The following is a 72,089-nucleotide window of genomic DNA, read 5'->3' as shown; positions in this document are numbered from 1 at the left end:
TGTAATCGATGGCTTCTTGACTCTACCTGTTGCAATCATATGACATCTAATTATTCTCTTCTGAACACTCCTAATCCTGCTAAATCTTTACCTCTAATTTATGCTACTGATGGCAATTGTATGAACATCTCTCACATTGGCACCACTAATACCCTCAGTTTGAGTCTTTCTCATACTTACTGTGTCCCAAACTTAACTTTTAATCTAGTGTTTGTTGGTCAACTGTGTAACCTTAGCTTAATTATTTCTTTTTCTCTCGATGGTTGTATGGTTCAGAATTCGTAGACGGGACATACGATTGGGATGGGTCGCAAAGTATGAAGATTGTTTGAGTTGTTATCACTTCAGGTTCCTCCTCCTTCATCCATTTCTCCTCCTATCATTGACTCCGATACATATCAGTGGCATCTTTGTCTTGGTCATGCTTCTCCTGAAAAACTTTATCATTTAATTTTCGTTAACAATTTAAATAACGTTATCAAGTTTGTCCCTTTTAATTGTTTAAATTGCAAACTTGCTAAGCAACCTGCTTTGTCTTTTTCTCAATCCACTTCTATATGTGATAAACCTTTTGATTTAATCCATTCTGACATTTGGTGTCCTGCCCCTACTACCACTGTCCATTGTTATCGCTATTATGTTTTATTCATTGATGATTTCTCTCGATTTACATAAATTTATTTTCTCAAACATCGCTCCGAATTATCTTGCATTTATATTAAGTTTGCTAACATGATTCACACTCAATTCTCTTGTCCTATCAAAACCCTCCGCACCGATAATGCCTTGAAGTATAAAGACTCCACTCTTCTATCTTTTCTCTCCCAATAGGGTACTCTTGTTCAACACTCCTGCCCTCACACCTCTCAACAAAATAGGCATGCTGAGTGTCACAATCGTAACCCTTCAAACACGATTGTGCGGCACTTGTTCTGCTCGGTCAACAAGTCAGCAGTTCAAAATTTGAAATCCACGAACAAACTCGTTGTATGATGTAGCCTCCCTTCACATTCTTGAGAAATTTTTTTTATAAAACGTGAGAGAGAAAATAAATTGTTGAAAACATCATAAAAGTGAGCATTAAAAACTATCAGTTGCAAAGAAAATGCTTAGTTTGCAAAGAGTGCGACAAGGCTCGACGGGAGTTGGACTACTCAGGCACCCCCTATAGTACATATTGAGATTTTGGCCTTGGCAGGCTTGCATATGAAAAAGCTGAAATGTCACACTATGGCTCGGTGACACGAAAACAAAAGAATTAGACTAAACTACTTTCAAGACATAAAGATAAAGCGATTTAAGGGTATTCGGACATACGGTCGTAGGTAAACAACACCTTGGACAAGTATGTCCTTGACATTCTCCCTCACTTAAACGGTTGACGTCCCTGTCAACTGGCGAAGCTTTAATTCTTCTATCTTCTGCATTCAGGCTTCTAGATCTTCGACACGTTTCCAACTAGTTTCCTCCACAGGAAGGTTCTTCCACTTTATCAGATACTCGTGGATCCTTCGTGTGGGTCTTCTGCCTCTTCTTACTCGCTCGGCCAGAATTTCTTCAACATCTTTGTCTTCTTTCTGACTAAGGTCGATAATTAGGCAAATTACGACATTCTGCTGCAGGTCTTCGGTGTCTTGATGGTAGGGTTTCAAGTTACTCACATGAATTACTGGGTAGATTTTCATCCATGTAGGTAACGCTACTCTGTAAGAAGCATTCCCTACCTTTTTTAGCACTTCTACTGGTTCTTCGTACTTCCTGATGAGACGCTGGTCTTTCCATCCTCGAAACCTGATTTGTTATGGTCGTAGTTTGATGAGTATCTGGTCTCCTGCTCGAAATTCAAGAGGTTGTCGCTTCTTATTCGCCCACTTCTTCATCCGCTTCGATGCCTTTTCTAAGTACGCTCGGGCGATGTCGTTTGTCTGTTTCCACTCCTTCGTGAAATTGAGGACTTAAGGGTTCTTCCAAACATAGGGATGATCAACAAGGTGTAGCAATATCGGTTGCCTCCCAGAAATAATCTCAAACGAGCTTCTCCCAATTCTGAACTTGTCTGAGCATTGAAACAGAATTGGGCTACGTCTAATAGCTGGACCCAATTCTTTTGCCTTGAGTTTACAAAATGGCGCAAGTATTCCTTGAGCATGCAGTTGAATCGCTCAGTCTGGCCGTCAGTCTGGGGGTGGTAGCTTGAGGATATGTTCAGACTCGTCCCCAAGAAGGAAAATAACTCCGTCCAGAAGGAGCCAATGAATCTATCATCCTTGTCACTCACTATACTTGTCGGGACTCCCCACAACTTAAAACATGCTTAAATAATAATTGAGTTGTCATTTCGACCGAACACTGCTTGGTGGTGGGGATGAAAGTGGCGTACTTTGAAAAATGATCAATGATAACCAAGATGGCCTCAAAGTCGCCACCTTGGGAAGATGGGTGATAAAGTCAATAAAAACACTCTCCCAAAGTCTTGTTGGAACTGGTAGAGGGTCGAGAAGTCCAGCAACCTTCACTTTTTATACTTTATCCTGTTGGTAGATGAGACACGTCTTTGTGTACTACATGACATCATTTCTCATATTCGGCCAAAAGTAGCCCTTCTTCAGCAAGGCGTACGTCTGTTGCCATCCGGGATGGCCAGCCCATAGAGTGTTGTGATGCTCATATAACAATTTCTCCCTTAAGTCCCCTGATTTAGGAACGTATAGCCGATTGCCCTTTGTCACTAACAAGTCTTCCTCGACCCAAAACTGTCGTGTTTTGCCCACCTTCACTAAATTCATGACATTCTAAGCAAGATGATCTTTCTGTAGGAACTCTCTCAAGGTGTCTCTAACTGACCCACCAATCTCACTCCCTCGGAGGTGAGCTATCAGGCATATAGCTGCATGTTCTTGTTTCTGACTTAGGGCATCAGCAGCCTGGTTGCTTGACCCCTTCTTATGTTCAAATTCGAAGTTGAACTCGACCAGAAATTCATGCCATCTTGCTTGCTTCGAAGTCAACTTTGGCTGGGTAAAGAAGTGGCAAGTTGCACTGTTGTCCGTCTTCACTACAAATGACGAACCTAGTAGGTATTGTCTCCAGACCCTCAAACAATGTACTACTGCAAGCATTTCTTTTTCGGACACGGTATATCTCTTTTCGATTGCATTCAGCTTTCGATTTTCGTATGCGATCAAGTGCTCATTCTACAAGAGCACAGCCCCCAACACGTAATCAGACGCATCTATCTCAACCTCGAAAGGTTTGGTCACATCCGCAATCCTCAAAAGTGGGCCCTCCATCATGGCTTGTTTCAGGCCGTCGAAGGCGACTTGACACTTGGGGTCCCAACTCCAATGAACCTCTTTTTGCAGTAGTTCGGTCAGTGGGCTTGCTCGCTTGGAGAATCCCTCGACAAATCGACAGTAGTAATTTGCTAACCCGAGGAAGGAGCATAACTTCGAGACTGATTTCGGTACTCTTCAGTCGCGTATTACAGCAATCTTCCCTTCTTTCATCCCAATTCGACCACACTCTATCACATGGCCCAAGAAGTTTATCCGCTCTTGTGCAAAGGAACATTTTTCTCTTTTGACATACAGTTGGTTCTCCTTCAATTTCTGAAAAACCTTATGCAGGTGTTCTCTATGTTCCTCCATGGTCGTACTATAAACCACTATATCATCCAGGTAGACCACTACAAATTTTTCGAGATATTCATGGAAGACCTGGTTCATCAACATACAAAAGGTTGCAGAGGCATTGGTAAGACAAATGGCATTTATGAGGAACTCAAACGCACCATATCGGGTGACACAGGTTGTCTTCGACTCATCTCCCTCTACAATTCTCACTTGGTAGTATCCCGATCGCAAGTCCAACTTCGAAAAACACTTCGCCCCATGTAAGCGATCAAACAAGTCAGTAATTATGGGAAGTGGATACTTGTTGCAAACCGTGAGCTTATTCAAGGCACGATAATCGATACACAATCGTAAACTCCCATCCTTCTTCTTCTGGAAAAGAATTGGGGCTCCATACGGAGCTTTTACTGGCCTAATGAATCCTACATTCAATAACTCATCTAACTGTTTCTGAAGTTCAGCTAACTCTGGAGGCGTCATACAATAAGCGTTCTTCGCAGGCGGTTTTGCCCCTGGTACTAACTCGATCTCATGATCAATCATTCTTCGAGGTGGCAAAAACTTGGGCAAACTGTCGGACATCACATCACGATACTTCTCTAACGCGCACAAAATCTCCTTAGGGACTGTCTCCCCTAAGTTCTTCGACAAATTGAGTGGGATGGTCATAAACGTTGGTTCATCTCGAGGGAGACCCTTCTTTAATTGCATGGCCGAAATCATTTCAATCCATCTGGCTGGCGAAGGTCGGTCTGTACAACAGAGGGAGTAGATCCAGTGATCACCAAGCATTTGGCCAAAGGCATTGGGATCACCTGATGTTCGAGTAGAAACTCTATTCCCAGTACCACATCAAAGTCATCCATTTTTACCACCACAAAATCTATGAGGCCACTCCATCCTCCCAACCTTATCATCGTTCGTTTCACTAGTCCGATGATAGGTAGGGCAGCAGAATTCACAGCTTCCATTCTTTCTGCATCCTTCTCCCAATGGAGATTCAAACGCTTAGCTTCTGCTTCCGTTATGAAATTGTGGGTGGCACCGGAATCAACCATAGTGCTTTTGGTTGGCTTCTGGTTGATCCAGGTGTCAACGTACATTAGACCCCTTTCCAGTGGTGTGTTCGTCTGCCCCCACCTTCTTCTAGAGAGAGGACAAAAATTTCAAGGCCCCCATTCGAGGGTTATCAACTTCTTTCGTCTGATCTACTTCCCTCTCGATTTGACCTAGTCGGTCATCTCAGTCTGAGGCTAAAGACGCCTGGAATGCATTGAAAGCAGTTTTGTTCGGGCATTCTCTAGCCAAGTATGGTCCCTGACATATGAAACAACTGAAAGGACGATTGGACACATTCTGGTTACCCGATCCTCGCCAGCTGTTTCTAGTATTCGATTGGTAGGACGTACGGTCTCCATTAAAGTGTTTGTCCCCTCCCGCAGTTTTGGGAGAACTTAGGCGGTTATTCTTATTTCTCTCAAACGAGGAACTTGGATGACGTCTCACATCTTGGGAATCGTTAGCTTGGTCAAACAGCCGCTCGACCGCAACGTACGCTGATGTGAGGTCTTGAACTCTTTGTTCATATAACTTTGTCTTTGCCCACGGCTTCAACCCTTCGACGAAACAGAAAACTTTGTCTTTCTCGGACATGTCACGTATGTCTAACATCAGCCCCGCAAATTGTTTCACATACTCCCGAATATTACCGGTGTATTTCAACTCGTGTAACTTTCGTCGAGCCAAGATCTCAACATTTTCGGGAAATAACTGTGAGCGGAGTTCTCCCTTCAAAGCGTCCCAAGTATCTATCGTACAACGTCCCTCTTGCATGTCAGCATATTGGGACCTCCACCATAACTTGACATCCTCAGACAAATGCATCATCGCCAACGTAACTTTGGCTTCCTCTGTAACCGTGTTCGTGGCCTTGAAGTACTTCTCAAGGTCAAAAATATAATTTTTCAGGGCCTTTGCATCTCTTGCCCCACAGAAGGGCTTTGGTTCCGAAATCTTCACTCTACTAATCGGAATTGCTTCTTCAGCTGGAGCTTGGTTTGCCATTGCTCGCATTGTGAGGTTCAGTCTCGCATTCACATCTTCGATTTCATTTCTGACGACGTTGAGAGTAGCTCAAAAATCCTCTGACATGCCATTTATCATCTCCAAAAGTGTCTTTTGAGAGCTATCTAGCTCATGGACACGCTCCTCAATGTGGGCAATAGAGCCCATCGAACTATCCCCACGTTCGTGGCTACCAGTTCTTCCAACGTTTCCTTCTAGAGTGTCGACTCTTGCCAACAACTCTTGTATCGGTAATCCTTCAATACGGCCAGCTACCACATCGATCATGTCAGTTTTCTCGACAAACTCTTCAAGATGGGACTCCAAGAAGCGGATGAAGTCGAGAACTTCAACTAGGTAGAGCATCATATCTGCTCTTCTAGCTCCACTAGTTGGTCCCTCTGGGCCTTGCCTGATGCATTCGTCGATGACATACTTCGGTCTTACTGTGAATTAGCTGATTTGGCTCTGATACCATTTGTCATAATTGTAACCCTTCAAACACGATTGTGCGGCACTTGTTCTGCTCGGTCAACAAGTCAGTCGTTCAAAATTCGAAATCTGCGGACAAACTCGCGGTATGATGTAGCCTCCCTTCACGTTCTTGAGAAAATTATTTTATAAAACGTGAGAGAGAAAATAAATTGTTGAAAACATCATAAAAGTGAGCATTAAAGACTGTCAGTTGCAAAGAAAATGCTTAGTTTGCAAAGAGTGCGACAAGGCTCGGCGGGGGTTGGACTACTCAAGTACCCCCTATAGTACATATTGAGATTTTTGGCCTTGGCAGGCTTGTATATGAAAAAACCAAAATGTCACATTGTGGCTCGACGATACAAAAACGAAAGAATTAGACTAAACTACTCTAAGACATAAAGATAAAGCGATTTAGGGGTATTCGGGCATACGGCCATAGGTAAACAACACCTTGGACAAGTATGCCCTTGACACTGAGCGCAAACATCGCCATATTCTTGACTCAGTACGTGCCCTCCTTCTTTCTGCCACATGTCCTAAGAAATTTTTGGGTGAAGTAGCTCTTACATTCGTCTATACCATCAATTGTCTTCCTTTCTCTGTTCTTCAGAACATCTCTTCATTCAAAAAACTATATGGTACTCCTCCCAACTACTCTAACCTTTAAGTCTTTAGTTGTGCTTGCTTTGTTTTCCTGCATCCTCATGAACACACTAAACTTGAACCACGTGCTCGCCTCTGTTGTTTTTTTTGCTATGACACATAACATAAAGGTTTTAATTGTTGGGATCCTCTTTCCAACAGACTTCGTATATCTCGTCATGTCACATTTTGGGAGCACACTATGTTCTCTCACTTGTCCTTCCACTCCTACTTCTCTTGTCTTCAACCTTTCTTCACTAATACATTTGTTGAACTTTTTTCTCTCTCTGAGTCCACTCCTGATATCGCGCTTGCTTAATCTACACCTATTCCTGCAAACTCGAACTAGTCATCCGTCTCTGATGATGGTTCTGAACCTACTCCAAACATCCCTCTTCGTCATTCTACTCGGGTAAGGGAACCTCGTATTCATCTTCAAGATTATCATTGTCATTTTTCACTATTATTTCCCTTGTTGAACCTACCTTTTATCAAGAGGCTAGTACTGACCCTTTATGGTAGAAAGCAACGATTGATGAATTACAAGCTCTTGAAAAGATGCACACTTGAGATTATATTGACTTACCTCCTGGTAAAAGACCCATTGGCTGCAAGTGGATCTACAAAATCAAGACTCACTCTGATGGTACTATTGAGTGTTATAAAGCTCATATTGTTGCAAAAGGATATTTGAAAGAATATGGTATTGACTATGAAGAAACATTGACTTCTATGGCTCGGATGATGTCTGTTCGAAGTTTGTTAGCTATTGCTACTGCCAAGCAATGGCCTCTTCTTCAGATGAATGTCAAAAATAATTTCCTTAATGGGACTCTTTCTGAAGAAGTCTATATGAAGCCACCTTCTGGTACTTCTCCTCCTCCTCACAAGGTATGCCTCCTGCGTCGAGCATTATATGATCTGAAACAGGCTCGATGGGCTCGATTTGCCACATTTAGCTCCACCATCACTCAACTTAGTTTTTCTTCTAGCCCTCATGACACTACGCTCTTTACTCGCCACACACCCTAAGGTATTGTTCTTCTTCTTTTCTATGTTGATGACATGATTATTACTGGTAATGATCCATAGGCCATATCCGATCTCCAACATTATCTTGGTCAACATTTTGAGATGAAAGACCTTGGGTCTCTCAACTACTTTCTTGGCCTTGAAGTCTCTCGACACTCAAACGGGTATTTATTATCTCAAGAAAAATATGTCTCAGATCTTTTAGTCTGCTCAAGAATCACTAACTCCAACACAGCTTCAACGCCATTAGATCCCAATGTTCATTTGACCCCTTATGATGGTGTTCCTTTTGAAGATGTGAGTTGGTATCGACAACATGTTGGCGGCCTCATCTATCTAACAGTGAGTCTTCCAGACATTGCATATGTTGTTCATATTGTCAGTCATTTTACAATTGCTCCTAGAACCATTCATTTTACTGTTGTGTTGTTGTTCCAGACACATGACCGAAAATATATCCTTCTTTTCTGAATTAAAAGAATGTGCATCTAGACTCGTTACCTTTAGGGATGGTACAAAAGAAAGAATCCTTGCAAAAGGAAATATGGAGAAATATAATTTACCATGTCTAAATGATGTGCGATATGTCGAAGGGCTCAAAGACAATATAATTAGTGTCAGCTAACTTTGTGATTAAGGTTACATTGTAAATTTCAATAAAGATAATTGCATAGTGACTGGTGCAGATAAAAGAGTTATTATGAGTGGTTGTAGCCAGGCTGATAATATTACCATTGGGTATTAAACAATACTGATGTATGTCACTCAATCAAAGAAGATCAAACTCGACTATGGCATAGGAAACTTGGACATGCTAGCCTAAGTAATATTGATAAAGTTATAAAGAATGAGACTGTTATAGGAATTCCAAATATTGACTCAAACAACAAGTTCTTTTGTGGTGACTGTTAACTAGGAAAGCAAATCAAGGCATCTCACAAAAGTATGAAGGAGTGTTATACAAACAGAGTTCTAAAACTGTTACACATGGATCTAATGAACCTCATGCAAACTGAGAGCTTTGGAGGGAGAAAAATATGTGTTTATTGTTGTGGATGATTTCTCTCGCTTCACTTGGATAAGAATTCTCAGAGAAAAATCAGATACTGCCAAAGTTTGCATAAGTTTATGCTTGAGCCTGCAGGATGAACAAGGAAAGAATATTGTTCGAATCAAGAGTGATCATGGGAAGGAATTAGAGAATGAAGAACTGGATAATTTCTGTGAAGCAAAAGGGATTCATAATGAATACTAAGCACCTTTGACACCGCAGTAGAACTCGAGTTATGCTTCATACCAAATGTCTTTCAATCGAATTACTACTTATTCTTGTTCTACTATAACTTTGTATGAGTTATGGAATGGCAAAAAACCTAACGTTAAGTATTTTCATGTATTTGGAAGTACTTGTTATATTTTTACTGATAGGGAGTACTATAGAAAATGGGATGCTAAATCAAATCAAGGGATTTTTCTAGGATATTCTCATAATAGTCGTGCTTACAGAGTATTCAATAATAGAACAAGAGTAGTTATGGAGACAATAAATGTGGTAGAGAATGATAATGAGCAGACATTATATAGACAAACAGATGATGATAATGATTTACCAACTAAACCATCTGTTGCACCTAGGTTAGTTGTTGTTGATGTTCCTACAGTTGATACAAGTGTTAATAGCTATTATGATAGCTCTAAATTAACTCATAAGGAAGTAATGGTTGATGCGAGCGAAATTGCTCTATCTTCACATGTCCAAAAGAATCATCCATCGATTTCCATAATTAGAGATCCCTCAGCTGGGATTATTACCAAAAAAAAAGGACAAAATTGATTATGCAAAGATGATTGCTAATATTTTCTACATTTCATCTATCCAGCCTACATCAATAAATGAAGCTCTCAAAGATGAATTCTGGATAAATGCAATGCATGAAGAAATATTGCAATTCAAATGAAACAATCTATGGATTTTGGTTCCTAAACTTGAGGAAGCAAACATTATATGAAATAAATGGATATTTAAAAATAAAACAGATGAGAAAGGATATGTAACAAGAAACAAAGCCAGATTGGTTGCACAAGGTTATTCTCAGGTGGAAAGAGTGAATTTTGATGAAACCTTCGCACATGTAGCTAGACTTGAAGTTATTCACCATCTACTCACCATATCATGTGTCGTAAGTTTAAACTGTATCAGATGGTTGTTAAAAGTGCCTTTCTAAATGGGTACTTGAACGAAGAAGTATATGTAGCTCAACCTAAGGGTTTTATGGATCTGGTGTATCCTCAGCATGTGTATAAACTAAATAAAGCCCTATATGGACTAAAGCAAGGACCCAGAGCATGGTATGAACGACTCACGATTTATCTTGGTCATAAAGGATACTCTAAAGGAGTCGCTGATAAGACGTTATTTATGAATAAATCTGACAAAGACTTGATAGTTGTGCAAATATATGTAGATTATATCATATTCAGAGGAATTCCAGAGGAACTTGTTAAAAATTTTATTGATATTATGCAATCAGAATTCGAAATGAGTATGGTTGAAGAAATGTCAAATGGAGAAATTGGATTCAATCTTAGGGTGCGTTTGGATTGGTTTTTAAAGTGTTTAATTTTTAAAAGAATTCATTTTAAAATAAATTGATGTGTTTGGCATTCATTTGAAATAATTTTTGGAAAAATGAGATTATGAAATAAATCATTTTAGAGAAAACACATGCAACCAAATTTTAGAACAAAATTTTATTTTATGTTTAATGAGAAATCCCTTCCAAATATCTATTTTTCTTCCTTTATTTTTTTCTATTCCTTTTTACTATCTATTTTTTACTCTGTTGTTCTTTTTGTTTTTTTTTTTCTATTTTTAAATACTTTGAATATCTTTTTTCAATGTATATGAACACACATTTAAATATAGAGATTAGCAAATGCTTCTCTCGGTCAAATCTATTTCAACTTAACATCTGTAAAAGAAATCATGAGGACGTTAATGAAGAACATGATCATTCGGTTCATGAAATAAAGATGAATGAAAAATGTGATCGAATTGCACATCTTTTTGTCTAATTGATATTATATTGTCTCAAAAAAAATTATTTACCTTATTTATATTTTGTTGACGGAAATCAAAAAATTTTTATGATTATATATTTACATTTCAAGATATTTGTGCTTTTAAATTTGAGTTTTTCAAAAAACATTAATACAAAAAATTAAATTAATGTTTAGTTTCAAGTAACTAAAAAGTTAATAATTTTAAGATAACGTACAATTAATTTTAAAATATATTTATGAAAAAAGATTCCTAAATATAAGCCAAAGAAAACACAATTTTGTATATAAAAATTTATAAAGAGGTCAAACCAAACATGTGAGTATTTAAATTTTAAACTCATTTTACAAGAAATATTTTTTCAAAAATGTATTCTTAAAAAAACATTTTTTTTCATAGGCAATCCAAACGGACCCTTACATATCCTTTGTTCAATACTCGATCCTTATTAATGGTAAGCCAAAAGGCAAAACAAACCAAATAGAGGCATAAGGCAAGGAGACCCCATCTCTCCATTCATTTTTGGCATTGCCATGGACTACCTTAGCAGAATTCTCCAGCACTTGGAACAAATAAACAAAAATCAAAGGTATTGCTATAGATGACTTTAATCTCACTCACCTCCTCTTTGCAAATGATATCCTTCTCTTTGTTGAGGACAATGACGAATACATAAGAAATCTGCAATTTGCTATAGATCTTTTTGAAAGTGTTGCTGGTCTCAATATCAATTGATTAAAAGCCACTATTTCTCCGGTCAATATCTCCAAAGAGATAGCTGATTTGGTAGTCAATAACTAGGGTTTAATACTCAATTTCTCTCTATATCTTACCTTTGTATGTCTCTTAGGGGAAAGCCTCGATGTCTATCCTTTTGAGACAACATAACTGAAAAGATTCAGAAAAAAAACTTAGCAATTGGAAATATGCACAAATCTCTAAAGTTGGCAAAATCACCTTCATCGGTCACCCTTACTGTTCATAACTCTATTTATGATGATGTTGTTTCCTTTTCTCATTTAACTTTGTGGAAATCAAATATCCCTAAAAAATGCAAGTTCTTCATTTGGGATGCGTTGCACAAGGATATTCTTACCATGGAGATGATCCAACATAGACTCAAGAATCTTTCTCTCAACCCAAATTGGTGTGTTATGTGCAAGAATGACAATGAGACCTCTGACCACCTATTCTTCTCTTGCTCTATGGCACAAACTTTATGAAACAAGGTGGATACCCTCACTGGATGGTCTAATCATTATCATTGCCTCAAAAGACCTATGTGAACACATGTTCTATTAATATCAAAAACCAAAGAGGGATTATTTGCTACAATTTGCTAGTGGCAACAATTTTGGCTATTTGGCTGGAAAGAAACAAGAGACTCTTCAACAACAACCAATCTAGCATTGCCAATATTTGGGATGACATTTTTAACCTCACTGGATCGTGGTCTTCTAACAGAAATCTTTTCAATAATTTCTCTTTTTCTAATATTGCTCTAAATATTATTGCTTTCTGTTGATCTTTTCCTTAAGCTTATCTCCAGCTCTTTTTGTATTGGACTATGTATCTCCCTTGCACTTTATTGAATATCTATCGAGGATGGTGAGGGTGCATGCTATAGAGGTGCCCACTTAATGGGATACTTGGGTACACCTACTAACATAACTATACCATTTTCTAAAAAAATATATTAGACACAAAATAAAAGAATTTTCAAATCCTTATTAGCATTTCTAAAAACTTCAAAACAAATAAACATCAACAATAAGTTGAGCTATTTAGGCACATTTTGATTTACTACATACAAAAAGTGTTTTTAAAAAAATAATTTTATTTAAATTTTTAGGGATGTTTGGGACAAAAAGTGGGTTATTATAGTCTAAGCTATTATAGTTTGATTAGATTAGTTGGTGTTTGGGTGTAGATTAATTTAGTTATAATAGTAAGGTTTAGTTTAAATAGTAAACATTGTAGCAAAGAATAAAAAAGTGATGAATGCCAAATAATAAAAACTGTAGCAAATAGTAAATATTGTTACAAATTGAGAGTTTTGAAATAGTATGGACTATAGTTGATAATTGAGACTCTTAAATAGTATATATTTACTATAGCATGAGAGAGGGCTATTATAGTCTTGAAAATTTTTTGTCCCAAACAATCCCTTAAGTATATAAGGAGATATTTTGAGTGTTGGTCAAATATTTCTATTTTTTTCAAAATGTCTTATTTTTTAAATTAAAAAAATTAGTCAAAACACATCCTAAAGTTGAAAATAACTATGACTATTTTTATGTTTTTCATTGCACAACCACACATTTTGAACCATGGCTTAATTAATTTGAGATTTAATTTCTAAATTATTTCCAAGCAATTGACTGCGAAAGTATGCAATGCAACTTATTTTCATTGAATCACTTTGTCTTCAAACTAAATAAAAAAAAAAATCATATATTTATATACAAAAATCAAATAAAAGTTTTATCATCAAATAAAAGATTTGGTAAAGCAAAATAATAATAATAATAATAATAATAATAATAATAATAATAATAATAATAATAAAACCTTTATGATAAAAATAAAAGGATAACAAATTTTTCGGGGAAAAAAAAAACAAACTTCTATTCACTAAAATATTTAAAAATTTTAAATGATTAAAGATTTTCCTGAAGGAATTAAGAGAATAAAAGGGCCCCTAGTAAATAAAATCCATAAACTTCCCCCTCGTTATTCTCCGCGAACTTTTTATCTTCTAAAAGAAATATCATGTCATCCCCTGCCTATATTGCCGCTTCTCCAATGCCAATGAACGGTATCGAAGCCCTTTTTGATGACTATGATGTTGTGGCAGCCATATGTTTCGCCATTATAGTCTACTTCATCTCCTTCACTCTCTACTTCAAAACCGGAAATAATGATTATCAATCTGATCAATCCGACGTTGGGACGGTCGAAGAATTGCCAGCGTTTCGAGAGCGGGTGGTTCGAGATCAGCAGGAGATTGTACAGATTGAGGCAATGGTTTTCAGTTACAGGGAAGCTAAGAGAAGTGAGAATGATGATGATGATGATGATGATGATTATGAATGTGTGATTTGCTTGAATAAATTCGAAGATGCCCAAAAGTGCCGATGGATGAAAAAGTGTGGTCATATATTTCATCGTAGCTGTATCGATCGGTGGCTCAAGACGGAGCGAGAATGTCCGCTTTGCCGAACCTGCGTTTGCGTCGTCGTCAAACCATAATATATATATTTTCTTTCATTTGTATGAGATTAATTATCAAACTTTGGATTTCATTTTGTCACTTTTTACTTAAAAAGTTGAAGAACAATATATACTAATTATTTCATTATACATCTAGTTTGTTCATTAGAGAAAACAAGTTATGTTTTTAATAAAATTAAATAAAATTTTGATTTTACTATTAGACTTCAAAAATTGGAAATTTTGTGTTTTCAATGAGATTTTTCTGCGAGCTAAGGTAAGTTTTGTAATATATATTTGGGGGTTTTTAAAATAACAAAGGAGCCATATATTTAAATCTAAAGGTCTTTTAAAAAATATAATAAAATATTTACGTCTATGCCCACAATGGAAAATATCAATTTATTTTTTCAATTGATGTTTAGATTTGTCATCGTCTTCAAATTTAAACTTTTTTCAATTCTATCCATTAGATTAGACTTGGATTTTTAAACTTTTTTCAATTCTATTATTTAGATTAGACTTGGATTTTGTTCGTATACACGATTATTTGGTATTAGACTAAATAATTTTCGTTTAAATTTGATTATTTCAATAGTCATATCGAAAAAAATGAAAGAAAAAACAATGCAAGGAAAAGAAGAACAAAAAGTGCAAGGAGGAGAAGAAACAGGAAGAAAAAAAGAGAAAAAAGAGTTTTGTTAATTTGTTACATTTTTTAAAATTTTCCTAAATCTAAATTTTTATTTAAAAAACAACTTGTGTTTTTTTTAGATTTTATGATACATAATCATTTAGATAGACTACTCAAATATTTCTTTTAAGATTCTTCGTAAACTATTTTTGGTACACGCCACCCAATATTCGAGAAAGGGACGAAGGAAAGAAGCTAAGGAAAAAGTGTGATGAAAATTTGTAGAAGAAAGAAGAATAACAAACCTAGAATATTTTTAAAAAAAAAAATATCCAGTTTCATGTCTTTTGATTTTGTTGTATGGCCTGTTTTGGTTACATTTATGAAAATGAATCTATATATTTTCTATATTTTTTGAAAATTTTGTTTGCTATATTTCGTAAATAGTTTCATGTTTTGTGCTATTTAATTATAACAATTCTCCGATTTATATATTACTAAAACTTACTTAAATTTTATATGATATTAAATATTCATATTATGAAAGAAGAATGTCCGGGAATCTCCCCCTCTTCAAATCAGCTTAAATATAGAGTTTTAAGAAGATTTGATTTCAAAAACATGGATTTTCATCTCTACCTTAGGTTTGAAAAATCAAAATCATATGCATAAGGGTGCAAAAGACTGATTTTACCCATTTAGGTAGCTTTAATTTCGAGGTGAGTTGATTAAAAACAGAAAGAAAATAGCTTATTAAAGTGAGCAATCTTCCATGCAAGAGGTGTTTGTAAGTGACTATATATATGTGTGTGTGTTTGCTTTCATACTAAAGAATATTGACATTTAAATAATACAAAGTACCGAAAAAAATAAATAAAAATCACACATTCTCTAAAGCTTCATTTTGTTGGGAACTACTAATATTGTTGAGATACAGCATGAACCAAACAACGACATAATGGGCAACGGCTCTCAATCCTAAGCCACTGATCCATACAATCCTCATGAAAACAATGGCCACAACTCTCAACAACTCCACAAATCTCTTCATCCTCAAACTCTTCAATGCATATGGCACAACAACAGTACGACCCGCCGGCTTCATTATCCTTCACTTTGTAAGCGACCGTCATGACAGCAGAAGAAGTTTCCTCGCCTTCCGTGGTGTCATTCGATTGCGTCGTAGTCTGCCGTTGCCTTATGATTTCGGCTTGAGTTTGAGCAAGGAGTTGCATTGTACGGTGTTCGTGGAGTCGTTGCTCGATGTCTAGGGTTCTTGTTTGGTTAAGCCTAAGGCGGTAATGGTAGATATGAAAAAGGAAGATGATTAAAATGATACAAACGACGCTCACGAACAAGAATCCCATCTTTTGGTTGTTGGAAATCATAAACGACGGCGGAGATAGCAACGATGTTGAAGGTGTGCCGGTTGGAAGATGATCTTCTTAAGAGACATGAATTTTGGAAGATTATATGGTGGAAGAATTAAACATATATATATATATGATCAATTTGATGGATTTAATTGTTATATATATAATATTAAAATGGGAATAATTTGAAATCCTTTTAGTATTTGGAAATTTTTAAAAGATTTTTAGTCATTTGTGAATGTGATAAACCAAATTGGAATTGGGATTAGGAAACCTTTTCAAAAATATTTGTTATTTTAATTATTTGTATCAAATTTAAATTTTCAATTTGAATATCTTAAAATTAAATAAATTTGGGATTTCTATCTTCCACTTCGATTTTCACTCATTCTCACAAAATTGAAAGTTTCAATTTGAATAAGTTCTAAGGGTTTGATTATATATATAATTTAGAGTCTAAGTTTAAGTATTACTTGTGAGTTTGGTTTAATTTTAATAATTTGTATAAATTTGGCATTTGTGTCATTCCCGGAACAAATTTCTTTCAAATCCGAATAAGGTTAAACGATGTTTAACTAATTTTATTTTAATGAGATATTTTCGGTGATATTTTTAAATATAACAAAATCAACTAAAATGTTTACAAAATATCACAACTAGATCGTTCATTGATCAAGATGTAATTATTATATGCATTTTATATTAGATATAGATAGTAATTTTTTTTTTATCTATAGTAGATTTTTTATATTTTACTATATTTGTAAATATTTCTTAAAATGGTATGATTTAAAAGAATTTTTCATATTCCTGTTACACTAACATTAAATTGATTTTGAAGTTTGATTTATTTTAGGATAAATTGGAAAATGAGGGGCAGTCTTGAAAAAAAATGGTGAAAATGGATGGTTTTCTTTTTTACAAAACCATTTTTTTTGTTTTAAATATATATACAATATTACTTTTTTTTTTCTAATTATGTACCATATTATATCATTATCTTCAAATTTTATTAATTTTATAATGATGACATGTTCTCTAAGGATTATTAGGTTCTACATGTCAAAGTAGAATTAAAATTATTAACTTGAATTAACTAAACACAAATTAATAACTAATTTTTTTCTTTTTCTTCAAATTTCACCTCATTTTGCTTTATTTATTTATTTTTTAAATTAAAATAATCTGAAAACAAACCAAAAGAATGACATCGAGTAGAATAGAAAATAAAATAAAATAGACATATTGGGTGTTTAATTACATCTATGACAATGCCGTAAATAAAATAAGTACAACACTTTTTAAAAATAAATTCTATGAAATTATAAACAATTATTCCCACCATGAATCATAAAACACCAAAAAAAAAATGATTAAGATGATCAAGAAAAAAAAAAAAAGACCTCAATGAATCACAAAATATCCAAACTTGAGAAAGTTTGGCATATCCCAAACTTGAGACACTAAAAAAAATTATAATTGCACCAAACATATTATTTGAGAAAGTGAAGTATAGAATGAACACAATTTGTGCTAAAATGCATAATAACGATTATCATCTAGAAGACTGATTTTTTGAGTTCTCTGATAAAACATTATAAATTATCTAGCTTTTAACTAAAAATTAAAACCTTAGGTTATTAAGTGATTATATTGTTTGGCATCTTATTTATCCTCCTCATCATTAAGTGATTAAATGATGCATAAGAATAACTTATTCCTATATGCCTAAACTACAAAATTTGGTACCAAAAAACCAATGGTTGTGTCATATCCATTCTCACCCTTATTCCCATCTCAATTTCTTCGATTCAACGATCCCTAAGTAATTATTATCTTCAAGTAAAAATGTTATTTTTACACCATATAACTTTTTATAGAAATTTATTAACTAGCTTCGGGTAGAAAAAACATCATTAGTATTCAATACATTTCGAATGATTTCCACAAACTTTCGATTAAAAATTAACTATAAGATAATTAGTATAACATGTAATTTCATTATAGTTAGTAATTTAATATATTTCGAATGATTCATCGTCTATAAATATATGTTTCAACTAAAAACATTTGTTTGTTATAGTTGATTGCTTATATATCCAAATTGAAATATATACTTTTTTTTTACTACAAGATAAAATATTATTTAATCAATTTTTATACAAATATGATTTAAGATTGTTGATTATATAAAACCGATATTTTGTTTTATCAATCTAACATATTGCGTAGAATTTATAATTTCATATATTTTTGTTACTCAATTGGTATAGTCTCACAAAAATTATGCACTAATTTTACTTAAAAGGGCTAGTAATATATTGAAAAAGTTTAGAATTTTTGATATTTTTATATTGCAAGGTTATAGAATTTTACCTTAGCTTGTAATAAATTTATTTTACTTTATTTATTGTAGTTTTCTTTTTAAATATTGCATAGTTCACAAATTTAGTAAAATAAAACTCAAATGTGATAAATTATAGAAAAACATACATATATATTAATCTTGAAATAAATTATGAACAAGTTTTCAATAAAAAAAACAAACAAGAAAATTACTCTATTTTCCTAAATAAGTTTTAAACCACCAATTTTCACCATTTTTTTCAAAACTACCCTAATTTTTCAATTGACCCATGAATTCAAAATCCTGCTTTCTAATATGCTTAATGCTGTTTATTCTACTTTAGTTAAGAATTAGGCCACCTTTCTTTCATATAAATATTATTTTTTATATTCATAAATATTTTATTACCTTTGCGCTCCTCTCGACCAATTTTGTATGATAATCTATGTAACTCTACAATGTTTCTATTCATAGTCAAAGTCAAACATTCGTATTTATTATTATGTTTGTGGTTGTTTATTAATACTATGTAATCCTAATGACGTAGTATTAATATACTATCTCCACAATTAGATGAGAGCGTTAGTTTGATAAAATTGATAAAATCAATCATGGCAGTCAAGACCTTAATGGTCTCTTGCATCATTGTTTTTGAGTGATAATTGTTAACAAATATCAATGTGGTTACACCATTTCAATTCTCATAACACTATTTTATTTACTACATTTTAAATAATTAGAAATATATATATATATAAAAAAAGAAAAAAATTATATTTCATTAGGTCCTGAAAGGAACACCAATTAACTTTTTGTAAGATTGCAAGTTTGGTAGTAGTTTTTCTTTTCTAATATGGGTAAGTAAAAGTAATTTGGTGGAGTGGAAAAACGAAACACCAACCTTTGAGATAGTATTCATAATCCTTTGAGATAGTATTTGTATGTATATGCTTATATATGAAATAAGTGACATATGATACTAGATAGTGTAAACTTAATAAGTGTAGGATCTACTGATGAATACTTTGACAAATTTACCATCAAAATATCATCTAACCTACAAAATTTAGAATCTATTAGAAAGTTTCACCATAGCTGATCCAAATAGAAAAGAATCTAAACACTACAAAATTAGAATAGAAAAGAATAAATCAATGAAATGATCGATCCTTAAACATCTAAAAGACAAAAACAAATTACGATTGATCACTACAACTAACAAATCAATAATCAGTTTTTGATTCTTTCAAAAACACACGAACGAATTAAATATAATCGAGAAAAAAAAATGTTAATGATAGAACAAATGAATTAAACAAAAAAATTATTCACAATTAGAAATCCAAAAAGCAAAATAAAAATCTCAAGAAGGAAATGAATAAACGAGACGAACATAAACAGGTGAACGACAAACAGGGCAATTGCGTTCATTGGGAAGCCATTGATCGATACAAAACCGATGAAAAACATGTTTGCATTTCGGAAGCATTCGACAAATCTCACCTTCAGTAAATTCATCCAAACAAATCGAACAATCCGCATTTTTCCCTATTACCCCTCCTCCTACTCCGTACTGAAACAGCCTCGTCGATATTACTGCCCTCGAAGACGGCCGTCTTCTTGATGAATCCCCTGTTTCTGAAGCCGGAGATTCATCCATCGTTTCCGATGGCAGCCGTCCGCCTTCGATATCGCCGTTTCGGTTCCAGAATTTCCGTTCGTAGCAGGTGAAAATGAAGTAGATGAACATCATAGCCAGAGCGGAGAGTCCTGCGACATTTAGGAAGTCGAGATCTAGAGCTGAGAGGAAGCCGACGGGTAAGTCGTCCGGAGGTGGGGGCGGTGAAGGCATGGTTGTTGGAGATACGGCCGTCGGAGAATTCATTTCTCTTTTTTTCAGTGATACGTTTTTGGAAGAGTGAAAGAGTTGTAAAAGGAATGAGATTCTTTAGCATTGATGAGAGATCTTCTATTGGGTTTCTCGATTCTTAACGAGAGCCCATTTTATGGGTTTTTAAGGCCCAGTATGGACAAGGGTATTTATGTAATTGTCTAAAAGTTTGTAAACTAAATAGACTAAAAAAAACTTCAAATTTCATAAACTAAACCCTAAACCTATGGGTTAATTAATTAATTATTTTTTTTTCTTTAATTTTAGTGAGAGTATTAGCTTATATTTAAACGTTATTAAGATGCAGCAAGTTTGAATAATTTTTTATAGACAAAAGTTTACGAATATAATATTCATGATTAGATTTTTAAAAATAAATTTATCTTAAATCTTAATCCTAATTTATATTATGACAATAGATAAAAACAACAAACATTTAAGAACTTGATATAGTAAAGCAAAAATTAGTATAGTTCAACTAGTAGCAAATTTTGAAAACATATGGATCAACAAATTTATATGATAATATTTTATATTTGCTATATCTAATGAATATGATGAGATTAATTATAGATTTTAAATTCTCTGCCAAACAGTTCCTAAAAAATTGTAATAATCCATGTCGATTGTGATTGAAGAGGAAGAATCCAAAGTATTCCAATCACGATCAACCACACAAAATTGATCAGTCTTGAGATTAAATTCAATTCAAGATGGTCAGAAAGAATGAAGAAGAAGTCATCGCATTTTCACTGCGATCAACTACCACACAAACCGACGTCCGGCAAAGTGGACAATGAAGCTCCATCGTAAACCATCGGTCAATGCAGTCTTTATGAAACACGTGACCACATGTCTTCATCTTTCTACACTTCTCTCATTCTTCAATTTTGTAAAGGCAAATTGCACATTCTTGTTCGTCGTCTCCATCTACGCCATAATGAAAAATCAGTGCTTGAATGTCCAGATTCTCCAACAACGACTCTTCCTCGTCAGATTTGGCAGACCGTTTGCCACATAAAATGGCAATGACTAAGAGAATAAACATGGAGAGCATCAGCAAATCCTCGATGGAGCGAGGAAGTACGATTGGTGAGTGCAACGGCGATGGTGGCAAAGGTAAGAGGGGCGGTAAAAGAATTGGTGATGACATTTTATACGACGTTATTTTATTAATTAGAATTCACGTTGAAACTAATTTTTTGAAACTGATTAAACTTAAAGAGAGTAATTTTGGAATTTATAGGTTTTGGAAAAGGAAAAATAGTTTCTAATGAGAAATGGGAATTGTTATAATTTAATTAACACATAAATCAAAGAATATATATATATATATATATATATATATATATATATATATATATATATATATATACTTTGTATATTTTTTAATTTGCAAAATTTTCTTCATAAGATATATTTTATTTATTATCTATTTATTTGATAAGGAGGATATTTGTTCTTTTTAGAGCAGAGATAAATTCTATTTTCAAATTTTGTTTTTTTTTTTAAATCTAAAGTGCCATATGTTTGGAAATAAGAAAGAATTGTTTTTTTTTTAATCTTAAATTTAAGGTGTCCTATGATTTAGAGTTAGGATTCTTTTTTTATTAAATTATGCAAAATACTTAAATTTTTTACCAATCAAATTATTTGGAAACATTAAAAAAAAGGGAGAAAATGAAATTATAACCTTTAATAGTATCAATGAACTAAGTTTTCTTTGAACACAAAAGCAATGGAATTGGTTTTTAATGAAACATGACGTGATAATTTCAATTTTATAGAATTAAACACTAAATTTATATAATTTGCATTGATAACACACTGTCTTTTTTTTTTCTTTTTGTATGTCTTGGATATTTAATAAATATAAAACTCGCTAAGAAAAATTGATAAAGTTTTAGAGAAAACAGCATTAAAACTAATGTGCTTATAGGGATTCTTTTAGTATATATATGTATGGATGTATGTGTATGTATGTATGAGATTCTTGGGATAATGAGAGATCTTCTATTGGGCTTCTCGATTCCTAATGAGAGCCCATTTTAATTATGGGCCTTCTTAAGGCCCAGTTTATTTATATAATCGTCTAAAAGTTTGTAAACTAAATACGCTACAAAAACTAAATACCATATTTTGGTCATTTGTTTTTGTTTTTTAATTCGATGAGTTGATAAGAGAGTGCCTTTAATTTTGTTAGGTTAGCCCAATTGAATGTATTGTTTCATCAAATTTTTGTTTATGTTTTACTTTATTTTAATTTTGTTAAGTTTAGGGTGTTCTAATTTTATTAGGTTTAGGCCATTTAAATGTTGTTGTATCAAATTATGTCTCTCCTTTGTGTTTTAATTTTGTTAGGTTTAGGCCAATTGAATATTTTTGCGCTCTGTTAGATTTGTCAAATTATTGTTGCATCAAATTTTGCATTTACTTTTTTGTGTTTAACCTGAATTGATTTAGGCCAATTGATTTTGATGTGCTTTATTTGTTAGGTTTAAGCCATTTAATTTAATTTTGTTAGATTTAGGGATCAATTTGGTTGTAATATTTATTTACTATTTATTAAATATGTTGATATTAATTGATTAGCCTTGTTGAAAGATAGAATTTCACCACCGGCATATTATTTATTTCCCAAATATTATTTTGCTTTATACGCCTATACCAACTTGTATTTTTTCTATTTCCTAATATTATTATTATTATTCTATAAATTTGACACGGGAAAGAAGTAATCTTCATTTATGGATTTTATGGTTAAAATTTCTTATTTTTTTTAAAAATTAATTAATAAATTATCTTTAAACTAAATATATCAACAATTTTATATTTTAAAATGGGACTGACTAATGTTTTCTTTAGAATTCATTAATTTTTTTAGATACATGAAGATCAAAATATCAAAAATATTCTTGAGGTAAATAAAAAAAATCATCTTTTTAAACAAAATTAAATTTCATTTTTCTAATGGCTCTCATGCCAACCATATAAATATGAATTGATAATTATGGGACATTTGAAAAACATCAAATAAAAAACTTTGTTTTGTGAAACTCTTATTTTATAAATTTTGGTAACCATTTTTTAGGTGTTATAGGATGGTAACACCTTCTCTACCCACAACTGACTCCCGAAACTTAAATTTAAATTTACGTAGGCCAATGATTTTTTTTTTGTGACCAATCACATCATAATTTGATTGGTGGCGACTCCGAATCTTTTATTTATTAAAGATTAAATGAATGAGGACGTCGACCACTCCGTGTCATGATCACGTCACGACAAATCCTAAACTTATCGATTAATCTATAAATAACCTAAGATTTATTTTTTCTTTTATTGAGGAGGAGAACTATTATAATAAGTTCAACTTTGCTTATATTTAAACGTTGTTAAGATGCAACAAGTTTGAATAATTTTTTATAAACAAAAGTTTACGAGTATATTACTCAGGAATAGATTTTCAAAAATAAATTTATCTTAAATTGTAATTCTGATTTATATTATTAAGACAACAGATAAACCCAACGAACATTTAAGAACTTGGTATAGTAAAGCGAAAATAAGTGTATTTCAACTAGTAGCAAAATTGGAAAACATAGATCAACAAATTTATATAATAATATTTTATATTCGCTACATCCAATGAATATGATGAGATTAATTATAGATTTTAAAATTGTCTACCAAATAGTTCCTAGAAAATTGTAATAATCAATGTCCAATGTGATTGAAGAGGAAGAATCCATAGTATTTCCATCATGTTCAACCCCACAAACGACATTCCGACAGAGTGGACAATGGTGCTCCACCATAAACCACTCGTCAATACAATCTTTATGAAACACATGACCACACACGTTCATCCTTCTACACTTTTCACCTTCTTCAATTCCACAAAGGCAGATTACACATTTTCTTTCGTTGTCCATTTCGTCGTAACTGAAAACTGGAGCTTCAGTCTCCACATTCTTTAATAACTCTCTACAGTCAGGTCTATCAAGTCTTCTGTTAAAGATATTGACTCGATATAAATAGAGTATAAAGAGAAGCAATATGAAGATTGCAATCAAGTACAAAAATCCAAACAACGAGGATGGTAACCACGGGAAGGATGTCATAGAAGATGAAAAATTAGTTGGGAATGGGGAGAAATTTGGGAAAGGCATTTTAAATAATTTTGTTTGAGTGAAACTAATAATTAAAATCCACATTGAACTTGTTTTGAATTTATAGAGAACGGTTTAAAACTTACTATATAGGTTTAGGAAAAGGAGAGATAATATTAGATTCCGTATGTGAATAGGAAAATGTTGTGAATTTAATTATAAGGAGACCTCATTTACAATAAAAACAAATATATATATATATATTTGTATTATTCATTGTATATTTAAATACAACTTCATCCCACTTTATGTTCCTCCCACTTCTGAAAATCAAGAGAAATTATCACGAATAACATATAAAAGATAAATTACGAAAAAATGTTTCTAAAATTTGTTGTTTGAGTAAAAATCATCCATAAAAGTTTTAATAATGTCAAGAAATGTTTTAAATTAAAAAAATTTTTATTCACACGAGATTTTCGAAGAAATTTGATTCCTGGAGTTGAACTTGTGTTGATGTTGTATTTACGTTGGTTTGATGCGATGTGGTCCGATCTCTAGAATTTGATCCTCTGATTCTCTCTCGGTTGGACGCTTATGCTTGATTTAAGGAAGCAAAGCACGTGATGTTCTTGGAGTTGGAACTTTGGAAAAAAGATAGGATCTTCAAAGGAGCTTCAATCTTTGAGGGTGTTCTTGAAGTTGGAGTTTTCGAAGAAAGCTTGTATCTTTAAAGGGGTTCCAATCTTCGAGGGTGTTTTTGGGTGTTTTTGAAGTTAGAGTCTTGAAAGAAAATTTGTATCTTCAAGGAAACTTCAATCTTTGAGGGTGTTCTTGAAGTTGGAGTCTTTGAAGAAAGCTTGTATCTTCAAAGAAGCTTCAATCTTCAATGGTCGGAGTTTCGATCTTCGAAGTTGGTTGACTTCTAACTCTTCCAAATGAAGAGAACTCCCATATTTATAAAGTTCTGATGTGCTTTTATGGACTTGGGCTGATCTGGTCCATGACCATACCCATGGGCTCAATCACATGTATTTGGGTGATATTTAATTTTAGACTAAATAATTAAGTTTATTTTTTATCCAATTTCTCTTTAAATTTAATTTGGGACATATGCCAATTTTTAGTTAATCCCATGTGGCAATTTGTGATTGGTTCTAAAATTTTTTATTCAACAAACTCTTACAATTAGTTTTTAATGAAAAAATGTGAAAGTTTTAGTTCAAAAAATACTCTAAATTATTAAAAAGTTTCGTAAATATCTTTAAACTTAAAAAATATATAAAAATAATATTCTTATTAAATTTCTTAGCTCTCAAAATAAAAATTATATTCTTTCTGTTAAAACTATAGTTTTAAATTTCCTTCCACATCGTTATTTCTAATGATATTTTCACATTTCCATAGGTTCGATATGTAAACCCGATATTTTCTTGGTTTAATTTCTTTAAATGTGGAAAGAAAAAAAAAAGAAAAAGAAAATGGAAATTAAGTGTAAATATATATATATATATATATATATATATATATATATTAAATAGTTTTATTAAATAAAGTAAAGAAAAGAAAGAAAAGAAAGCATAAAAAGAAGAAAAGGAGAAGAAAAGGAGAAGAAGATTTCATTTTTTCTTTTCTTCTTCTTCTTCTCTTCCCTTCACCGCCAATATTTTTGAAGACATCCAAGTTCCATTTTTTTTCTTTTTCCTTCTTCAATTTGCAGAGAACTTCTAAGAGAGAGTTTGGAAGAAGAAGAGAAATTTTACTAGAATTTTTAGGTTGAAGAAGAGGAGGAGAACTCAAGCAAAGTGTATCAATTGCTGAATTTTAGTTCATTCTGCACATCACTGGTTTTTAATTCGGTTTGAACTCTTCAAAAGGAATTAAGAGGTGAGATTTACATTTACTGAAATTTAACTCATTTTTAAACAAACTTTATGAAGAACGTTGAGCAAATTCGGATATTCATTTGGTGCTTTTTGATGAAGAAAACAGGGCAGTTGGTTTTCACTCGAAATCAGGAGGTCTCTGGTTTTTCTTGTATTTCAGAGTGTATCGGTGGAGTTAGAATCTCTATTTGGTATGGTTGGAAAGCTTATTCAATTTACTACAACTTTCATGAAGAAATTGTAAACCAAAAACGACTAGAAATTGGTTAAATTGTAGGAACAAGTTAAAGAGGTCGTGTGCGCGCGATTCTGGAAGTGGTCCTGTTTTGAGGGTTATATGTGTTTATGCACGGGGAATCAGATTTATATGTCTTCAGGTAAGTTTTAGAGGATCTCAAAATAAAGAGTTTGATATAAAGAACACTCATTTTGGTTAAGTATTGAGAAAGTTATAGTCCTTTGAAGTTTATGTTAGAAATCTGGAAATTTTAGAGAATTGTTGAAATAGGATTTTATTTCTTAAGCTTTGTTTTCGTGAGCGTCATCTTTGGTGCGACATGTTATGTATATCTTTAGGAAACCAGAATGTTTAGGGTTTTAATACTCGGTTGGGTTGTTGGCAGGCCGAGAAGAATTAAACCGAGCTTATAGACCAAGGATCTAGCCCAAGACTGTGAGTGACAAAACCAACTTTGAAATATTTTCCATAATTGTTATTATGATTGAATGCGATAAATGTTTGTTTACGAAGCCATGAAAGGTATTTGAATTTCTTGACTACTTTTAAGTATACATTTGGAGACTAGATTTCTTAAAGAAATTTATGCTAGCACGTAGATATTAAATGTTTGGAAAGTATTTAAACCACAATATTTTAAGCAAAGCATGAATTAGTATGAAGTTTTGTTTTAAGAACTACAATTTTCCATGAAAGAGCTGAGTAAAGTTCGAGCTTTGTGTAAAATTTATAAGCAGGCATGTTTTAATATTTAAAGATGATTTATGAAATTTTCATTAACTACATGACTGAGATCTTGAGCCTGAGGCTAGAGATTACCGTGTGCACACTTGTTAGATTCTGTTGTTGACGTTGAGTGTACTCCGTAACAACGATGCTGTCGTGAGTGCTGGGCGGGTCCCACTACGACAAAGATGATGGGAGTGCTGGGCAGGCCCCACTACATCGTAGTGCTTGTAAACGTTGTTGTACTAGGTGTACCCTACACAACGTAGATTCGTCATGTTAGTTAAAATGCTTCGATATACTTGATATGCCTTGCTAGATTTCAATGATGAACATGCTGAGTATTTAAGGAAGCTATTCTTACTATTACACATTTACATTTACAACTTGTATAAACAGATTTATATGTGTAAAGTTTTCACGTGCTCTTATCTTTAAATTCATAGTTTTAAACTGAGTCACTCACTGAGCTTCATAGCTCACCCTTTCCAAAATGTTTTACCCATTTTCCAGGTAGAGATTGACTTCCCGGTGCCTCATAGACTGCCTTAGTCTGCGGAAGCTTCATTACCGATTGCCAGTGCGTGTTTTGAGTTGGGCATAAAGTCTGTTGTGTTGTGATGTATTCACACCCTTGTATGTTATAGATACTCCACAGTTTGTATAAGCTTTAGGAGCTGTAGTTGTGTAAATTTTGTTGGTTATATTTTGATTAAGGTGTCTTTAGGTTTACTCGTGAAATCGGTAAATTTTGAGGTACACTTCATGTATGTGTTTGACTAGCTGTGTTTGACTAGCCTAGGATCCGCTGTGTTTTGTGGCATGTACAATAGTTTATATACTAGATTGGCAAGTTCATCACATGAAAGTTTTAAGCAGAGTCGACAGATACAGGTACAGAAAACGTTGTTCGTCGGCTTCACGCCATCTTTCGGTCTAAGGTAGCAGGTAGTCCGGGAGGGGGTGTGACACGATATCGATAGAAGAGGTGAATCGGTATTTCTATTATATGTTAAAATAGTCCATGAATCACTAAACAAAAATATCAAAATAATACTAATATAAATAATAGATATATTTACTTATTTGAAAATAATAAAATATTTATTTAAATAAAAATAATGAAATTTTCCAAAAATAGAACATTCGACAAATTATTTAGACGTTAGTGTAATGAAATTTTAGGTTAATTTTTCTATTTAAAAAAAACCCTCAATGATTTAAATTTATAATTTAATAATTTATCCAAATAAAGACTAAGATATATCCATCAACCGCCGACATTTTAAACTTTAGTTAAATAATAACATTTCTCAAAATCTTATAAAGTTCCAAAATAAAAATTTCTCGTTAAAACATACTATAACAATAATTAGTCAAACTAAAAAAATCTCACACACAAGTTGATCTATTAGACAGTCAAATATATTTTTCATTTGAAAATTAATTGTATGTTAATTATAACAATAAATATATAGATTAGTTGTGTTCGTGTATGTTAATAATCAAATAAATTTAAGACTATGGATTTAACTTAAAATTTAGGTTTTTATTTTGGTCGATGAGAAAATTGATGTAAAATTTGGATCCATGAAAGTGTTTTTTTAAAACTCTTTTATTATTTTTTTTTTTGACAGATACTTTGTTTGAAAATGCTTCTAAGATCAATATAGTAGTCACAAAAGTAGGTGATTGAGGAACATTTTTGTCTAGAATAAGATTGGTCGGTATAGGTTTTTTTCAAAATATTAAATACGTAGAGCAAGAGAATTGAACTATTTTGACGTTGAAGTTTGTCGCGACGTGATCGCGACGCGGAGCGGCCGACATCTTCCAATCATTTAATCTTTAATATTTAAAAGATTTGGAGTCGCCACCAATCATATTAAGGTGTGATTGGTCACCACAAAAAAATTGATCTACGTAAATTCAGATTTAAGTTCGAGAGTCAGTTGTGTGTAGGGAAGGTATTAGCACCCTAAAACACCCATAAAAATGATTACCAAAATTTATCTTTTAAACTAAATTAATGAGGTTCACAAAACAAAGTTTTTTGTTTGATATTTTTTAAATGTCCCATGGTTATCAATTCATGACTAAAAAAAACTAAATTTGAATCGATGATTATATGGGTGGCATGGGAGTCATTAGAAAAATAAAATATAATTTTTTATTTAAAAATATTTTTTTTATTTACCTCAAGAATATTAAAATATCAAACTTTGATATTTTGATCTCCATCACAGGCCTTTAATGAAAAATTTCATGTATCTAAAGAATTAATGAATTCTAAAGAAAAGTCAGTCTCATTCTAAAATATAAAATTGTTAGATATTCTTTGTTTAAAAATAATTGTATTAACTTTTAAAAATTGAGAAATTTCATGTATTTATGGAATTTTAACGATAAATAAACATTACTCTTTCCCATAAATAATACAGTATAAAATAGTTGGCAAATATGACAAATGATACAGTATAAAATAGTTGGAAAATATGACAAATAATACAATATATGTAGCCAAATAATAAAAGTTGGAGATAATATCTACATATTCAAAAATAAAATATTGAAAATAATATACTATATTAGAAATATATAATGTTTGAGAAATAGTATTTGGAAAGTAAATAATATAGAATGCTGAAATAAGTACTCTGTCATCCAACCAATCTAATCAATCAATATCAAACATACTTAATAAACAGTAAAACAACCAAATTAAACCCTACATTTAACAAATTTTAATCAAATTGCTTACTTTAAATCAAATTTAAAGCATAGGGGATTTGATGTAGCACAAGCAGATTTGATGTGATAGTATCCCTAACAAAATTGATGTAACACTATTCTATTGATATTCAATTGGTTTAACATAAAGAGCCATAATTTAAAAAAAAAAAAAAAAAATTAAACACAGTACAGCCTACGCAACCTTTGATACAATAATATCCAATTGGTTTAACCCAACAAAATTAGAATAGAAAACAGAGGCTAATGAGAAATAGACTCAATTGTCTAAACCTAACAAAATTAAACACCCTAAACCTAAAAAAAAATTAAACACAGTACAGCCTAAGAAAAATTTGATGCAAGTTTAACCCCACAAAATTAGAATACAAAACAACCATATAGACTCAATTGGTCAAAACCTAACAAAATTAAAATACCCTAACCCTAAACCTAAAAAAAATTAAACACAGTACAGTAAAATTTGACGAAGGAATAAAATCAAAATAAATTAAATCTAAAGAATAGAAGAACAATAAAAAAAAACTTACATGGCTGAATAAATTTTTTTGCTTTTCCCTTTTACCTGATCTCTCTTTTTAGTAATCAAGAAATCTCCCCTTCTCTTTTTTTTTTCTCTGTTTTTATGAAGATGGTGTTTATGATAGTAGGAAAGTGGGAAGAGTCGCGAAGAAGGAGAATCATCGTGGAGAGGGAGAATCGTGGAGAGGAAGGGAAAAATCGTAAGACTGGAAGTGATTGAGAGAAAACGGAGAAAAGATATGAAATTTAATTAATGTTTTTTCTTTTCTTTCTTTTTTTTTTAAAATAAATTCAAACTCAAATCAACTTAATTTAATAAAAATAAATAAATAAAATAAAATAATAAAAAATGTAAAAAATAAATGGCCAAAATATGGTATCTACAAAGTTGATAATATGTCGTTAAATTAAAACAGAAGTATATCGTTAATAAACTCTTTTATTAATAGATTCGGATAGACTTCAATATAGTGTATTCGCTTATGCATAAGCTACGTGGTTGATTTCCTCTAGTATATTCTAATTCACCATTCCATTCAATTCAACTCTATATCTTCAAATTCATCAAACAAAACATTACAAAAAAAAAAAGACATAAAAAGACTAGTATTTACTACTCGCATGCTTCATTGTGATAACAAAGTTGATCAGTCTCAAGATTAAATTCAGTTCAAGAGGGTCGGAAAGGATGAAGAAAAAGCCATGGCATTTTCACTGCGATCAACTACCACACAAACCGACGTCCGACAAAGTGGACAATGGAGCTCCACCGTAAACCACCTGTCAATGCAGTCTTTATGGAACGCGTGACCACACGTCTTCATCTTTCTACACTTCTCTCCTTCTTCAATTTCGCAAAGGCAAATTGCACATTCTTGTTCGTCGTCTCCATCTACGCCATAATGAAACACCGATGCTTGAATGTCCAGATTCTTCGACAACTCTTCCTCGTCAGATTTGGCAAATCGTCTGCCACATAAAATGGCAATGACTAAAAGAAGTACAAAAAGAAGAACCATGGAGAGCATCAACAAATCCTCGATGGAGCGAGGAAGTACGATCGATGAGTGCAACGGCGGCAACGGCGACGGTGGCAACGGCAAGAGGGACGGTAAAAGAATTGGTGATGACATTTTATACGATGTTATTTTATTAATTAGAATTCATGTTGAAACTAATTTTTTGAATCTGATTAAACTTAAAGAGAGTGATTTTGGAATTTATAGGTTTTGGAAAATGGGAAATAGTTTCCTAATGGGAAATGGGAATTGTTATAATTTAATTAACACATAAATCAAAGATTATATATATATATATATATAATAGTTTCGTAATGGGAAATGGGAATTGTTATAATTTAATTAACACATAAATCTAATATATATCTTTGTATTTTTTTTTAATTTGCACAATTTTCTTCATAAGATATATTTTATTTATTATCTATTTATTTAATGAAAAGGATATTTGTTCTTTTTAGAGTAGAGATAAATTCTTTTTTCAAATTTTGTTTTTTTTTAAAAACTAAAGTGCCATATGATTCGAAATAAGAAAGAATTGTTTTTTTTTTAATCTTAAATTTAAGGTGTCCTATGATTTAAAGGTAGGATCCTTTTTTTATTAAATTATGCGAAATACTTAAATTTTTTACCAATCAAATTATTTGGAAACATAAAAAAGAAAGAGAGCGAATGAAGTTATAACTTTTAAACGTATTAATTAAACTAAGTTTTCTTGGAACACAAAAGCAATGGAATTGGTTTCTAATGAAACATGACATGATAATTTCAATTTTATAGAATTAAACACTGAATTTATATAATTTGCATTGATAACACACTGTTTTTTTTTCTTTTTGTATGTCTTGGATATTTAATAAATATAAAACTCGTGTGATAAGAAAAATTGATAAAGTCTTAGAGAAAACAGCATTACAACTTTTTTCCTTTTTTTTCGAGGATGATATTATATTAGAGTTACCTTTGCTAAACTTATTTGAGTAGAAACTGGAAAGTACAAAGTTTTATTTTATTCAAATTAAAATTAATGTGCTTATAGGGATTCTTTTAGTATATATATGTATGGATGTATGTGTATGTATGTATGTATGAGATTCTTTAGGATAATGAGAGATCTTCTATCGGGCTTCTCGATTCCTAATGAGAGCCCATTTTAATTATGGGCCTGCTTAAGGCCCAGTTATTTATATAATAGTCTAAAAGTTTGTAAACTAAATACGCTACAAATACTTCAAATTTGATCGATTAAACCGTGTATTTACCATATTTTGGTCATTTATTTTTGTTTTATAATTCGTTGAGTTGATTGTAGATAGCCTTTAATTTTGTTAGGTTAGCCAATTGAATGTATTCTTTCATTAAATTTTTGTTTATGCTTTCTTTTATTTTAATTTTATTAGGTTCAAGGTGTTTTAATTTTATTAGGTTTAGGCCATTTAAATGTTGTTGCAATTTGATTATGTCTCTTTTCGTATTTTAATTTTGTTAGGTTTAGGCCATTTGAATATTGTTACATCAAATTATGTCTTTTTTTAATTTTGTTAGGTTTAAGCTTTAATTTAGTTAGGTTTAGGCCAATTGAATATTTTTGCGCATGTGTTCTGTGTTTTAATTTTGTTAGGTTTAGGCTAATTGATTATTGTTGCATCAAATTTTGCATTTACATTTTTGTGTTTTAACATGAATTAATTTAGACCAATTGATTTCGATGTGATTTATTTGTTAGGTTTAAGCCATTTAATTTAATTTTGTTAGATTTAGAGTTTAATTTGGCTGTAATGTTTATTTAATGTTTATTAAATATGTTAATTTTAATTTATTAGACTTGTTGAAAGGAAAATATTTCACCACTTGCATATTATTTATTTCTCAAACATTATTTTGCTTTATACACCTACGCCAACTATATTATTTCCCAACTTGTATTTTTTCCTATTTTCTAATATTATTGTTATTATTATTATTATTATTATTATATAAATTTGAGACGGAAAAGAAGTAATGTTCATTTATGGATTTTATGGTTAAAATTTCATAAATACATAAAATTTCTCATTTTCTTAAAAAAAATAATTAGTAAATTATCTTTAAACAAAATATATACACAATTTTATATTTTAAAATGGGATTGACTAGTGTTTTCTTTGCAATTCATTAATTTTTTAGATACATGAAATTTCCTATTATATGCCTATGATGAAGATCAAAATATCAAAATTTGATATTTTAATATTCTTGAGGTAAATAAAAAAAAGTCATCTTTTTAAACAAAATTAAATTTCATTTTTCTAATGACTCTCATGCCAATCATATAAATATGAATTGATAACTATGAGACATTTAAAAAACACCAAATAAAAAACTTTGTTTTGTGAACCTCTTGCTTTAAAAGATAAATTTTGGTAGGTGTTGTAGGATGGTAACAGCTTCCCTACCCACAACTGACTCCCGAAACTTAATTTTAAATTTACGTAGACCAATGAATTTTTTTTTGTGACCAATCACATCATAATATGATTGGTGGCGTCTCCGAACCTTTTATTTATTAAAGATTAAATGAATGAGGACGTCGGCCACTCCGCGTCACGATCACGTCACGACAAATCCTAAACTTATCGATTAATCTATAAATAACCTAAGATTTATTTTTTTCTTTTATTGAGGAGAACTATTATAATAAGTTCAACTTTGCTTATATTTAAACGTTGTTAAGATGCAACAAGTTTGAATAATTTTTTATAAACAAAAGTTTATGAGTATAATACAGAGGAATAGATTTTCAAAAATAAATTTATCTTAAATTGTAATCTTGATTTATATTATTAAGACAATAGATAAACGCAACAAACATTTAAGAACTTGGTATAAAGCGGAAATAAGTGTAGTTCAACTAGTAGCAAAATTGGAAAACATAGATCAACAAATTTATATAATAATATTTTATATTCGCTACATCCAATGAATATGATGAGATTAATTATAGATTTTAAAATTGTCTACCAAATAGTTCCTAGAAAATTGTAATAATCTATGTCCAATGTGATTGAAGAGGTAGAATCCATAGTATTTCCATCATGTTCAACCCCATAAACAACGTTCCGACAGAGTGGACAATGGTGCTCCACCATAAACCACTCGTCAATACAATCTTTATGAAACACGTGACCACACACGTTCATCCTTCTACACTTTTCACCTTCTTCAATTCCACAAAGGCAGATTACACATTTTCTTTCGTTGTCCATTTCGTCGTAACTGAAAACTGGAGCTTCAATCTCCACATTTTTTGATAACTCTCTACAGTCAGGTTTATCAAGTCTTCTGTTAAAGATATTGACTCGATATAAATAGAGTATAAAGAGAAGCAATATGAAGATTGCAATCAAGTACAAAAATCCAAACAACGAGGATGGTAACCACGGGAAGGATGTCATAGAAGATGAAAAATTAGTTGGGAATGGGGAGAAATTTGGGAAAGGCATTTTAAATAATTTTGTTTGAGTGAAACTAATAATTAAAATCCACATTGAACTTGTTTTGAATTTATAGAGAACGGTTTAAAACTTACTATATAGGTTTAGGAAAAGGAGAAATAATATTAGATTCCATATGTGAATTTAATTATAAGGAGACCTCATTTACAATAAAAACAAATATATATATATATATATATATATATATATATATATATATATATATATATATTTTATTAAATAGTATTTGTATTATTCATTATATATTTTAATACAACTTCATCCCACTTTATGTTTCTCTCACTTTTAAAAATCAAGAGAAATTATCATGAATAACATAAAAGATAAATTTAAAAAAAATGTTTCTAAAGTTTGTTGTTTGAGTAAAAATCATCTATAAATTTTTAAAAGTTTTAATAATGTCATGAAATTTTTTCAATTAAAAAAATCTCTTACAATTAGTTTTTGATGAAAAATGTGAAACTTTTAAGTTCAAAAAATACTCTAAATTATTAAAAACTTTCGTAAATATCTTTGAACTTAAAAAATATATAAAGAATAATATTCTCATTAAATTTCTTAACCTTAAAATAAAAACTAAAATTTTTGGTTAAAACTATAGTTTTAAATTTCCTTCGATACGTCGTTATTTCTAATAATATTTTCACGTTTCCATAGGTTCGATATCGATAGAAGAGGTGAATCGGTATTTCTATTACATGTTAAAATAGTCCATGAATCATTAAACAAAAATATCAAAATGATACTAATATAAATATAATATAAATAATAGATATGTTTTCTAATTTGAAAATAATAAAATATTTATTTAAATAAAATAATAAAAATTTCCAAAAATAGAACATTCGACAAATTATTTAGACTTGAGTGTAATGAAATTATGTTAATTTTTCTATTTTAAAAAAACCCCTCTATGATTTAAATTTTTAATTTATAATTTTATAAATTTTCCAAATTAAGACTAAGATATATCCATCAACCGCCGACATTTTAAACTTTAGTTAAACAATAGCATTTCTCAAAATCTTACAAAGTTCCAAAATAAAATTTCTCGTTAAAATATACTATAACAATAATTAGTCAAACTAAAAAAATTTCACGCACAGATGGATCTATCAGACAGTCAAATATATTTTTCATTTGAAAATTAATTGTATGTTAATTATAACAATAACTATATAGATTAGTTGTGTTCGTGTATGTTAATAGTCAAATAAATTTAAGACTATGGATTTAACTTAAAATTTAGGTTTTTATTTTGGTCGATGAGAAAATTGATGTAAAATTTGGATCAATGAAAGTGTTTTTTTTTAACTCTTTTTAAGTTTTTTTTTCTTAACATGCTTTTTTTAAGCTCAATGATATTTATAAACTTTTTCAATAGTCTAAAGCCATTTTAAAAAAGAAAAGAAAAATTAACGATTTCAATCCAAATCTAATAGTAAAGATATTTTTTAACCTTTTTAAAAGTTTTGTCTTTTTGAAACTCTTGAACCCTTAAACTTGTGGGAGTTTATATGTATTTTTAAACAAACTAAAAATTTCATAAGCATTTTTTGTGATTTCTTATATCATCAACAAAATTCGATATTTGCTATGTTTGACAGATATTTTGTTTGAAAATGCTTCTAAGATTAATATAGTAGTCACAAAAGTAGGTGGTTGAGGAGCATTTTTGTCTAGAATAAGATTGGTCGGTATAGGTTTTTTCGAAATATTAAATACGTAGAGCGAGAGAATTGAACTACTTTGACATTGAAGTTGATAATATGTCGTTAAATTAAGATAGAAGTATATCGTTAATAGACTCTTTTATTAATAGATTGGAATAGACTTCTATATAGTATATTCGCTTATGCATAAGCTACGTGGTTGATTTCCTCTAGTATATCCTAATTCATCATTCCACTCAATTCAACTCTATAGCTTCAAATTCATCGAACAAAACATTACAAAAAAAAAAAAAGACATAAAAAGACTCTAGCATTTACTAATCGCTTGCTTCATTGTGATCACAAAGTTGATCAGTCTCAAGATTAAGTTCAGTTCAAGAGGGTCGGAAAGGATGAAGAAGAAGCCATGACATTTTCACTGCGATCAACAACCACACAAACCAACGTCCGACAAAGTGGACAATGGAGCTCCACCGTAAACCAGCGGTCAATGCAATCTTTATGAAACACGTGACCGCACGTCTTCATCTTTCTACACTTCTCTCCTTCTTCAATTTCGCAAAGGCAAATTGCACATTCTTGTTTGTCGTCTCCATCTATGCCGTAATGAAAAATCGATGCTTGAATGTCCAGATTCTTTGACAACTCTTTCTCATCAGATTTGGCAGATCGTTTGCCACATAAAATGGCAATGACTAAAATAAGTACAAGGAGAAGAAACATGGAGAGCATCAGCAAATCCTCGATGGAGCGAGGAAGTATGATCGGTGAGTGTAACGGCGGCAGCGGCGATAGTGGCAACGGCAAGAGGAACGGTAAAAGAATTGGTGATGACATTTTATACGATGTTGTTTTATTAATTAGAATTCACGTTGAAAGTAATTTTGTGAATTTGATTAAAGTTAAAAGAGAGTAATTTTGGAATTTATAGGTTTTGGTAAAGGGGAAATAGTTTCCTAATGGCAAAAGGAAATTCTTGTTAGTTTCCTGATGAGAATGGAACTCCTGAATTTAATTTATCTCAATCTTATAATTAATCACTTTCAACTTGAAAGTGGCAAAAGACATGATCGTCCAAAATTCATTCAAACACATCTACACTGTTTCAACATCAAAAGTGGAATTAGATTCCTAATCTTATTGGGTTTGGAGCTTTTCACAAATAACAAAATATATTTGTATATATTTTTTAAGAAAAAAAACGAATCAAAATTATTAAAATTTCCGACGTTCATCTTTAATTCAGCCATATCTTCCCCATCTCCTCCGCCGGTACCGGAATCCACAACACGGCCACCAATTCCCCCGCCACCGATCCACCACAGTACGTTTCACCTAACGACCAGATTAACAATCGCAAGTTGGTTAACGTTGGTGGCATTGATGTGTGGTCTAATGATTTTGTTCATGTTCATATTTCATTATTATTACCATCATCGACTCCTTGTAGTTTACGGTGACACGGAATCAAGCCAAGCATAGGGAACTGCAAAGAAGAAAGACGACAGTGAATGATAAAAAAAAAAAAAAAAAGACATGCACACATCTAAAAATGAAAAACAATAAAGACTATAGAAATAAATAGATTTGACTTAAAAAAAGAAGAGTACAGAGCAACACCATTAAACTAAATCTAAAAACAAAAAAGAGTACCGACCAATACCATTAAAAAATCTAGAAGAAAAAAATGGGAGAACAAATATGAAATATTTAAAAAATGGCTAAACTTTAGAATTTGTTAACAGACCTTAAATATTTCGTTATATTTAGAAAAGTTTTTCCTAAGAATAATAAAAATTTCCAAAATATAGAATATTTGACAACTTATTTAGACTTGAGTGTAATGAAACTTTATGTTAATTTTTCTATTTAAAAAAACCCCTCCAATGATTTAAATTTATAATTTTGAATTTTATATATAATTTTTTCAAATTAAGGCTAAGATATATCCATCAACCTCCGACATTTTAAACTTTAGTTAAACAATAATATTTCTTAAAATCTTACAAAGTACTAAAATAAAAATTTCTCGTTAAAACATACTATAACAATAATTAGTCAAACAAAAAAAATCACACATACCGATAGATCTATCAAACAGTCAAATACATTTTTCAATAGTCTAAAGCCATTTTAAAAAAGAAAAAAAAATTAACGGTTTCAATTCAAATCTAATAGTAAAAACATTTTTTAACCTTTTTAAAAGTTGTCTTTTTGAAACTCTTGGACCCTTTAACTTGTGAGAGTTTATATGTACTTTTAAACAAACTAAAAATTTTAGAAGCACTTTTTGTAATTTCTTATATCATCAACAAAATTCGATATTTGCTACATTTGACAGATATTTTGTTTGAAAATGCTTCTAAGATCAATATAGTAGTCACAAAAGTAGGTGATTGAGGAGCATTTTTGTCTAGAATAAGATTGGTCGGTATAGGTCTTTCAAAATATTAAATACGTAGAGCGAGAGAATTGACGTTAAATTAAAACATAAATATATTGTTAATGGACTCTTTTATTAATAGATTCGGATAGACTTCAATATAGTGTATTCAGTTATGCATAAGCAACGTGGTTGATTTCCTCTAGTATATTTGAATTCATCATTCCATTCAATTCAACTCTATAGCTTCAAATTCATCAAACAAAACATTACAAAAAAAGAAAACATAAAAAGACTAGTATTTACTACTCGCTTGCTTTATTGTGATAACAAAGTTGATCCGTCTCAAGATTAAATTCAGTTCAAGAGGGTCGGAAATGATGAAGAAGAAGCCATGGCATTTTCACTGCAATCAACTACCACACAAACCGATGTCCGACAAAGTGGACAATGGAGCTCCACCGTAAACCACCGATCAATGCAGTCTTTATGAAATACGTGACCACACGTCTTTATCTTTCTACACTTCTCTCCTTCTTCAATTTCGCAAAGACAAATTGCACATTCTTGTTCGATGTCTCCATCTACACTGTAATGAAAAATTGGTGTTTGAATGTCTATACTCTTCGACAACGACTCTTCCTCGTCAGATTTGGCAGATCGTTTGCCTCATAAAATGGCAATGACTAAAATAAGTACAAGGAGAAGTAACATGGAGAGCATCAGCAAATCCTCGATGGAGCGAGGAAGTACGATCGGTGAGTGTAACGGCGGCACTGGCGATGGTGGCAATGGCAAGAGGAATGGTAAAAGAATTGGTGATGACATTTTATTCGATGATATTTTATTATTTAGAATTCACGTTGAAAGTAATTTTGTAGTTTAATCATAGAGTAATTTTGGAATTTATAGGTTTTGGAAAAGTGAAAATAGTTTCCCAATGGGAAATGGAAATTCTTGTTAGTTTCCTAGTGGGAATGGAAACTCTTGAATTTAATTTATCTCTATCTTATAATTAATCACTCTCAACTTGAAAGTGACAAAAGACATGATCGTCCAAAATTCATTCAAACACATCTACACTGTTTCAACATCAATTGGGAATTAGATTCCTTATCTTGTTGGGTTTCAAGCTTTTCACAAATAACAAAATATATTTGTATATATTTTTTAAGAAAAAAAAAACGAATCAAAATTATTAAAATTCCCAACCTTCTTCTTCAATTCAGCCATGTCTTCCCCATCTCCTCCGCCGGTACCGGAATCCACAACACGGCCACCAATTCCCCCGCCACCGATCCACCACAGTACGTTTCACCTAACGACCAGATTAACAATCGCAAGTGGGTTGACGTTGGTGGCAGTGATGTGTGGTCTAATGATTTTGTTCCATGTTCATATTTCATTATTATTACCATCAACGACTCCTTGTAGTTTACGGCGACACGGAATCAAGCCAAGTATCGGGAACTGCGGCGGAGGAGACGTCGGAGGAAATTCCGGCGGACGTGAAGATGGGTTTTAGAGAAATCAAAAGAGGGGAAATTGGGGATTGCGATGGGAGGTAGTGTGCGATATGTATTGAGGGATTTGGGGAAGAGGAGATTGGTGGAGTAATTGAGAACTGTGGCCATTTTTTTCATAGGGATTGTATTAATCGGTGGCTTACAATTGAGAGGCGTTGCCCTCTTTGCCGCTGCTTTGTGGTTTGTTTATAGTGTTTTGTGACCATCCACTTCAAAGTTTTAATTCTTTTACTCTTTTTTTTCACTGTTACTAACTCCTCCACGAGGATGGTAATTTTTTCACCATCCAGGTTGATATAATCGTAATAAAATTTTAATAATTAATCAATGTTAATAAACAGCCATCGCAAATGTAATTAGATTGTTTTTTTTATCACAAAATAGTTAATTTTCAAATGCAATCAGATTGATCACTCTCCGCTCATCAATGAGATTACAGTTTTTATTTATAGATTTGGACATGTTCTCAATACTGAAATTTAGTATCAACTATGAATTTGTAATTTTTGAAAGATAATCAAACAAAAGTCGTGCAAAATAGAGAAATTCGCACCAAAGTGATGTTTGGCCACCAACACTCCGAGATCAAATCTATAATAAAGAGCTAGAGAGTGTAGAAGTTGAGATGTATTTTAGTGTACATCATCTTGATTATATAGGAATAAGGTTTTTACTAATTAATTATTCATAGGACAACTAAATAAGCTGTGGTTGGATCTATCTAAGCATGTGCAAGAGTGCAAGAGTTAGGATCAACCTCCATACTTAGTGATTATGGCTTGATGTGGCCGACACTGTGGCATTTGAGTTTTATTTTACTTTGTATCCATTTTTTCAAATTTAACCCATAACATTTGCTGAGAGTTGTGTTTTATTTTAATTATTTGTTCTTTTAGCTTCAATTTTAATTACATATTCATGTAAGTGTTAATTTCTATTTATTAATATAAACGAATAATTGTTTATTAGGTTTCACTCATTTTTTTCACTATAAAATTAAATTTTGAATTTTACTCGACGATTGTTTTAAATTAATTCGTTGATATTAACGTCAATGATAGAAGGTGAGTATCCAGTGAAAATGTTTATTGTTGAAATTGTTAATATTGAAATTTAAAGACCAAATTGAAATAAAACTCAAATCTCAAAGGTAAAATCAATATATTTTGAAGCCTAAGAAGTATTGAAACGAGCCTCAAAACTTAAAGACTAAAAATGTTACATTTTGAAATTTGAGAACGAAATGAAAACTAAACCTTAAACTTAACGTCCTTCTTCAAAGAAAAAATATCTAAGAGACCGTTTGTTTCACAAGCATCCTAGAATATGTATTACCATGTTTTATCATAGTGTAAAATTATAACACCTTGAATTTAGGAGGAGGACATGAATAAACCGATATCACATCTGAATGAGAGTATTTCTGAGAATATGAAAGTAGAGTTAAGAAGGACTTAAAAGAATTAAAAGTTACTATTTATATCAACAAGGTGCACATTCCTTTTCGATGACTCGATTATGAACTACAAAATTAAGCACGCTTAGCTCAAAATAATTCTATTTCGAGTGACTTCCTGAGAATATTTCGAGGATGTATACAAGTGGAGGGCAAAGCATGCTGAAAGAACTTGTAGTGGTTTATAGGGATGACTTTCACTCTAATAAGCCTTTAAGATAAGTAATAATGATGTTGTCAGATAGCAGGGGATGCAGGGAATGTCGGGGATCCAAGTTCCCTAGGACATTACAATACAAAAATATCTTATCATCTGAAGATTCTCGAGCATCTCGAAAGACATTGTGAGAGTTTTGGATGCTTTCTTTAAATATGAATTTTCTAGATTCGGATGTTGAGGGCATCCTCTTCCACATTTTCTCCTTCCTTTTTTTCTTGTATATATAAATATGACAAACTCTCCCTCTGTTTGTACATTATGATTAAAATAAATACCGTAGCCATATATACATTACTTTTTTTTTTTTCTTTTTTTGGTTATATTGTACTTGTATTAGAAAGATATTTAAATTGATATTTAGTCTATAAAAAATCTTTAACTTACTATATTATTTTGGTGAAACAAATAACATGTAAGAATAATTATAAAGTAATAGATATTCCATCCTTAGAATATTACGTAAACTTAAGAACTTTTCGAGTAGAAATTTTACCAAACAAATTTGGTAATCAAAGTATTCTCATATATCTATACAAATATTCCTACAAAACAAAGTTACTTATCAATTATCAACATTTTCTAAATCTAAAAAATTTAGATTAGGTACATTCTAAAAAAGTAAATGGCCTATAAAGCTTTTTCCAACAATATAACAATGGCATACTGACAAATGATATAAGACAAACTATTAAAAAAAAAAAGGTTAAACGTATTTTTTTAAAAAAAAAAAACTTACTTGGATCCATGTCTTTACAATTCCATTAACAACTCTATAACAGAACAATGACATGACTTTTTATATTTTGATAGAATAATGACTTTCTATATTTGGATGATTAAGCTTTAAATTCATGATATTAATTAAACTAATAAATAATCAAGAAATCTTGTTAAATTTATTTTATAAATCTTTTATGGTTAGTACATTTTAATTAAATAAACCTAAATTTAAAATTTCTTTCTCCAAAATTTAAATTTCTCAAATTTCCTCTCAATTTTCCATCGTTTATTTATTAAATTAAAATTTTGAAGTAAATTAAAAGAATTGGCACTTGTGTAGAATAAAAAAAATTAACATATTGATATTTAACATCCATGAAAAAATCTAAAAAGTAAAAATGAGTACAATGCTTATTTAAATAAATTCTATGAAATTGTATACAAAAATTTCCATAATGAATCATCAAATCCCAAAATATGATGAAATAATTAGAAAGAAGAGAAAAAAGCATCTTAACGAATCACAAAATATCCTAAACTTGAGGCACTAAAATTTATATGTGGATGAATTGCATTAAGCATATAAGCTGAAAAAAGTGAAGTAGAATGAGACAATGCACCGAAACGGTAAAGATCAAAATTTAGTGATTTTGTTAGTTCTTCAATAAAACATCAATTTACTATCTAGCCTTTAACTAAAAATTAAAATCTTATGTTATTAAAAGTGATTATCTTATTGATATCCTAGCCATCTGAACTTAGAAATCCACCTCGTCATTTGTTAGATAACTAAAAGTTTCTGAGATTAAAACAAAAAGAAAACAACAATTAAAGTTTAGAGACCAAATAAGAAATAAATATTAAAAAACCTATAAATAAAAGAAAGCTAGCCCTGGGGAGTTGAATAATATATTATTGTTCCTCAAGTTTTATGTAAGAATTTAATGTTTGGATAACAATTTAGCCTCAATTGTTTGGTCACTAAAATTGAAATTTAGTTTTTCCCTAAATTTTGAAAGAGAGTTAATTCTATTCTCTACCATCAACATTTTGTTGACTCTAGGAATTGTATTTCAATCTCATAGATGAGTGTTAAGTAAAATGTCACCGACCATCGTGTCAAGGCAGTAAACTATCAAAATATTGAACAAAAAATAAATTTCAAATTCTTGTAATAGAACATGGTTTTACCACCTTTTCGAAAAATTTAAATAAATGAATTCTAAGAACAATTAACTTATTTATTTAATAACGGAATCATCTAAAATACAAAATCACTAAAAATTTGAAACCACTAAAACTAAATCGGTTACACATTAACCTTGGATTAACGAATTTGCTAAGTTCATAGATAAAAAAAATATTGCTTTCTAGCCGATATTACAATAAATACAAAATAAACGGCATTAAATTAAATGATTCTTATGAACTCCAAAAACGCACTAACCCCAACGGTCCTTTTTTTTCTTAAAAGCCGAAATCCCACTTTTGTATTTAAATTAATAAAACACCGCCGGCAACCACCGCAATAAATGCCCGCGCCACTGCCACTGCCACTGCCACTGCCCCCACCATACTACACCTAATCGTCGCCGCAGACGCCACCGATTTCTCCGCTAACTTTTCTTCATCGAACGGGTAACTGCACGCCTCATAACCTATAAATTCCCAAAACAGTACAAATACAAGGATGAAATTTAGTCTTTTTTTTTTTTTATTATTATTATTAATAATAGACTTGAAGGAAAAAGAATCTTACTGGGGTCGGTGAAAGTGAGGATGGCGGTGTGGTTAAAATCGCAGTTAAAATCATGGCGACCAGCGGTTTGAAAATAAGCGTTCATAGCGTACGATGCATGTGATCGCACTGTATTGGGATCGTAGCATGCCCCACCTTCTTGTATGGGCCCACAGTCAACTCCACTACTACACACGTAATCAATATTCTTCTGCAACGCTTCATCTGATGCGTCCGTTTTCGGCACGCACCATCTCCTCCCCTCATCCGACGGCTTTGGTTCTCCCACTGGCGATGTGGGCCCCATAGTCTGTTCAATTCATAGATGCGGATATTAATTTATAAAAATAGGAAAACAAAGGGGAGGGTAATTCCGTCAGAAATGGAAGAAAATGACAGGTGTCCTTTTGAATCCTTGGACAGCAGGGTTTGCACTAGGAATCTAATCTACGTGTTGGGAGGTCATTGGTTGAAAAGAACAATAAAGCATAGGTAACCATACGAACCAATTAGGAACGAACACGCGTGTATCCATGGCAGTGGAGTGGAAATTCCGTATACTACTCTTCCACTGGATAGCAGAATAGTAATGTGAATGTTCGGTGCTTTATCTACATTTTTACTAAAATGCCCTCACCGGCGAAGGGTGCTTTGTAAGGAAAAGTGATTTACCGGTGGATTTCGGAGGATGCCCACGTCGTAAACCGGAGTGAAATCGGGTTGGAAGAGGCCGTAGTTTCTCTCGGAAGTGGTTGGTTTGAGATTCTCGTTGAATAGAGAAAAGATGTAAGTTTCGAAGGTTCTGTTCGGCATCAATGGCGTTCCCTTTCCGGAGTTTACATGCTTCACGAGGTTCCGGTTGTAGGAAATGGCGTTCTCCATGCTTACGCCCGGTTGATTTGGGTCGCCGGCGGAGGGCCATCCGGTCTCTGCTACCACGATGTCAACATCTCCGAAGCCGACCTTCTTCATCGCTGAGTGAACCGCGTCTAACTGCGCGTCGAACATGTTCGTGTAATGCTTACCGGTTGCGTTGTCGAAAACTCCGGCGTTGGGCTTGAACAATGCGTAGTCCAACGTCGCCGGTCTGAAACCAAAAAACGGGTATGGGTTTACCATGAACGGCGTCTTTGTTTGATTATGAAAATCGAGGATTGGAGCGAAAATGGCCCGGTCGTACCCACGCCGGAACCGCCCGGCACTCGGCGGCTCCGAGGCGGACAAAATGCCCAACGAATGAGGGGTCGAGACCTTAACATCAGATATATTCGCGAGCTTGAGAGCCGAATGAATAGCCTTCATAGCAGGAAGCAAATGCGCTATAAGATTCTTGTCGGAGGTAGCGAGGATCTCATTCCCGACTGCTATGTGGTTGATCAGAGTGGTGGGGTGAAAGGGGAGAATATTGTTGGCAACCCAAGACTGGGCGGCGGGGAGCTTGGCGAGGGCGGGAATGTCACCGTTAGCGATGGAGACGGTGAGGGCGATGCCGGTGCCGGCGAAGGCACGGAGAATATCGGGGTTGGCGTCAAAGATCTTGACGCGGTCGATGGAAGTGCGGGATTTGAGGAAAGCGGCGACCTGGGTAGGGGGAGGAAGGTTGTTGGCGACGGTGCCGTAGTTGACGCCGATGGAATATGCGGCGGAGGAAAGGGGAATGAAGAAGAAGAAGAAGAAGAAGAAGAAGAAGAAGAGGAGGAGAGAGAGAAAGAGAGAGTAAGCCATGGGAGAGGGAAAGAGAAAGAGTGAAATTACAGAGTGGAGGGGTTTTAGTTTTTTGCGGAAAAGAGAAAAGAAGGAGAAAAGTGGAGGGGATGTAGAGGTGGGTCCCACCCCACGTATCTTCTGGGATTCTTTTTGGGCCCATCTAAGGCCCATTTGCACAACCATTATTATACGTTGAGTGAACCCCCAATAGATCTTCTTCATTTGTGCATATTTTGAATGGAAGCCTTCTCCCATTGCATAGTTTTGCTAATTCACAAACAAAACATAATGCTATCACTTATATACTCATACAAACTAGGCTACCTTGCGCTATGTTCGTCTATAAAAACTTTCAACAATTTTCAAACACAATGTATCCATATTTTTATATACTAGACTACATTGGATAATGATCACATTTATATTATATCATAAATAAATTCATGAAATATAACATACAAAAATGTTTGTTAGGGCACGTTTCACACCATTTTTTTCTTTCATGTGTTTTCATTTTTTGTTCTTTCTTTTTTCAAAAATGGTTTTAGCATTAATTAAACATTATAAACATAACTAAGATGATGTTTGATAACTATTTCAATCTTTTTTTTTTGTTTTTTTTCCCCCTATTTTTAAAGTTTTGTATATTGAAAGCAAATATCAAATATGTTGGGTAACTAGTTTTAAAACAAGTTTTCTTGTGCATTTTTTTAAAGATAAAAATAAATGTATCTTTTTTAATTATATATATAGAAAATTATCATAGATAACAAAATTGTTAAAAATATCGGTATCTATAAGTCACTAATAGACACCGATAGTTAGTAATAAATATAATATTTTGCTATATTTTGTAAATATTTTATTTTATTTTACTATATTTGAAAATATATATATATATATATATATATATATATATCCCCAAATCAAATTCTAAGACATGTTTGGTAACCCATTTTTTAAAAGAATAAGTGTGGAAAAGACAATGGGTATATAAATAAAATATAATATGGGAACACTAGATTAGATTAGTTAATCTAGTTTCTTTTCATCATAAATTATGTCTCCGAGTTTTCTACCGCATCGCACATGATAGAGATAGTAGTACATTGATCTAAATTAATCAACCAAATTTAGATAATAAAACATTATTTAACTATCTATTTTAATTCCATATAATTCGTATTAAATAATTATAAATCAACAAACTTAAAAGAATAAATAAATCAACCTAAATTTTAAATAAGTATATTAAGAACAATAATGAAGAAGAGAAATGATACATGGTTCATATTAGGTCACCCTAATCTACATCAAGTTTTTTTTACTTAAGGTACAAGTTCCACTGGAACAATCAAAGTGAAAAATTGTAGAGTTTATTATGCTTAAAAATAACTTCTCTTCCAATAATTCATTTCTCTACTTTTTCCACAATTTCTTAAACACTGACACGTTAATGTAAATGAGCTTAAATTTTGAAAAAGAAAACATAGCTTTCCTGTAATAAGAAAAAGAAAAAAGAAAAAACATGATTCTAGATACTATTTTCTTTAGGTTCATAATAAATATTTTAAGAAAAATAATTTTTTAAAGAAAATAATAAATGAATTGCTATATAATAATGAAATGAGAGTAAAATCCTCTGCATAATGGTTCTTAGGTATTAAGGGACCGTTTGGGAAAAGGGTTGGGTTATGGGGGGTTAGGGTTATGATAAACCTAGTGTTAAGATAAACCTAGAATTATAATAAGATGTGTTTGGGGAAGGGTTATGGAGGAAGTGTTATGATAAGATGTGTTTGGGAGAAGTGTTATGAATGAAGTGTTATGATAATGTTGTGAAGAAGGATTGAGGAAAAGTTGAAAAATGATTAAGAAGTGTTGAAGAAGGGTTGAGGAAGGATTAAGGAGTTAAAACTAAGGTTACATAACCCTTCCCCCAAACGGGGGTTGGATTACATAACCCTAACCCTCATAATCCAACCCTTCCCCCAAACGCCCCCTAAAAAGTTAGGCTCGACTTACTTCCATCTACACTATACCCAAACCAAACCACTCATATTATTACAAGCTCTCACCAACTTCAATGACCAATATATATTCTAATAAATGATTTTGGATCTAGTCTTTTATTTGATTTCTAAATCTCAAAATGTTGAATTTTTAATCCTTAAGTTTTAAATTCGGTTTCAATAAACTCTAAATATTTAAATTTTATTCTTAATTTTTTTTTTAATTTAGTCTCTAAGTTTTAAAATCTATGCTTTTTATATTTATTTTTCATTACTATTTACTTTCCATATGTTTGTAAATCTATGTTTAACAGAAACTCAATTGATTATAAGTATTTTAACTTTTAAATTAATTAATAGATGTTAGCACAAAAGATAAAAATTGAATATTTAATTAATGGAAAACACTTGGATGCAAGCCATGCAAACCAATCTTTATAATATACTCCACCAAATGTCCCATCACAATTTTTCATGTGGTAAAATTTTCTTATTTTATTTTTAATTTTTTTTTTATTATTTGATGTAAGTGAGGAGAGAAATACACAAAAATGAGTGTATATTATGATACACCAAAAATATTATCTTAAATAAAAAATTAAGTTCAAAACTAAATATTTTAAAATTTATAAACCATAATAAAACAAAAATCAAATTTCAAACATAAAATTATAACATTTTAAAACTTGAAGACCAAAGATGTAATATTTAAAAGATACGGACCAATTGAAAAAAAAGTAATAATAATAAGAGATATAACATGTTTTTTAGAGGTCATTTTGAAAAATGGCAAAATCGATATTTCTTTTGATTTTTAGCAAATGACATTTTTTTACACGTGTATGATATTTTATAAAATACCAAAATATCCACATTCCCCACTTGTGATTATTTGGTGTAATTAATCTATGTTAGTAGAATCATATAACAATCCATATCATAACTTCTTCCTAATATCTCGCGACTCAACTAATTGATTCAACATTTTACCAACTTTATTCAATCTTATACATTTCAAAATAACTAAATTATTAGTTTTCATTTTATAGACTCTCAACGATAGATTTTATTTCAAAATAACTTTAGTTAAATTTCAAAACAACAAATTTATTATTTTTAAAAATCTGAGAACGTCAACGATATATTTTATATCAAAATAACATTAATTAGTTGAATGTCAAAATGACAAAATTATTATTTTGAATTTCAGACAACCTCAACCGTTAAAAATATCTTTAATTAAATATCAAAATAACTAAATTATTATTTCTTTATTCATACTTTTGGCGTAAAGAGAGAATGGGCCAAGGCCCAGTGATGAATTTTGAATTTTTGTAACGTTGGAGGTTGGGCCAAAGCCCATGAACAGGGAAGGAAAAAGAAAGAAAATGGTTTGTTTGTTATGTTATTAGTGTTAAAGTAAGGAAAGACAATAAATAATGTGTTGTGTTCTTAACGTTCTCTTTCCCGTTTCTTCTTCTTCTTCTTCCCTCAAACCCCAAACCCACATGTCTGCTTCTGGAACTTCACTTCCGGACTCCGATTGGCCCCGTCCTCATGATCCGACCCGACCCGACTTACCTTTCTCCCACCACCTCCCTCCTGATCCTCTCCTCTCCGCCGGTTCCTTCATCGACTCCTCCTCCTCCTCCGCTACCGCCACCCCCATCTCCACCGTCCCTTCCCCAACCCTACCTTCCAGAGATCTTGACCGGACTCCTCGCAAAACCCCCCAAACCTCTTCCACTCGTCGATCTCCATTGCGCCCCGACCCTCTCAACTCTTTCAATGGAGATTCTTCCCCTTCCAAGAAAGTCTCCGCTTCTAACTCTGCGTCTTCGAAATCTGCCTTGTCTGAACGGCCTAATTGGCTTCCCCCTGGCTGGGTTGTTGAAGATAGAGTTCGTTCCTCTGGTGCTACCGCTGGAACCGTCGATAAGGTGAATTGATTTCCTTATCGGTTCTTAATTTTTTTTTTTTTTTTATCAGTTGCTTCTTTGTAGTGGAGATTAATCTGTTTTGGTAATTAATTAGCCATGCAAAATAGAATAGGGGTTTAACGTCCTGTGAACTATTTTTCTTCTACTTATGAATAATTTTTTTGTGATACCTATATTCCGTTTGGAGCTTCGGATTAAAACATGAAAAGGATCTTTTGTTTTTGCCTTACGTGTATTCATTAGCTCTTTGGTGTTAGCTCATCAATTTTGGGGATATGAGGTATATATCAAGTAGTAAAGGGTTTAAGAACTACTATGGATTTGATCATCTGAAAAATGGATCATTAGCTGTATTCTTTATTGAGTTGATGGGTGTTCCAGTTATTACAAAATCGTCAAACAAAGATTATAGCAGACGTAAAATAGAGGAGTGGTTTACTAACACTGTTTTAGCTACTCGTCCACAGGACGGTGGAAGAGTAATTTTATTAGAGAGAATGTTACAGAATATGAATTGCAAGACTTTCTAGGACTAAATAGTTTATATAGTGCCCTGTACTTGCTGCATAATAGATCTAAGGTACTCCAACAAGTTTAAATTACCTGATTGGGAATTAAGAAATGAAGGAATTCATTTCATATAAATTTTTTTAGGGAATTCTTTTGTCCTTTACTTGGTATAGCATTTAAGTACATTCTGGTCCATGGATTATCCAAGCATTTCTGTCATGCAGTTAACGTAACAAGCTTTCTTGGTCCTTTCCTTTGGATGGTGAACAAGCCTTGATAAACTTCGATTTGTAGGTGCTTCTTTGGATTTTGGTTCGCTCTAGTTGGCTACTTACCATTTATATGAAACCAATTAGGATTACAGAGTTTGGTTGATTAGGATGGAGATCAGCATGGGAAAAAGAATAACAAAAATATAACATCTTAAGTTTAAGAGGGGAATGTGAATGTTCCGAGATCATATTTGAATGAGAGAGATCCTAAGGATATAAATGTATGGTTAAGAAAAGCTTAAAAGAATTTAAAGTTGCTACCTATACCAACAATTTTTTGGACTCTTTTTTTGAATTGTGCAACTTATATAGGATATGTGATTAGTTCTTGGTGCTTGAATTGATATATGATGCTTCACTAGAAGTCAAGTTTGAGATGGATTATACCTCAATTTCTTCAATTGCCTAGTTTAAAACAACGTTGTTATGGACAAAACAAGAACAAGCAATTTAAGTAAAAAAGACACAAAGTATCATGTGTTAATTATTGAGTACTGAGTTTGAGTGTCGTGTGGAAATTGCTTATGAATTGGTTATTATTTTTTCTCATGCTGAATTAATTGGGAGCATGCTTGGGCCCATTTATTTCTTGAGGATCCCTTTTCTTATTATTCTGTTTTAGATATTTATTAAACAAACAAACAGTAAGGAATGTAGAAAGAATCTAATCTATCCCCATGTCCCTTGCAGTACTACTTTGACCCAGTCTCAAACCGTCGATTCCGGTCTAAGATCGAGGTTCTTTACTTTCTGGAAACAGGAACATTAAGGAAACGGAAGAAATCATTAGATGGTAATCCGTCGGTGAGTTGAAAGCTAACATTCCTTCTTTGGCACCCAATGAGATATCCAGATCTCTCATCCATTTTTTTCGTTCCTGATTTGCGACTCTGCAGTCTACCGATGGCTCTGACGAACCCAAGGGCAAGAAATCTTCCAGCAATGCTAAATCTGCTCCTTTAAACTTCGATTTCTTCAATGTACCTGAAAAGGTCGAATGGGTTCTCACTGACCCATCTCAGGATGCTTGGACACCCTTTATCGACAACGAGAAAGTTCCTGAATCTACTAAATGCGAATGGGTGGGAGCTTTTCAACTCCTTGGCCGATCGAAAGTTTGAAGTTAGAAGGCAATTCCATCCCATTTGGACATTTTTTGAGACAACCAACCCATTCAGGCAAGAACTGTTCCCCCTCCCTCCCTCCCTCTCTCTAATGGCTTCCCATCTCCAAATTCTTTTGGTCTTTTTTTTCTTCTTCTTTTTGGAAGGAGCAGGTGAGGTTGAGGGGGAAGTGTTGTGGAAAAACAGATTTGGTTAGGAAAAAATACTGGAAAAAACATGACTTTATCTAACTGACTATGTCTTGGACTGTGGAAGAAGTGATCAAATTTGTGTAGATGAGGGCTGCTCTGTTCATTCTCAACAATCAAATGTATTTGAATGAGGGGCTACTTCATTTTTATTCTATGCTCTTGCTCTTCATTTTGATCTAGATTTGTATTCCTTTTATGATTCAAATTTGATATTTTTGTGGCAATAATACATACTACTGTTGTTGCATAGAATCAATGAAAAAGAATTACCAAAGATAAATTCTAGAATTAGGAAGAAATTTATGGTTTGCAATAAAAACAAAAGTGGAGCTTCTCTAGTATTTAAGTTACTCGTGTGTGAATTTGTAAATTTGATGAAAGAAAGATTCATTATGTTCACTCAACTTGTAAATTAATCTTGAATTCTCCATCTCATCTAATCAAATTCTAAACTAGAATGAAGGGGGTAACTTACTACTCTTACTTTGAATCACAGACCTCGTGAATATTAAGATACTCATTAGTTGAGTCATGTCCCATTTTGGTTCCTACAAGAAATTGTGTGTATTTTCTTTACTTACTCGAATTTGTCACGAAGTTCAAACATTTGCATATTGTCAACTCGAATATCCAATGAGGAATGATGTTAGATTCTTTATTGGTTGGATTTTGTCTCATTTATTAGTTGGTACTTGGAGCAGTTTTCAACTTTACTTTTGAGGATGTATTGATTTCATCATAAAGTTTAATTTTGTGAGGGTCCAAGCATAGGGTAAAAGTAAAATTAAATTCCTCCTTGGATTGATATTTATTATACATATCAATATAAATTCTATTAAAGCTAACCCTCAAAGATAGATCTAATATATATAACTTGTGAATTTTTGTATATTATGTTCAAAAATATTTCTGAAATACACAAACAATATGTTTTATAAAACAATAATGCTGATATCTTCTAATTTTGACATTTTCAATTCATTTGAAGTTCTTCCATTTTTTAAAAATAATGAGTGAAAATGACAAAATAAGTCATACTAATAATTAACAATCATGATAGTTTGACATATATAATTTCATTAATAAATATGTTTCTTTATAAAAACAAAAATTTGTAAAACTTAGTGTATAGTATACCTCATCAATTCACTTCATACCACATGTCAACAGAGTTGGTCAACTTTTTTGGCCATTGTCATCTCCACTTATTCACCTAAATTGGTCCCTTTTTTTTTTTTTTTCTCTTTTCAACAATCTACACTTTGACTTTAAAATGTCTTCCATAAATTATAACTATAATACTAAAACATAAATAAGTATATACATACATATTTGCTATTTATTATTATTTTGTGACCTAATTTTCATCCTATGTAGCTTTCAATAAATGTCACTTTATCTATCTATTTAAAGTGCAGTTATTGAAGTAAAAATTTCAAAAGTTTTAAGAGATAAATTAAGAAATTCTATTAAAAATTAAAGGGGAAAGAAAGTTCAAGAGAGCTCAAGAATCAAAATAACATAGTTTTGAGAATCCATTAACTAAAATGTCCTTTGGATTAAATATGTAACCATTTCAAAAAAAAAAAAAAATGTAAGACAAAAACATATATTATTAAAATTGAAAATATGGGACACGGCTAAAACTCGATTATGACTTACGATTTACTTTCATTTATAGAAGAAGAAAAAGCCTTTTGTTGAAGACTTTTGTTCAATGATAGTAAAAGGAGAGTCAATTGGGCAAAGAAAAACATTATTTCTTATATATATAAAGAGGGATAATCACGGCAAAGTTAAGAAAATTATGTTTCACTTTCTTCAACATCAACTTCCATTTTCGATCGAAATTGTTTGATTCAAACCCCCTTTTATGGGGTTTTAGTGGACTATTAATGAGTTTTTTAGTTTTTAGGGTAAAAAATTAACCTTTGGAAGAGTTTTAGATCAATTAGGGTTTGATAGCAGTTTCACTTTTAGTTTCTATTTTTTAAGTTTGTGTTTTGTTTCCTTTAATTTTTCTATCAATATTTTTATTTCTTTTTTAAATAAAAAAAACACTTGAATTATTATTTAAATTATAGATACGAAAAACAAACTCTTAAAAACTTATCTTGTTGAAAAAAATGTTTTTAAAATTGCTTTTGTTTCTCAAAACATTAGTAAAAAAAAAAAAAAAAAAAAAAACAATTGAAAACCCAATAATAATCTATATGTGATTTTAATATTTTTATTTATTGAATCATATTATAGTTGATGTCTTATTATATAAAGCGGATAAATTGAATAATTAACTTTGAAGTCGATAATATAAATAGAACGTTAAATTCCAAATTTTGTTTTGAATTTATGGATATTTAGAAAGAAAAATTGCAAAATTATTGGTTCGTATTAGATTTATCTCTTTTTTAAGTTGTGATACTTCAAATTTTTTAAAAAAATGCCTAAAATATTAAAAAAAAAAAAAGTCTTTAAACTTTTTTTTTTTTTTTATAGAATTGGCCGATTTTTTTTGTTTTGGTTTTAAAATGCCAATATTGTACTTTAATGCATATATAATTTAAGATCAATCTATTAACTACGAAATTTTAATTTAGGATTTATATTTTTATGAATTTTATGGATTAAAGTTTTTCCCAAAATGAATGAATGAATTTATTTTCCCTCTTTTTTCTTTTTCTTTCTTTTTGTCAATTGATGGATTGATGCAATATTATTGAAAGAAACTTTTAATTAGAATTTGAGCAATCCTTTTTCTCAAATCTCTTACCTTTAAAAAGGTAAATTAAAGAGAAAAAGAAAAGTGAATGAATTCAAACTTTACCAAAACTTTTTCTTTCAAAATAAAAGAAAAAGAGGTACTTGTAATGCAAAAAAGTAGAAAAAGAAAGGAAAAGGGAAAAAGGGTAAAAAAAAAAAAAATTGTTTTATTATTATTTTTTTTTTCAAACAATGAATGATGATTTTAGGAAATATCCAAAGCTTGAAAAGAAAAGAAAAGAAAAGAAAAGAAAAGAAAAGAAAAGTTGCAAAAATAAAATAAATAAAAAGAAAACAGTTTGTTTTGGGGGAGAGTGGGGGCTTGGAAGGACCCTTTATGTTGACTTTTGTGTTGCATAAAACCTCTCATTGTAATCTTCTCATATTATATTAATATTATATATAATGGTATTGTATGGTATTTGCAAATATTGGAAAATGTATCCATCACGGATTAGTCAAATCCAATATAACATATTCAACCAAAAAATAAAAAAGAAACAAAATCCAACATATCTACAACTATCAAAATGTTATTTAGAATAATTAACGATTTATATTTTTCAAAAAATAACAATGTATTCTTCATCACGTTCTTTTTTTTACATTAAGCTAGAATTAGGCTCGTACATGGTTGGGTTGGGTTAGGTTTGAGGGATTTATTGAGTCTAAATGATCCAAATATGATCTTCAATTCAATCACTCTTTCCTGCTATATTGTTTTTTTTAAAAGTATATTTTTATTAAATAATTAATTTGTTTGTTTACACACATATTAATAACTAAAAATTTCAAAAAACTCAAATTCTAAATATTAAAATTTAATATATCTATTACAAATTTCAATAAATATGAATTCTAATATTTATAAGTTATAATATATATTTTAATAACATTAGAACTTTGAGTTGGGTTGGATTGGGTTGGGTCAACCCAAATGTTTAAAAATGTAACCTGAACTCAACTCGACCCTTGCAATTTGAGTTGGGTAGTCTAGATTATTCAGTATAGCGAGTTATTTGAACATACCTCTAATTATAACTCAAAAGTACAAGATGTTGGCACTTAGTATACTTAAGCTTTGATTTAAAGTATATATATTTTTTTAATAAACTTTCAAAAAGTCTAAATTTTTTGTCAAAACGAGTTTGTCACGCCCCCACCAGCAATAACTCCTTCTTGTGTTACGAATGTAAACGCAACTTGGAGCAGCCTAGATGCCTCTACGTGAAACACTAGAACGTTCGATCTTCTAACTTATCTTAACCTGGATTTTATTAACTTGAAAGCATGCAAATCGGTAAACTTGGATAACACTCCAGCGCAAAGAAAACTTTATAACTTTTATTCATTTCTCAAATAGAACTTAATTTGTTTAAATAATAATCGACATGATCTTTTGTTCTACAGATAAGAAGTTTGATATTAAGACAGAGATCATCAATTATATTCATATATATCTTTTAGGGCACGGAACAAAATTGTAATTTGATTGGTTTAATTTAGTCACATATTTGGTTGTCCAAAAGAGAAAGTTAAATTTAGTTGGTGTCTTAAAGTTGACCTCTATGTCCATTTATAAGTACCACTTTTACTAATAATTTTGTGATATTATATCATTTATGATTTAGGATTAGTTTAAAGTAATATAATTTAAATGGTTGTTGACAATATTTTCATGATTTCTACCTAAAATGACTATGATATGGTTGAAAATAACACATAAGTTTTAACTAATCAAATATTGCTTAGAAATATGTTGGCTAACTTGAGACATTTAGGGTTTTTCTTTTTTTTTTTTTTTTAATTAAGTTCACTTTTTCTACCCTCAAGTGGATTAAATTTTGAATTTTAGACTATGAAAAAGAATAAAAACCAACCCTCAAATATTTAAATAAAAGTATGATTTGAAATTATTTTAGATTTCCAAACCTAAATGCTACGTTTAAAAACGAACACAAAATTTTTAAAATGTGATTATATTTATTTTTGAAATTTTAGTATTGACTTCAAATTTAATAAATAGGTATATATGTTATTTAAAGAAAATATATGAAAACATAAACATAAATTTTAAAAATAGACAACAAAAGATCAATTGTCATAAACATATCTAAAACAGCAACAATTACTACATGATATAATATAATATTTTTTTCTATTTTTTGAAATAAACTATGTGAAATTCAATTGTGTGTTGAAGGATGAGACAAAAACACATTTATGATCATAATTAAATTCTGCCAACTATAATAATAATAATAATAAGTATATGCTTTTTAAACAGGAATTTGTGTCACATGTGTGTCTGTCTTGCATCATCCCATCCAACCATACCACACACCTAAATGTTTTGCATTAAATGTTATTCCCCAATTCAAATTTGTCACATGGCACACCTATTATAATGTTTACTCTCACTAAAAATATCAATGAAATTCAATTAATTATTAATTTAGGGGTGGGTTTAATTAGGATTTACTTAATTATGTTTTATTTTAAAAAAAAACCTAAATTATGATCGTAGTAACACAATACAATTATTGAGATTTGGAGACAAGACTTTTACATTTGAAATAGAAGGTAATGTTAATGATGTTAAGCTAAGCTCACTTTACCAAAAGTACTTATGCTAAGATTACAAAGATCTATAAGATGAAAATAACCATTACTACTAAGAATAATTAAAGTTTTTAAGTTAAAACGCATTATTGGTGCATTCTTTTAGAACTAATATTTCCCCGATAAAGTAACAAATGCCAAAAGTAAGTTTAGATTAATAATTATTTTTTCCTTCAAATTCAAGATTTGATCTCTTCATCTCTCCACAATTATTCTACTAAAAAAATCACTACAAAACATACTTAAAAACTAGTTTATCAATTTTTTTTTACCACTAAAGGTATTTCTATAGTTTGATAACTAATTACTCTACGCCCGTCCTTTAATTAATGCTCATTTCAATTTATATGAAAGTATTAAAAGAGAAGAGAAGATAATGTATTACGAACAAAACTATTTGATAATATTTCTATACTCACTATCCCTTGCCATCTCAAAACTTTTAATTTATGGCTCTCTTACATATTATGAGAAGGTGCCATTTCACTATCAATTTATCCAACATCATGATAATGTCGTCGCCAAACTTGGCAGCCAATCTCATATTCCATGTTTGATCAAAGCATCTAGTAATTTACTATCGCATCGTATATAATCTCATCATCACAGGTAAATTACTCGTTTGATTTGTTTGTTGCAACAAAATGAAAAATGAGATAAGGATTATTTGAACAAAACTTCTATTGTTTTGACGACAAACTAAACGTTATGAAATAGTTGGGACCCAAAATCAAAATTTGGTAGGGAGATCATAAAGATGAAAAGTTGGAAAATGGCATTAAAGCAATAAATAATTGTTTACACCCATAAAAGAAGAGGTTGTAATTAGAAGGGTAGGATGTGAATAGGAGTTTAAAATAATTGAAATGTGCTGTGCTGATAAATGTTGGTCGGCATTTGTATGGTCTTTTCACAATCACTGATTAAATGCTATGCTATATATGCACCAAAAATACAAAACTTATTTATATCTTTCAAATCTTAAAAATATATAATTGTAAACTCTAAATAAAATATATTTGAAGTTAAACTAAGTAGGTCCCCTTCATTTTTTTTTTCTTTAATTTATTTTGTAGTTTTAAATTTTCAAAATTAAATTTGTAAGCTCAAAAAGTGTGATGAGGAGGGTCATAAATGAACCGATTTCATATCAAAAGGGATCTTGAAGATATGAAAGTAAGGTTAAGAATGACTTAAAAGAATTATAGTTACTACCTATAAGAATAAGGTGTACCTTCCTTTTCGGTGGTTCGATCGTAAGAATTCTAAAATTAAGCGTGCTTAGCTTGAAATAATTTTTTTTGTTGAATGACCTCTTGAGAATTTTCCTAGGATGCATGTAAGTGAGAACAAAACATGCTAAAAGAACTCGTGTTAGTTTGTGAGGGCAACTTTAACTCTAATAAATCTTTAAAACAAGGAAGGATGGTGTTGTTAGGTTGTAGGGGAATGTTGAGGATCTGAATTTTAAATCCTGGACTTGGTTCGTTACAAAAAGTAGTTTGTAAAATAGAAAAATACTCTTTCTGTCTCTTGATTTTGACTGTAGTTTTTATTTAATAAACAATTTTACCATTAAGATTTGAGTTTTATTTCGATTTAATTACATGAATTCAATATTTTATATTTTTATCCTCAATTTTATCCTTAAGATTTGAGTTTTGTTGAATATTTTTATCTATCTTTTTACTGACAAGTTTTATTAGAGTTAGTAAGCTTGGAGTTGATAATTTTATGTTCGAAAATATATCTTTAATTTAAAATTAAAAAATAGGAGAGAAAAATAGAAGGATATAAACTTTTTTCCATAAATAAAACTAAAAACTAAATTCCTATACTAACTTAGGAAAACCATGGGTCAAAAAAAGAGAGATAAAAATAAACTTATTTTTCAAAAGAAAAAAATAAAGGTTACCAATGTAATTTTAAGGGGACGATTTGGCACGTAGGTTTGGAATTGAATATCTGTGGGTTTATTGATAAGGTTTTGATACTTGGATATTACAAATGTCAGTGTTTGGGTGTGTGATTTGGAAATCTGAATTTCTGATACCTGGAATTCTGGTTTTGAATTTTTGAGTTTAGCTAATCTGTTTTAATCGATGAATCAAATTTCTAACTGATTTTTTTTTCATTTTGTTATCTAATTCAATTTCTTGACTCTATTGATTTTCATGAAAATAATGTAAAGATGAAAAGTTTTAATATTTAATAACAATAACTTTGATTACACTTGCATTAACATTAACATTATTGACATAATTAGAGTATTTTTAGGAAATATTATTCTTAGGAAATATTATATTATTCTTGTATATTCTTTCCTTTAGTGTGTTTTAATATGGTTATATATAGGGCTGTAATCTGTCATTATTATCAATGAATCATCAATGAAACACTGATATTCCTCTAACATGGTATCAGAGCTTTAGGTTTTAGTCGATCTCTATTTTCGTGTTCGATCTCTACCTCCGTCTATCGTCAATGACTAGCCATAGACGGAGGTAGACCCAGCAGACCCAAATGTAAATCTCCCACTTTCACTCTTTGTTTTTACTTTAAAAGAAGAAAAAAAACATCCGCCCCCACAATTCCCTAGAAATCCATCCGCCGCCAGTCGCTTGCGACCCACGTCCGTCGCCGCCTCCAACTTCAGCCGCCGCTGCCGCTGCCTTCGGATCTGCCATTCCTCGCCCGTTCCTTTGCAACCCACGTCAGCTGCACGAAGCTTCTCGCATCAGTCGCCGTCGCCGCCCCCTCCAATCTTAGATCCGTCGCCGCCCTTCAAATCCGCTCCGCCCCACCTCCGTTCAGATCTCCAATCCAAGCCGTCAACTCCAAGTCGTCGTGGAACAGCCGGAATATCCTCACCACCCTCTTTCCTCTTCAGGATCAAATCCCATTACTTGTTTATGCTTCATGTTTGCATTTAGGGTTTGGCTACTCTCCACTGACGTTCCTCCTCAACATTATAACACTCCGTCTCTATCTCGATCCTTTTCTTCGCTATCTCGATCTTTGAATCCAATTCCATCATTAAAACCCATGATTCAGTTCATAAAATTACTTATATATATATATATATATTTATTTATTTATTTATTTATTCTGTTTTCAAATCAGTAGTTATTTCTCCGACCCAGAAGTTTGGTATGTTCTTCGTAGGTTCTGTTATAGATCGAGGATCTATGTCTCCATCCCATAAGTTCTTCCTTTTGTTCTTCGTGGGATCTGTCTCCATCCTAGAAGTTCTTCGTTTTGTTCTTTGTGGGATCTGTCTCCAACCTAGAAGTTCCTTGTGTTTTTCTTCTTCGTGGGTTCTTGATATCCTAGATTTACTGATTTGTTTAGTAAGTTTTTCTAACAAACTCAAGTTTGTGATAACCTTGAGTTTGAGGGAGGATATTGACATAATTAGAGTATTTTTAGGAAATATTATTCTTAGGAAATATTATATTATTCTTGTATATTCTTTCCTTTAGTGTGTTTTAATATGGTTATATATAGGGCTGTAATCTGTCATTATTATCAATGAATCATCAATGAAACACCGATATTCCTCTAACAAACATGAATGGTAACAAAATATAATAAGTCATGTAATCAAATGTGGATTTCGAAAGTTTCAGTTAAGCAACATTAAAATAGTCTAATAAATTTCAAAATAAACATAACCAAAAAGTCATTTAAGAGTAAAAGTCAAATAGATATACATTTAACTCTAATTATAAGTATTTACGTGGATTTGTCTGATAAGTCCTTCAACTTTTAATAGTAGATAAATAATTTACTTATTAGTATATATATTTCTAAAAAAAATATAACTAATTAAATACAAAATTAAAAGTTGAATTTCTCGTTAATTTATCTCAGAATGTGACATAAATATATTATTTATTATTATTATTATTATTATTATGTTTTTAAAAAAGAAAACTAATGAGTATGACAATGATATTTATATGGATATGATATAGTTGAATGGAGTATAAAATTTGTAAATTGATGTATTTAAAAACTTAAGAAGTGGTTTTAACTAAATTATTTATATACAAGATTATGGAAGCTTTGAGAATTGAACATTGAACTTTGGTCGGTAGTGTATAGAGAAACAATTCTTCTTTTGAGGAATAAATATTAAAATTTTCTACTTGCTGTTAGCACGAAGGACCCACGTGGATTTCTTGAAATTTGTGAAAAAGAATTGTTGAAAATTGTGTGGATTTCTTTATTTCATATATTTTTTTTTAAATAAAAAAATTAGGGGGATTTGTTTGTTTCCTAAGAAAACGATAGAAAATTTGACCACAATAACGTATAATAAAATGCCAAATTTGAACAAAAAGTGTTACACTTTTAATCCAAAACTAATTCCAAGACAAATTCTAGTATGATTGGTTTGCTATTTTTTTTTATTTAATATTTGTAATACTTTGATAACATATGTTTCTAATTTCTTTTTTTACTGTTGTTTCTATCCATAAACATATATTGTATATTAGTTTTTATATATATATTTGAACCAATCAAATGTATCAATGATTTTGGTGGTAATTACGTTGTATAGATTTATTTTAAGAAAATTATAAAAAAATTGTAAATTTGATAAAAAAAAAAAGATATTTACAAAAACATAACAAAATTTCAGATTCTAGCAATGATAGACATTAAATAGACACTTATATACTTCTATAAATAACATTGATAGAAGTCTATCAGTGTTTATCATTGATAGAATCTAAATTTTGGGTATATATTAGTAAATATTTTAGTTTATTTCACTATATTTAAAAATACAATTTATTTTATATACCACCTTTTGAATTTAAAATTCTTAAAAAATATGAGTTACATTGAAAATTATGAATTGGGAATTTTTTTTTTCTTTGATTGAGAATAAAATATTGTAGAATGAAATTTAAAGTAAAGATAAAGAAGATTAATTTTATTGAAAAGTCAAGTTTTTTTTAAAGGCATATATATTAAACAATAACAAAAGGGACCCATAGCTTGGAGGGAAGGCACAAATTCAACAAACAATTTTTATAAAACAAAAATATCAACATTAGAATAATGGAATTAACAAAGGAACCCTATAACAATCACAATAACTTATATAGTTAATTAATTGCTTTTTTCTAAAAAATTAAAACTTACAAAACATTACTTACCCTATCATACACGTTGTTGATTATAAAAGGATAATTTCAAACTGAGTCTAATCCATGTGCTTTGTGTACAAACTGGCCTAAATTTTAAAAAAATTAATGAAGAATGATCATTTGGTAGTGCCAAAAGGACTATGTGCATCCTGTTTTTTAATCTTAATCTCATCCTTCTTTCATCCTCTTACTCGTACACGATCCACAATCCTATTAACTCTCTTACCCCCACCTCTCGTTTTGAAATTTTCACTAATGATATGCAAGAGAGGTGATGCAAATAATTCACACATTTTTGGTATGATAATAGGATGTTGATATTCATTATTCATATTTCAAGGAAAATAGATTACAATATTGAAGAAGAACACAACAGACGGTTATGGAAATTGGCAATAACAGAGTATAGTAGTGATGGGTTGTTGTTGACTCACTTGTCAATTTTATGGCTTCTTCACTTCTTGACCTGATGGAAATCAAATGGTGGAGAATCGTATCATCAGAATTCTGCAGCCCCAAAAACCCTATCTGTTTTCCTCTGCTTCCATTTGACCAGGTAAAAAGCTTCAAAACAAAAACAAAACAAAAAAATGTTTCTAGGCCAAAATGCGGGCCCGTGGACTGACCGCCATTAGTGCATACCTTCGTGCACTGGACCCCCTTTCTTCAACCATCTCCCACTGCTCCATTCTTTATTCATTCTTACTATCCCACAATTTCCCCAGTCAAAGTAGTCTCAGCTCAACCCTTTCCCCCCTTTCTCTCTCTCTCTCTCAATTTGTTTTCAAAGATTCCTTCGCCATTCGAATCGACCCATTTAAATGTTTGTTTTCACCTCCTATTTCTTCCTCGTCAACTTCGTTTCTTGCTAGGGACTCTGAATCTCTCAACCGAACCTGGTAATTGAATTTACTCCCTCCCCTGTTCATTGGGTTTTGGGGGGGTTTTTTTTTTGTGTTCTTTCGGATTTTTCTTCTTGTTTATGTGCTAAGAACTTCAATTCTGAACTTGTGATTGCATGCCAGTGTTTTTGGGAGGTTTTCCGATACCCTTTTGACTTAAACATATGATTCTCCATTTTCCATCTCGGATCTGCAACTTATTGTTAAAATTTCTTGCTGTAAGGGGCTGAATTTTGTGATCCGTAGGGAGATAAGTGGTCAGGCTGTGAGATTTTGAGTCGTTTCCATGGGGATATGCTTTAGCGCCAAGATTAAAGCTGTTAGCACATGCAGTACAGGTAGAGCTCTGAAAAAAGCCTTAGAAGTGAATTATCGTGTCCATTGTTTTTAAGTTTTATTGTTCATTTCTTTGTCCTTCTCTCTGTTGGGAAAAACTGTTTCCATGATTTTACTTTTAACAAATGGTTGGAGTTCTGTTATCTGGGTCTTTTTGACATTTGATGTCTATAGTATGTTTGTTTGAAGAACTTTTGTAGCTTGATTGATTGAGATCTGTGAATCAACTCATCAGAACAAAAATTCTGAATTTAGATACAATGGTAAGTAGCTGTTTATTTGTTTGTTTATTGTTTGGTTTTGGTTTCTTTTCTAATGCATTATTTCACACTTGGGTTGCATTTCTTCACTGTACCCCCACCAGCCGGCAGTCATATTCTTTTGTGTTGAGAATTGGAATATTTTTGTTATTTTTGGATCTTTCTTGTATTTGAATGTGCTTACATGAATCCGAATTTTGCGAGTCAAAATCGAAATTGTGTATACAATTCAACTTGATTTGACAACAATAGTTTTTCTTCAGGTTATGGATATCTATCTTACATTTAAGTTATGCAGGAGGAAACTTAAACAGCATGAGCAGGGATGCGATCGATCTCTCTAGTTCAAGCATCAACAGCAAGTTCTCATCAACGTCAATTCCTCGTAGTGAGGATGAGATTCTTCATTCCTCTAATCTGAAGAGCTTTAGTTTTTCGGAACTTAAACTGGCCACTAGGAATTTCCGTCCTGATAGTTTGTTGGGGGAAGGTGGGTTTGGTTCGGTTTATAAAGGTTGGATCGATGAGCATTCATTTTCTGCTGCCAAGCCAGGGTCTGGCACTGTCGTTGCGGTGAAAAGGCTTAACCTAGATGGTCTCCAAGGTCACAAGGAGTGGCTGGTAAGTTGTTGTTCCTTGCTGTAAAAGATGTCGGGCCGGTTATGATTTCTACTTTACCTTTGACTTCAACAAAGTAAGCTACCAAGTATCAATCCAATTAACTTTAGTTTCTTCATTACTGTAGGCTGAAGTCACTTTTCTGGGACAACTCCATCATTCTCACCTTGTGAAACTGATAGGCTACTGTTTGGAAGATGAACACCGATTGCTGGTGTATGAATTCCTTCCACGGGGCAGTTTGGAAAACCATTTGTTTAGAAGTAAGCTCTCATCTCCTTCACTGATTAAACTTAGAAGCTCCATCGTTTAGAATTCTCAGTTTATTTATTCTTGCAACTTTTCATTTAACCTTTCAGGAGGGCTGTATTTTCAACCTCTTTCTTGGAGCCTTCGCTTGAAGATCGCTCTTGGTGCTGCAAAGGGACTGGCTTTCCTTCACAGTGAGGAAAACAAAGTTATATACCGTGACTTCAAAACGTCAAATATACTCCTTGACTCTGTAAGTAGTTATTACGGTATAGCGGAATTTCAGTTATTGGCCTTGTTTTTTTTTTTTTATTGAAGAGTCCATTCTTTGATGGGATTACAGAACTATAATGCAAAGCTCTCAGATTTTGGGCTGGCAAAGGATGGACCTACTGGAGACAAAAGTCATGTGTCGACCAGAATTATGGGGACCTATGGATATGCAGCTCCTGAATATCTAGCTACAGGTAATACTTACCTAATGATTGAATTGATGTGCTTGTTTTAAAGAAGAAAAGGAATCTTTTCTATGATCTGTTTTGTTAATCTTTTATTTCATCTGGATTGTTAGGTCATCTTAGTGCCAAGAGTGATGTGTATAGCTTTGGGGTTGTTCTATTGGAGATGATATCTGGTCGAAGAGCCATCGACAAAAATCGACCACAGGGTGAACAGAATCTGGTAGAATGGGCCAAACCCTTGCTTGCTAATCGACGCAAGACTTTTCGTTTACTTGACGCACGTATTGAACGCAACTACTCCATGGAATCAGCTTTTAGATTAGCAGTCCTTGCATCACGTTGCCTATCTGCAGAACCCAGGTTCAGGCCGAATATGGACGAAATTGTTACGATGTTGAACGATCTCCAGGATTCGAAAGGAACTGGAGGACCAAGAAGATCAAGGACTTGTAAGCAAAACACAGACAGTGGCAACAAGGAAGTCACTGCTTATCCTAGACCATCTGCATCTGCTCTCTTTACGTAAGTTTGGGTCTTCGACAGAACATAGAAAATGAAAACCCAATGTGGTGATGGGAGAGAGAGGAGGAAAGAATCTCGGCTTATACATCGTCGAGCAGCTGTATAGTGTTCTTATTTCCACTAATGCATATTTAACTTGCTACATGGGAAACAGAAGCAGGGAGCAAGGTTGAAAATGCTACCGCTGTAGTGATGGGTATAGCTATATTGTGTTTCAGTTTTGTAATGCTTTTCTTCTTCTTCTTCTTCTTTTTTCATTTTTCCAGATTTCTGTGGGTGGGATCTGTGTTATTGAGTTTATTATAAAATGCATAGTTAATGAATGAAAAAGGATTTTTTCAGTTTAGAGATCAAACCTCGTTTGGTTATCTTTATTTGGAAACCCGAAATTGATCGAATATTATCGATTTTCTCTAAACACTATTATGAAAATTATGAATCCAACAAAGCAGGAAAACATGTATGTATTATAGATTTGAGTCTAACGAATTTATGTTTATGTTGTCTCCTTAAGACAAATTTACTCAGTCTAGTAATTGAGTTTAGAGAGTAATTGTCTCTCGTGATAGAACAGATCACCTTTGTTCTAAGAGTAATACCTTGTCTAGAAGATCAACGAACAAACTTTGTGGATCTACTAAGCGTCAAAATTGTGGACAATTGAGAGAAAATCTTTTGAAAGAAGACAAAAGATTATGGATAATTTTTCGAAAAAGACTATATTTATAGACTTATTCGTGGTCATTCGAAAACTCGTGTCCTTTTTCTATAATAAGTGATGCATCCAATTCATCCATTCACGAAGAAACACAAATTGTTATTTTCTTTCATGAAGTGATGCATCCCTTCACAAATAATAACCATCTATTCCAACAATCCCCCCATAAATGGTAAGTTGACAAAAGGAAGAAAATAAGCTTTCAGTATTTCTCTAATGGAGAACCTGCATGGGGATAAGTAGTATAAATTTTGAACTTTCCCTAGTGAACATCAATCGAGTTTACTTGGTTAATCAGTGGACATGATGCCTTGAACTGGCAATCGTTCTAGAGCAAACTAAAACAATAGATATCACACAGCTTCTCATTATAACAAACTCTGTTCTCATAATTGTGTTCATTTTGGCCTTGAACACTGCCTGGTCTCATGAGTGTTTTAGAGAATTCGCTTTAAAATTCTCACAAAAGCGGCCATTCACACTCACATAGGTGATTCCTATATAGAACAACGTATATGCTCTTTTTATTATTATTATTAATAATTATCGCTTAAAAAAATCATTAAAGGCATGATGCTTACCCTAAAACCATACTAGCATTGCCTCATCATTCGTAAAATGGGTGGAAGACTTTAATGCAGTGCTCATTATGTTATCTAGAGATCAATTTTCCCATTAAACCTAGATCTTGGGATCTTCAGTCATCTAGGTTCGGTTGCCTCTCTAAGTAACTTCATATTATAGGCTTTAATCTCATTCTTTTTTATGAACTTTCAACCAACTCCCTAGTTAGGCCATTAGTAAGTGGATCCACAATATTATCTTTTGACCTCACAAAGTCAATTGTGATAATTCCACTAGAAAGTAGTTGCCTGATTGTATTATGTCTCCGTCCTATATGTCGAGACTTACCATTATACATAATATTCTGTGCCCTTCCAATAACTACCTGGTTATCTCTATGTATACATATTGTAGGCATCAATTTAGACCAGTTGGGAACATCTTCCAAAAAAATTTGAAGTCATTCTGCTTCTTTTCCAGCCTTGTCTAGAGTTATAAATTTAGATTCAGTTGAGGATCGTGCTATACATGTTTGCTTCCAAGATACAACCCCACCTCTAAGGGTAAAAATGTAACCACTTGTTGGTTTAGAGTCTTTAGTGCTTGATATCCAATTGGCATCACTATAACATTCAAGTACAGCAAGTTAGCGAGTATTCTGTAATCCATAATTTTTAGTATGTTTTAAGTAATTCTAGTAACTGGTGAGTATGTATCAAAATAGTAAAGTCATTCTTGTTGCTTGTAACCTTTGGCGACAAGTCTTGTCTTATATTTATCTATTGACCCATCTTGCAACCAAGTGGTTTGCTTCCTAATGGAAGATCAATTAACTTCCAAGTATGATTATGCATAATTGACTCAATTTCACTATTCACAACTTCTTTCCAATATGGAGCTTCTGGAGAGGAATGACCCCTTTAAATGTTTGAGGTTTGTTTTTTAATAAATATGTTAAAAAATTAGGCCCAAATGATTTTAAGATCCTCATCCTTTTACTTCGTATGAGTTTCTCATCCTTGTTTAATTCAAAAGAACGTTTTTGTAACCTTGCTTCACAGGACATTTTGTGTGGAAAAACATTCTCAAAGAATGTTGTATTCCTTGATTCCATGATCGTATAAACATTTATATATGAGATATTTGATTTATGAACTAGAAATCGATATGCACAACTGTTGCTAGCATAACCAATGAATATGCAATCAACAGTTTTGGATTTTATTTTAACAGTTTTAGTTTTAAGCACTGCAACCTTTGCTAGGCATCCCACTCTTCTAAGAATTTGTATAAAAGTTTTCTTACTTTCCATTTTTCATAAGGAATATTTTATGATTTCTTATGAGATATCCTCCTTAATAAATAATTTGCTGTCAACAAAGCTTCTCCCCACAAATTTTTTGGTAAACCTAAACTTATAAGCATTGGGTTCATCATTTTCTTAAGTGTTCAATTTTTTGTTCAGCAATTTCATTGGATTGAGGTGAGTAAGGAGCAGTAATTTAGTGAATAATGCCAACAAAATTGTTCAAAAGGAGGACCATATTCACCACCTCGATCACTTCTTATTGCCTTAATTTTTGTGCTAAATTGATTTTCAACTTTTTTTTATAAAGCTTAAAAACTTCAATTACCTCATCTTTGCTTTTCAGCATATAAACGTAACAATATCTTGTGCAATCATCTATAAAAGTAATAAAATGCTTTTTTCCACGTCTAGTTTGCACAAATTTCAAGTCATAAATATCACTGTGAATTAAGTATGTTTGGGGTAGGGTTTTAGGGAGGGAAAGAGTTAGGAAATTGGGTCAAACTGTGTTCGGCCCAAGGGTTATGATAAATGAGGATTAGGGTTATCCTAATCCCAAATAACTCTATCTTTTCCTTTCTTACAATCATACATTACCTAACCGAAATAACCTAATCCAAATTCTATTATTGTTTTTTAAATTTCTACAATTATAACTCTTCCACCAAACACACATTATTATAACACAATCCATCCCCCAAACACATACTATCATAACACTACATTTCATATTCCTTCCTCCGTACACATATTACCATAACATTATCAATAATAATCTTTCCCCCAAACACATATTATCATAGCACTAGGATTATCATAATCCTAGAATTATTATAATTCTTTTCTCCCATAACTCTTTTCCTTCCCAAACGCACCCTAAAGTTTTGGTCATTCTCTCAATGGTATGAAAAGGTGTTTTGGTCATTTTTGATTCCACACATACTTCACATCTATGATTTGTATCAAAAGTGAATTTTGGAGTCAAGTTCATATTAATTTGTCTATGCAAAGAATTAAAGTTGACATGTCCTAGTCTGCCATGCCAAACAAATGACTCAACAATATAAGCAAAATTAAATACTTTGTTATTAATAATACTTTTTGGTACAACCGTGAGTACACATTTAATTTAACCAGACCATCACTCAAATAACCCTCTCCAATATACATCTCATTCTTGAAAAGTACAAATTTATCAGATACAAAGACCAACTTAATTAAAGCCATTCTTACTAAGCAATGAACCAGAAACTAAGTTCTTGCGAATGTCAGGAATATGAAGCACATTGTTGAGAGTGAGAATATGAAGCACATTATTGAGAGTGAGTTCCTTGCCAGAGATCATCTTAAGAATCACTTTTCCTTGTCCCTCAACCTTTGAAGTAGAAGAGTTATCCATAAATAATTGTTCTCCACTAGAAACTGACACATATGATGTGAACATATTCTTATTGGCATAAATATGTGAGTAGCCTCAGTGACTACCCACCATTCCTTGAAATTGCCCACCATGTTGCATTCTGAAATGACTGCACAAAGGTCAATATCTGCAACATCATTTGATACATCATCAACTTCTGTGATATGAGTTTAACCATGTTTTTTCTAAAAGTTCTTTGGTTTACAACAATCCTAAGATTGATGTTTCATTTTGTTACAGTTGTAGCACTTGCCATTGAACCTTTTTGTGAATCGCAGTTTTTTATTTGAACCTTCACCAGAAAATTTCCTTTTTTTGTTGCTTTGTGGTCTATTTTCTACCATGTTGGTCTTGGGATCTTTTGTACTATCCATATTACACGTTTTTACCTTTCTATTATTCTCTTCAATCCTAAGTTGAACTACAAGTTCCTCAAGCCTTATCTCTTTGCATTTATGCTTGAGATAATTTTTGAAGTTCTTCCATGAGGATGACAATTTTTCAATTATTGATGCTATCTGAAAAGACTCACTCAAAGTCATATTCTTAGCATTTATATCATGTAGAATTACATGAATTTCCTGAACCTGACTGATTACAGTTTTGGAGTCCACCATTTTGTAATACAAAAATTTTTCAACAATAAATTTATTTGCACCAACAACTTCAGTTTTGTATTTCTTCTCTAATGAAGTCCATAGATTTTTTGCTAAATGAATACTACTATACACATTGTACAAATGCAAGTTGCTTTTCTTTGTTCGTTTCTCCCTCAGGTAAAATGGGAGCATTCTCTATGAGAAACTTTGCCAAATTTAAAGTTGTGAGATAGAACAACATCTTTTGTTGCCAACTTTTGAAATCAACCCCACTTATAGGAACTTAATTAAAGTTTGTTGAAGTCATATCTTCAAAACAAGATAAATCTCATATAATTAAAAAGATTGGAACGAATTTTAGACAAATGAATATGTTATTGACATACAAAAGAATGCCAAAATAATAATAATAACAATAATAAATAACGACCAAGTCAAAATGCTACTGTGATTTTGAAGAAGAAAAAAAACAAATCTAAACAAATTATATATATACATATATTTATATATATAACAAAGAAAAAAAATTGAAAATTCAAATAAAATAAAGAATGAATACAGAAGCATAATGCTTGTACCAATTCGATGGAGAAAAAAAAAATAAATTAATAATAAAAAGCAATACATATAACTCTTTTGTATTATTGATTCAAATACAATAAGACGTACAGATAAAAAAATAATTAATACAATCTTTTTCCCATGGCATACAACAATAAGATAAATAAATTAAAATAATTTTTTCACCGCATGCCGAAGTAAAATCAAAGAGATGCCAATAACAAAAATATTCAGATTTTTTTTAAAGGGCTCTATATAAAAACGAGCAGAAAAAAATTATTTTATATATATATATGAACTTAGTGATCTCACTGGTGCTTGGTAAACTAAAAAAATACTTCAAATGCAGAAATATTACATAAATTTGTGAAAAACATATATGTATTGTAGATCTGAGTTCAATGAATTCACGTTATCTCCTTAAGACAAATTTACTTATT

The 72,089-nt window shown here is 31.7% G+C and overlaps 6 protein-coding genes and 1 long non-coding RNA gene across 8 annotated transcripts; 4 read left to right on the top strand and 3 right to left on the bottom strand.

The window, feature by feature from the left end:
- The first annotated feature begins 13,680 nt into the window (after nt 1-13,680).
- Nucleotides 13,681-14,160, top strand: LOC103497236 (RING-H2 finger protein ATL66-like). The gene has a single exon (XM_008459349.2). The coding sequence runs from the start codon at nt 13,681-13,683 to the stop codon at nt 14,158-14,160; it is 480 nt and encodes a 159-aa protein (XP_008457571.2).
- A 1,512-nt stretch (nt 14,161-15,672) lies between these two features.
- LOC107991538 (RING-H2 finger protein ATL5-like) lies at nt 15,673-15,990 on the bottom strand. Its single transcript, XM_017046614.2, has one exon. The coding sequence runs from the start codon at nt 15,988-15,990 to the stop codon at nt 15,673-15,675; it is 318 nt and encodes a 105-aa protein (XP_016902103.2).
- Nucleotides 15,991-19,747: 3,757 nt separating this feature from the next.
- On the bottom strand, nt 19,748-20,431 carry LOC103497235 (RING-H2 finger protein ATL39-like). The gene has a single exon (XM_008459348.3). The coding sequence runs from the start codon at nt 20,358-20,360 to the stop codon at nt 19,839-19,841; it is 522 nt and encodes a 173-aa protein (XP_008457570.3). The 5' UTR covers nt 20,361-20,431; the 3' UTR covers nt 19,748-19,838.
- A 5,711-nt stretch (nt 20,432-26,142) lies between these two features.
- LOC127144448 (uncharacterized) lies at nt 26,143-27,119 on the top strand. The gene is made up of 3 exons (XR_007816091.1): nt 26,143-26,365; nt 26,642-26,741; nt 26,988-27,119. It is a non-coding gene; the product is annotated as an uncharacterized LOC127144448 (long non-coding RNA).
- Nucleotides 27,120-44,312: 17,193 nt separating this feature from the next.
- LOC103497159 (glucan endo-1,3-beta-glucosidase) lies at nt 44,313-46,802 on the bottom strand. Its single transcript, XM_008459260.3, has 3 exons — nt 45,503-46,802; nt 44,852-45,140; nt 44,313-44,750 (listed from the first exon to the last, which is right to left on the bottom strand). Exons 1-3 carry the CDS (start codon nt 46,790-46,792, stop codon nt 44,587-44,589), a joined length of 1,743 nt encoding a protein of 580 aa, XP_008457482.3. The 5' UTR covers nt 46,793-46,802; the 3' UTR covers nt 44,313-44,586.
- Nucleotides 46,803-49,964: 3,162 nt separating this feature from the next.
- LOC103497158 (methyl-CpG-binding domain-containing protein 5) lies at nt 49,965-52,740 on the top strand. The gene is made up of 3 exons (XM_008459259.3): nt 49,965-50,489; nt 51,962-52,075; nt 52,168-52,740. Exons 1-3 carry the CDS (start codon nt 49,989-49,991, stop codon nt 52,390-52,392), a joined length of 840 nt encoding a protein of 279 aa, XP_008457481.3. The 5' UTR covers nt 49,965-49,988; the 3' UTR covers nt 52,393-52,740.
- Nucleotides 52,741-63,761: 11,021 nt separating this feature from the next.
- Nucleotides 63,762-66,833, top strand: LOC103497157 (probable serine/threonine-protein kinase PBL10). Of its 2 annotated transcripts, XM_008459256.3 has the most exons (7): nt 63,777-64,029; nt 64,256-64,370; nt 64,927-65,249; nt 65,374-65,509; nt 65,606-65,748; nt 65,839-65,962; nt 66,067-66,833. In XM_008459256.3, the coding sequence occupies exons 2-7, from the start codon at nt 64,319-64,321 to the stop codon at nt 66,480-66,482; spliced, it is 1,194 nt and encodes a 397-aa protein (XP_008457478.2). In that variant the 5' UTR covers nt 63,777-64,029; nt 64,256-64,318; the 3' UTR covers nt 66,483-66,833. The 2 variants fall into 2 exon arrangements, with proteins under 2 accessions (XP_008457480.2, XP_008457478.2); XM_008459258.3 differs by lacking the exon at nt 64,256-64,370 and having other exon boundaries at nt 63,762-64,029.
- The last annotated feature ends 5,256 nt before the right edge of the window (nt 66,834-72,089 follow it).

The sequence above is a fragment of the Cucumis melo genome, chromosome 12 (assembly GCF_025177605.1).
Source record: "Cucumis melo cultivar AY chromosome 12, USDA_Cmelo_AY_1.0, whole genome shotgun sequence".
Taxonomy (NCBI): domain Eukaryota; kingdom Viridiplantae; phylum Streptophyta; class Magnoliopsida; order Cucurbitales; family Cucurbitaceae; genus Cucumis; species Cucumis melo.
Note: the sequence above shows the minus strand (reverse complement) of the source record. Positions and strands in the feature narration are given on the sequence as shown.

Excerpts from the sequence above, each read along its gene's own strand:
- LOC107991538 (XM_017046614.2), bottom strand. The coding sequence starts at position 15,990 with ATGCAACTCCTTGCTCAAACTCAAGCCGAAATCATAAGGCAACGGCAG.
- LOC103497236 (XM_008459349.2), top strand. The coding sequence starts at position 13,681 with ATGTCATCCCCTGCCTATATTGCCGCTTCTCCAATGCCAATGAACGGT.
- LOC103497235 (XM_008459348.3), bottom strand. The coding sequence starts at position 20,360 with ATGAATTCTCCGACGGCCGTATCTCCAACAACCATGCCTTCACCGCCC.
- LOC103497159 (XM_008459260.3), bottom strand. The coding sequence starts at position 46,792 with ATGGGAGAAGGCTTCCATTCAAAATATGCACAAATGAAGAAGATCTAT. Across the intron at positions 45,141-45,502 it reads GCATCCTCCGAAATCCACCG|ACTATGGGGCCCACATCGCC; the intron begins GTAAATCACTTT and ends TGAATTGAACAG. Across the intron at positions 44,751-44,851 it reads CCTCACTTTCACCGACCCCA|GTTATGAGGCGTGCAGTTAC; the intron begins GTAAGATTCTTT and ends GGGAATTTATAG.
- LOC103497158 (XM_008459259.3), top strand. The coding sequence starts at position 49,989 with ATGTGTTGTGTTCTTAACGTTCTCTTTCCCGTTTCTTCTTCTTCTTCT. Across the intron at positions 50,490-51,961 it reads CCGCTGGAACCGTCGATAAG|TACTACTTTGACCCAGTCTC; the intron begins GTGAATTGATTT and ends TGTCCCTTGCAG. Across the intron at positions 52,076-52,167 it reads CATTAGATGGTAATCCGTCG|TCTACCGATGGCTCTGACGA; the intron begins GTGAGTTGAAAG and ends GCGACTCTGCAG.
- LOC103497157 (XM_008459256.3), top strand. The coding sequence starts at position 64,319 with ATGGGGATATGCTTTAGCGCCAAGATTAAAGCTGTTAGCACATGCAGT. Across the intron at positions 65,250-65,373 it reads AAGGTCACAAGGAGTGGCTG|GCTGAAGTCACTTTTCTGGG; the intron begins GTAAGTTGTTGT and ends TCATTACTGTAG. Across the intron at positions 65,963-66,066 it reads TCCTGAATATCTAGCTACAG|GTCATCTTAGTGCCAAGAGT; the intron begins GTAATACTTACC and ends CTGGATTGTTAG.